Genomic DNA, 68,722 nt, shown 5'->3' on the forward strand with positions numbered 1-68,722 from the left:
TGGTGTCCAAACGGTGACGGTGGCAAGGGCAGGGCTCTGCTCCCACGCCAACCCCAGGTGAGCCACCTCCTTCCTGGTCCTGTTGTTCTCGGCTTGCTGTGTCTGCTGCCAGGCCAGTGGGGAACCCAAGGGTGCTCAGCCCCCCTGCCCAGTGGCTGCAAACTCGGGGCACACGTCCCGCAGTTGTCCCATATTTGTTCCAGCGCCCGCGGGGAGTCGTGCACGTCCTGTTCCTCACCCGTCCCTTCCCATCCGACAGCCACACCGAGATCATGATTCCCCGGGTTTCGGGTGTTGCTCTTTGGTGGGGGAAGAATCCAGCTTCCATGTCCAGAAGGACGTTCTGATTCACACCGACGGGTCCTCACTGCACGGGGGCTTCAGGCTCCTGTGTGGAAATGCAGACGGGCGCTGGCTGAGGGAGGGAGTTTCTACCCTCAGGGGCTGCCTGTCCCCAAGTCAGTCCTGTTTCTCTGAAAGGAAATGAGGGGAAAGGAGAGGCAGGAGGGGTGCTCCTGGGAACCTGGTCTAGGGTTCCCTAGAAAGCCAGCACGGTCCTGATGCACGAGGTCTCTCCTGCAAGGGCATTCTGGAGCAAACAGGAGTCCCCTGCAGCCTGGGTGAGCTCACTGGCCCCCCACAGACCCAGGGACTCACCCAGCGGCTCCTGAAGCAGCTGCCCATCCCCACTGTGCTGAGAGCTCGGGGGCTCGGGGCCGTCCAGCCCTGTGTCCAGGGACACGCAGGGAAGGCGTGGGGAAGAGGGGACTCAGCCTCACTGTGTCTGGTCCGAGAGCCCGCGCTCCCCCGGCCGCAGACGGAGTCTCTGCATCTCCAGGAGGGTGTCCAGCCCGAAGCCCAATGTCAGCACAGAAGCCGCACTGCCCAGCGCATGTCCTCGGGCTCAGGGTCATGAGCTCTCTGCCCACCAGGGAGCTGTGTCCAATGGGTTGGAAGTTTCTGGAAGCTCCAGGGTGTGGAAGAAGCAACCCCCACCTTGAGCTGGGCTGGAGGTGCTGACCCGACTTGTGACTCAGACAGTGCAGGGGGCGGCTGTGGTCGGCAAATGGCCTCTGTGGACCTCAGAGGCTGCAGAGTGGTGACCATAGGCCTCCTGTCCTCCGCCTGGGGGTGTGAGACAGGAGAGAGGCTTCCTGGGTCAGGCCTGGCCTCCCTCCCCCTCAGTGTGGCTTCTCAAGGATTGCGATGGATTTGGGTCTGGAAAGACCAGTGGCCTACAGTTATAAAAAGTCCCAGGGGCTGCCCCAGCATGGCATGTGGGCTGGCTGACCCTCCGGGGTCCCCGGCCTGCAGCTGCTGGGGGCTCCCTCCTGGGCCCTGCGCCCCACCCCAAGCTGTGGTTTCCACAAGCAAACAGTTCTCACCCTGAGAGGGCTGGCCAGGGCTGTGGGGACAGGGACAGGGGCATAGCTGACTTGGTCCCCATCACCCTAAAGGACCAGGGCATGGGCTGCCCAGATTAGAACTCCATCCGAGGGGCTTCTCCACCCAAGGCTCAGGGACGGCCCATGGAAGGGACCCCCCATCACTGGGTGGGAGGGGGGAACAAGGCAGTGCTGAGTGCTCTCTAGTCTGAGGGGCGCAGAGCAGTTCGGGGGAGCCCAGATGGGGTGCGGTGACTTGCTGGAGGCCACACAGTGGGATGGGATAGCGGCAGCAATGCTGGATTTCTCAGAGTTCCTTGTTAGGGGTCCAGACCCTGACTCTTGCTCTGCTGGGTGACCTCTGGCAGGTGGTCCAAACCCTCAGGACTCGGGTCTCACATCCATAAAGTGGGTTTAACAGCCAACAGGCTGACCACCTTGAGTGCGGGGCCGCGGGCCAGTCCTGGGATCCAGCCTCAGGATCTGAGGGTCTGAGCAGCTGAGGGAGAGCCCAGGGGGCGGGGAAAGGGGCACCAGCCGGGGTTAGTGATGGGGCTGCTCCCCTGGGGTCCATGGGAGGCCACGGTTCTCAGAGGTTGTGGGAACCCATCTGGGAAGAAGAGGCCGGCCTGACCGTCCGTAGGTGCCGTGAGTCTGAGGCCGCCGAGCCTGTGGCCAGAGCCGCGTGTTCCTCTCCACCCCTGCCTGTGTGTGAGCGCGGGCCCAGGGCTGGTGGAGCCTCACAGGGAGGGGGGGCTGTGGTGCTGCTCCTGGGGGGGCTTGTCCTGTGTGTGGGGGCAGGGCCGGCCCTCGGCTGCAGACAGAGCCCTGGGGACCTGCAGTAGGGACACGCCCACGTGTGCATTGGGGTGTGGGGGTGCACACTGCCGGGGAGGGCTTTGTTCTCGGGCTCCCAGCTTCTCACTTACACACCTGACACTGAAGTTCCTAGAAAATCAGAAAGGAAATGTGACTTGTGAAATGGTGTAAAGACAGAGGACAGGCCCAAAGCAGGAGAGACCCCGTGACCTTGGCTCTAGGCTGTGACTCAGTGCCTGGACATTGGCTGGCCCTGGTGAGCAGGGGTCCTGGGCTGAGTGGGAGCCCAGGGACACAGGTCAGGGGTCCTAGGGGTGCAGGCTGGGGAAGGGAGACCACCAAGCTGGTTGTGAGCACAGGGACGGGACCTCTCCAGCACCGGGGCCCTGGGTGGGGGGCTGTTCCTCCATTTATTCTGCAGTTATCTCCTGAGGCCCCACTGCGGGTGCTGAGATAACATGAGAGATGGGAATGGCTTACTCTACACTGGACAGTGAGGTCCCTGAACTAACAGCCCCGCCCTTGGGGTGGGGAGGAGCTAAGGGCTCTTCTCAGTGAAGCTTTTCTTCTTTTCTTGCTTCTCAGTTCTGGATGTTTCTTCTATAGACTTGTTGGCCCAGACTGAGCCAGCAGGGAGGCAGCCGGCCATGGGCACCTGCTCAGAAGACCCCCACCTGTGTGGGGCCCCCTGGCCTCTGGGATTCACCAGCCTCCTCCTCAGTGAGTGGCCCGGGCTCCCTGGGAGGGGGGCCGCCGGGTGGGCAGGGAGGCAGGAGCTCCTGGGCTGTCTGAGGGCTTTGCTGAAGAACCAGAGAACTCAGCTCCGTGATGACTGAGCACACGCAGTGCATTTGGTTTAGAGCCCCGGGGTGAATGGAAGGAACACAGGGAGCTCTTGGCTGAGGCCAGGCTGGGAACCCTGAGCCCTGGCTGCCCGGCTGCATGAAGGGAACCCCTCCCAGGGGGGTGAGGCCAGGAGAGCCCGGAGCCTCCTGGGGAGAGGGATGGAGGAGACATAGGAGGGGCTGCGGGGACCCAGCGGTGGGGATGGGCACCCCCGCCTGCCATGCCCAGGGGACCGGGCAGCCTCTGCAGCTGCCGTATGCAGGAGGGCCGACCCAGAGCCCCCGTCTGAGCTGAGGAAGCCGCTCTAGTCTGGCTCCTTGGCAAGATGAGGGCCTGAATCCAGTGACATTCTGTTTGCAACGGAAGGAAAGGAGCCTCCAGAACTCAAGGGTCTGCGTCCACCTGCGTGTGTAAGGGTGAGCCCGGAACAGGAGACTGCTGATGGGGCTCCTGGTGGGGCTGACCTGGGCGGGACAGGAGGGAAGCAGAGGGCCCCAAAGAGGGAACTGAATGACTGTTTTTTTTGTTTTTTAATGAAAGGAATATATTTTTTTTAAGTAATTTTTTTAAAAATTTTATTTTGTTATGTTAGTCACCATACAATACATCATTAGTTTTTGAGGTAGTGATCCACGATCCATTGTTTTCGTATAACACCCAGTGCTCCATGCAGTACGTGCCCTCCTTAATACCCATCACCGGGCTAACCCATCCCCCCACCCCCCTCCCCTCTAGAACCCTGTTTGTTTCTCAGGTCCATAGTCTCTCATGGTTCATCTCTCCCTCCAATTCCCCCCGCCCATTTTTCCCTTCCTGCTCCTAATGTCCTCCATGCTATTCCTTATGTTCCACAAATAAGTGAAACCATATGATAATTGACTTTCTCTGCTTGACTTATTTCACTTAGCATAATCTCCTCCAGTCCCATCCATGTTGATGTAAAAGTTGGGTATTCATCTTTTCTGATGGCTGAGTAATATTCCATTGTATATATGGACCACATTTTCTTTATCCATTCATCCGTTGAAGGGCATCTCAGCTCTTTCCACAGTTTGGCTATGGCGGACATTGCTGCTATGAACATTGGGGTGCATATGGCCCTTCTTTTCACTACATCTGTGTCTTTGGGGTAAATACTCAGTAGTGCAATTGCTGGGTCATAGGGTAGCTCTATTTTTCAATTTTTGAGGAACCTCCACACTGTTTTCCAAAGTGGCTGTACCAACTTGCATTCCCACCAACAGTGTAAGAGGGTTCCCCTTTCTCCACAACCTCTCCAACATTTGTTGTTTCTTTCCCTGTCTATTTTTGCCATTCTAACTGGTGTAAGGTGGTATCTCAGTGTGGTTTTGATTTGGATTTCCCTGATGGCTAATGATGATGAACATTTTTTCATGTGTCGGTTAGCCATTTGTATGTCTCATCTCTTCTGCCCACTTTTTGACTTGATTATTTGTTTTTTGGGTGTTGAGTTTGAGAAGTTCTTTATAGATTTTGGATACCAGCCCTTTATCTGTAGTGTCATTTGCAAATATCTTCTCCCATTCTGTGGGTTGCCTCTTTGTTTTGTTGACTGTTTCCTTTGCTGTGCACAAGCTTTTTATCTTGATGAAGTCCCAAAAGTTCATTTTTGCTTTTGTTTCACTAGCTTTTGGAGATGTATCTTGAAAGAAGTTGCTGTGGCCGATGTCAAAGAGGTTACTGCTTATGTTCTCCTCTAGGATTTTGATGGATTCCTGTCTCACATTGAGGTCTTTCATCCACTTTATCTTTGTGAATGGTGTTAGAGAATGGTCGAGTTTCATTCTTCTGCATGTGGCTGTCCAATTTTCCCAGCACCATTTATTGAAGAGACTGTCTTTTTTCCATTGCATGTTTTTTCCTGCTTTGTCAAAGATTATTTGACCATAGAGTTGAGGGTCCATATCTGGGTTCTCTATTCTGTTCCATTGGTCTGTATGTCTGTTTTTGTGCCAGTACCATGCTGTCTTGGTGATCACAGCTTTGTAATATAGCTTGAAATCGGGCAACGTGATGCCCCCAGCTTTGTTTTTCTTTTTCAACATCTCCTTGGCGATTCGGGGTCTTTTCTGATTCCATACAAATTTTAGGATTGTTTGTTCCAGCACTTTGAAAAATGTCATTGGAATTTTGATCGGGATGGCATTGAAGGTATAGATTGCTCTGGGTAGCATAGACATTTTAACAATGTTTACTCTTCCGATCCATGAGCATGGAATATTTTTCCATCTTTTTGTGTCTTCTTCAATTTCTTTCATGAGTGTTTTGTAGTTCCTAGAGTATAGATCCTTTACCTCTTTGGTTAGGTTTATTCCGAGGTATCTTATGGTTTTTGGTGCTATGGTAAATGGAATCATTTCTTTAATTTCTCTTTCTACAGTTGCGTTGTTAGTGTATAAGAAAGCAACTGATTTCTGTGCATTGATTTTGTGTCCTGCCACATTACTGAATTGCTGGATGAGTTCTAGTAATTTGGGGGTGGAGTCTTTTGGGTTTTCCACATAAAGTATCATGTCGTCTGCGAAAAGAGAGAGTTTGACTTCTTCTTTGCCAATTTGAATACCTTTTATTTCCTTTTGTTGTCTGATTGCTGTTGCTAGGACTTCTAGTACTATGTTGAACAACAGTGGTGAGAGTGGGCACCCTTGACGTGTTCCTGATCTTAAGGGAAAGGCTCTCAGCTTTTCCCCATTGAGGATGATATTCACTGTGGGTTTTTCATAGATGGATTTTATGAGCTTGAGGAATGTTCCCTCTATCCCTATACTCTGGAGAGTTTTAATCAGGAAAGGATGTTGTATTTTGTCAAATGCTTTTTCTGCATCAATTGAGAGGACCATATGGTTCTTCTCCCTCCTCTTATTAATGTGTTCTATCACATTGATTGATTTGCGAATGTTGAACCACCCTTGCATCCCAGGGATAAATCCCACTTGGTCGTGGTGGATGATCCTTTTAATGTATTGTTGGATCCTATTAGCTAGGATTTTGTTGAGGATTTTGGAATCCATATTCATCAGGGATATCGGTCTGAAATTCTCCTTTTTGATGGGGTCTTTGCCTGGTTTGGGGATTAAGGTAATGTTGGCCTCATAGAATGAGTTTGGAAGTTTTCCTTCTGTTTCTATTTTTTGAAACAGCTTCAGTAGAATAGGTATTATTTCTTCTTTGAATGTTTGGTAGAATTCCCCAGGGAATCCATCAGGCCCTGGACTCGTTTTTTGGGAGGTTTTTGATCACTGCTTCAATCTCGTTCCTGGTTATTGGCCTATTCAGGTTGTCAATTTCTCCCTGTTTCAGTCTTGGCAGCTTATAGGTTTCCAGGAAGGCCTCCATTTCATCCAGATTGCTCAATTTATTGGCATATAGTTGTTGATAATAATTGCTAATAATTGTTTCTATTTCCTTGGTGTTAGTCGTGATCTCTCCCCTTTCATTCATAATTTTATTAATTTGGGTCCTTTCTCTTTTCTTTTGGATAAGTCTGGCCAGTGGTTTATCAATCTTATTAATTCTTTCAAAGAACCAACTTCTAGTTTCATTGATCTGATCTACCGTGTTCCTGGTTTCTAATTCATTGATTTCTGCTCTAATTTTAATTATTTCTCTTCTAATGCGTGGCTTAGGCGTCGTTTGTTGCTTGTTCTCTAGTTCTTTAAGGTGTAGAGTTGGTTGGTGAATTCGGGATTTTTCTATTTTTTTGAGTGAGGCTTGGGTGGCTATGTATTTCCCCCTTAGGACCGCCTTTTTGGCTATGTATTTCCCCCTTAGGACCATAGGTTTTGGACCGATGTGTTTTCATTCTCATTGATTTCCATGAATTGTTTAAGTTCTTCTTTGATTTCTTGGTTGACCCAAACATTCTTGAGCAGAGTGGTCTTTAGCTTCCAAGTGTTTGAATTTCTGCCAAATTTTTTCTTGTGATTGAGTTCCAGTTTTAGAGCATTGTGGTCTGAGAATATGCGGGGAATAATCTCAATCTTTTGGTATCAGTTGAGACCTGATCTGTGACCCAGTATATGGTCTATTCTGGAGAAAGTTCCATGTGTGCTTGAGAAGAATGAGTATTCTGTTGTTTTAGGGTGGAATGTTTTGTAAATATCTATGAGGTCCATCTGGTCCAATGTATCATTCAAAGCTCTTGTTTCCTTGTTGATTTTCTGCTTAGATGATCTGTCCATTGCTGAGAGTGGAGTATTGAGGTCTCCTACAATTAACGTATTGTTATCAATATGACTCTTTATTTTGGTTAACGGTTGGCTTATGTAGATGGCTGCTCCCGTGTTGGGGGCATAGATATTTACAATTGTTAGATCTTCTTGTTGGATAGACCCTTTAAGAATGATATAGCGTCCTTCTGCGTCTCTTATTACAAACTTTAGTTTAAAATCTAATTTGTCTGATATAAGAATTGCTACCCCAGCTTTCTTTTGAGGTCTGCTGGCACGGAAGATAGATCTCCATCCCTTCACTTTCAGTCTGGATGTATCTTTAGGTTCAAAATGAGTCTCTTGTAGACAGCATATGGATGGGTCCTGTCTTTTTATCCATTCTGCAACCCTGTGCCGTTTTATGGGAGCGTTTAGGCCATTCACGTTGAGAGTGATTATTGAAAGATATGAATTAATTGTCATCATGTTGCCTGTGAAGACGTTGTTTTTATAGATTGTCCCTGTAAATTTCTGTTGTAGATCACTCTTGGGGTCTTTCTCCTTTTATAGAACCCCCCTTAATATTTCTTGCAGGGCCGGCTTAGTGGTCACATATTCTTTCAGCTTCTGCCGGTCGTGGAAGCTCTGCATCTCTCCATCCATTCTAAATGACAGCCTTGCCGGATAAAGTATTCTTGGCTGCATGTTCTTCTCATTTAGTACCCTGAATATGTCTTGCCAGGCCTTTCTGGCTTGCCAGGTCTCTGTGGATAGGTCTGACGTTATTCTGATGTTCCTCCCTCTGTATGTAAGGAATCTCTTCCCCCTAACTGCCCTTAAGATGGTTTCCTTGGTTCTAAGATTTGCAAGTTTTACTATTACATGCCGGGGTGTTGGCCTGTTTTCCTTGATCTTAGGAGGGGTCCTCTCTGCCTCTAGGACTCGAATGTTTGTTTCATTCCCCAGATTAGGGAAGTTCTCAGCTACGATTTGCTCAAATACCTCTTCTAGTCCTCTCTCTCTCTCCACTCCCTCCGGGATTCCAATTATTCTGACATTGGAATGCCTCATGGTGTCTCTTAATTCTCTGATTCTATTTTCATGGATTCTGAGTTGTTTTTCCCTGGCCTCCTCTTTTCCCTTTTTATCTATTATATTGTCTTCCAGGTCACTTATTCTCTCTTCTGCCTCAGTTACCCTAGCTGTTAGATTATCTAGATTGGATTGGATCTCATTGATAGCATTTTTAAGTTCTGCCAATTCCCCTTTTATTTCTGCCCTTAGAGACTCTATGTTGCCATTCATTGATTTCTCCATTCTAGCCATTGTCTTCACAATTGCTAGCCTGAATTCCATCTCCGACATCTTGGTTATATCTGCATCCATTTGTAAATCTGCAGCATAAGTCATAATCTCTGAGTCTTTTCTGTTTTGGGGGCTCCTCCTCCTAGTCATTCTGTTGATGGGTGGTTGAGGGAATGTATAGAGTCCAAATTATTGACCAGAACCCAAGCAAGATGCACCTGTTTTCTTGGGCCTTAGGGTTGCTGGCCTCTTGTTTTCCCAGCCTGTCTTCTGCGGGAGGGGCCTGCCGCGCTGTTACTCAGGCAACCCTGTTGGGGCGGAGTTGCCCTGCGCCCCTGTGGCGGGGGATGGGCTCAGCGGGAATCAGTCTTTGGGGCTTTTGTTCTCTGGCGCCTTTCCCTGGCGGCTTTCCGCGTCTCTTCCGCGAGTCAGAGCAGAAGAGACCATTTCCAACCCTCTGCCTCAGAGCAGAGAGACCGCAGTCTGTTCTTCAGTGAGCTCTCCAGGCCACACCGTCTCCGTTTCTGTCCGTGCTGCTATAAACTGCAGCGGCCTGGGTTGTGCGCCCCTCCGCAGCGCCCCCAGTCCTGCCTCCAGGTCGGGGCACGTCTCTGCCCTTTGTGCTTCTAAAACCGCCAGCCACTCCCAGTTCGCGCCCGCGCCTCCGCCGCTTGGGGTCTCCACCCCCGGGGGTTGCAGTTCACCGGTGGGACCCCGGCGCACCGGGTTTCCATCTCGGAGGCTGCAGTTCACGTGTGTGCGACCGCCGCTCCAGTTTCTGTCTGGGGGGGGCTGCAGTTCGCGTGCGCCCGACCCCGCCGGTCTGGTTTTCCAGCCCAGGGGCTGCCCTAAAGTCCTTTCCCGACGCTCCCGGTCTGCGAGTCTGTGCCCGTCTGCAGCGCGCGAGGCTGTCACTCACCGGTGGTGTAGGATCCCCACGTCCAGGCTCCCTCCCGCTGCCCTTTATCCTCCGATATCTGCCCGCAGGATCACGGCTCTCCGCTTCGTACCTCACAACCAACCGCCTGCGATATTCTGTTTGTAGTGATCCAGATCTTCTTACATCTCAGGCTGGTTTCGTGGGTGCTCAGAGGGGTCTGGTAGATAGCCAGCTCAATTCTGGGCACCAGTTGAAATAGGGTCCCCTACTCCTCCGCCATCTTTCCCCCTCCCCCTGAATGATTGTTTTAATAAGAGCCCCATTTTCTGTTTCTTACTTCATCCGAGGCCATCTGCTTGTGTGTAACAAGTTAAATAAAAACAAAGGAGAAAACACTAAGATCTCCAGAACTGTGAATTCTGGGGTCAGCTTGAGAATCTTTTATTGTCTGTAATGTTTGGTTTGAGCGCACCAGCCCCCCCGAGCTGCAGGGATTCTAGGGAATTTCTGGAATCACAGGACATTTGTAAACAGAGACATTACTCATTAGAAAATGAGCTGTGCAAGGCATTGAGATTCTTTTTTTAACAAAATTACTTACGGTCAGTAAATGTATGCTTTCTCTTCAATTTGATCTAACTGGAGACATAATGGGAAATTACAGAGTTTCCTCCATAAATGTCTGAGTTGGAAGATTATGTAAGAAAGAAATGAAGGAAGAAAGGATGAGAGAGAGGGAAATGGACAAAATGTTATGCTGATGGTTGAATATTGAATTTATCTTATTTAAATAATCTCTGACTCTCTTGCTCACTGCCGCCCCGCCCCTGACCCTCTGTCCCTCTTTGGGATCAGCACCTTCTGCAGATCTGAGAGCTGTCAGGCCTTCCTCCTGTCCTGAGTGGGCGTCCAGCTTCCTCAAGCTCATGCTCTCGTCCAGCTTCTAGGCATTTCCTCCCCGGCAGCCTGAGGGCTGAGCCTCCTCTCTCCTGAGTTCCCCCCTTTCTAAAGCAGGTGCTGGTTAACCCTCAGCTACCCCACGTCCCTGCCCTGCCAAAGCCCGCCGAGTACTGCAGTCCCCTTTCCCCGGACAATAGCTGGGGGGTGAGACCCAGAACTGCTCAGACCCCAGTGACCAGACAGCAGTGCTGGGAGGGAGGAGCTCTGGGCAAGGGGAGGGGAGGGGAGGGCAGGGGGAGGGGAGGGCTGTAGGGCAGCTCCTTGTAGGGGAGGCACTGGGCTGGGGGAGAGGGAAGCCGGCTCCAGGTCTAGTTCTGCCCTGGGGGCTCCAGGACAAGTTTACCCCCGAGGGAGCCCGTCCTCTGTGAAAGGTCCCCTCAAAGGCCCTCCAGCTATGACATCCTGGGATTCCGGGTCTCCTGTGCGGCACTGAGCTTTGCATATTTCCACAGGAGATGAGCCTTGGGTATGTTGACCTAGGGTGGGAACCAGGTCATACAGGACAGAGTTTTTCTGTCCTTAATTCATAAGGGAGCCACCAGGCTCATTTATAACAGAAATGCTCATTCCAATACGATGTGATATTATTTTCCCTTATCAATTTGGCGAAGGGCAGAAAGTTGGGTCACCTGTGTTGGTGGGAAACCTAAGCATTACTGGGAGGAGAGCAGCGGGGGTTGCTCTCGGGAGGGCGATGAGCAAGGTCTGTCAGAGGCTGAAATGGACCTGCCTTTGGTCCATTAGACCCACCCAGGGGTTATCCCAGTGTCTACACACCGTGTGTGCTGTCTACACCACCATATGTGACGCATATACATGCACATCTGGCATGCATGCACTCACATGTGACTTACATGTCCTGTATGTGATGTCTGTGCCCCCCCAGATGACCTTTATAAGTCCCTGTGTGCACAGAATCCACCCAAAGCTGCTCAGGGCAACAGTGTTTGCAGGGACAAGATGAATATACCTGTCACACGAGGAGGGAACTAGAGCCCCACTTGGGCCGTGAGCAGCTGTTAAATGAGACACTTCCACGAGTGTAGACCCTGCGGACTGTTGGCTGAGGCTGCCCTCCGTCCCTCCCCATGGGGGTCTCCCCATGGGGCCGCCCACTACATGGCGGCGGGCTTCATCAGAGCAAGCAGGAGACGGGGTGACAGCAAGACCCTGTCACACCCTTGTAGGACCTGCTGTCCCTGAGGGCCGTCCATCACATTGGCGGCACTCTACTCCTTAGAGCAAGTCCCTGGGGGCGGCCCCCAGTCCAGGGACAGAGCTGGCACGGCCGGTGGGCAGGAGGGGTCTCTGCAGCTCCGTGAGAAGCTGCCTCCTGCAGAGATGCACTCGGTGTGGACCGAAAATGTGCTCGTGCTTTGGATCCCAGGTCTCCTGACATCCATGCTCTCACCGTTAGGGCTCAGGACAGTGCAGGGGAGCAAGTTCACGTGACCTGTTCAAGGGACGCTCCCCGGGGACCAGGAGGGATTCCAGCCTCGCCTCAGGTTCATGGCACTGTCCTGCCTTCCAAGACTCAAGGGGAGCACATGGGATGGATTTCATGAAGAAGATGGGTTCTAGGGTTTTCTCCTTTATTCCTAGTGAAAACCACTCATGTTTTCTGTGTCCTATGTCCTAGGTGTCTGCAGTGCTGTGACCCAGAGTTCTGGAGCCCATGCTTCTGGAGTTGAGGATTCTGGAATCCCTGTTTCTCTGAAGGGGACTCAAGGAGCTTCTGTGTGGTTTCATGTGATCGGAAGTCCAGAATTACCTCCAGAGGTCTGGCTGGAGAAGATTTCATGGGGCACTGTATCCGGGTCAAACTACATAGTCATGCTGCACGTGTTTCCTGGGAGAGATGTTCCAGAATGGGTCAACTTCCAGGACAAGTTCGAGAAGAGGGTCCATGTGCTCAACATAACGACCCTGAGGATTGACAACCTGACCCTTGAGGACAGTGGGCAGTACCGGGCTCGAGAGTCCTACAGGAGAGGAAGACAGCATGAGCAGGATTTCCACCTGAGGGTCTACGGTACATGGCGGCCCCTCCCCCAGTCCCATAGCTGACCTCCTTCCCTGTCCCTGGGAGTGTCCACACGCCCCGCTTGCAGGATTCCTTCCCGACCCCAGCCTTCAGACACGATCTTCTCCCCTCAAATTAGATGCCGTGTGTCCATCACAAATGCAGGCAGAGCTGAGACTCACACGAGGGATAAGTCACTTCGGTGCTTCAGGAGTGGAACAGGGAATGGGGGGGAAATGGGGATTTTGCCATAACACTCTCTGTGCCCACGGGACTCAGGGTACTCAGTGTGACTATTAGCTGTCCAGGGCTGCCGTAGCCGGTGACTGACCCCATGGCTGACCACACCACCACCTGCGCGTCCTCCTGGGCTGTGGGGCAGGAGTCAGACCCCAGAGCCTCTGCCATGAGGTCCAGGTGTCGGCAGGGCTGTGCTCCTCTCTGGAGGCCCGGGGAGAATCCATTTCTGTTCCTGTCCCCCCTTCTAGTGGCGCTCGCATCCTCTGGCTCGTGGCCCCTTCCTCCCCCTTCACAGCCGGCACTGGTGGGATGAGTCCCTGTGATACTGCGTCCTCCCACCTCCTCTCCTGCCTCCTTCCACTTGAGAGGACCCCGTGATCACATGGGGCCTGTCGGGGGATTCCAGACCAGCTCTAGTATAGGGTCAGCTGGTTCGCAGCCTCAGTTTCCCGTTGCCATGGAACCTAAGACACCTGCAGGTTCTGAGGGTCAGCATGTGGCCATGGTTGGGGGGCGCTGGTCACCTAGCAGGATCTGGAATCCCGCGTGTGGTTCTCCCCGCCCCGTCCCCTCGTCCTTCTCAGCACCAGCCCGAGGCCAGCTCACTCTCAGACTCCACGCGTCCAGCTCTGAACCTCCACAGATGTAGGAGAAGGTCACAGGACAACCCTTCCTCAGACACTCAGTGAGCAGCTCTCTCTCCCTGCCCCCCCTCCGCAAAGGGAGACGTCCTGCTCTCGAGAGAGTTGCCTTTGCAGCCTCAGGTCCGGGAGATTCCCAAGACTGTCAGTCTCTCCCTTTTCTTTGTGTGTGGACCCCAAATTCAGGGCATGTTCTAACCACACTCAGGGAGACCATTCGTAGGGGTCACCACTGTGTCCCCAACCCAGTCTCTCCTGGTGGGAGGCTGGGCTGATCTCTGGGCTCCCAGATCTGTCCAGTACCCTAATGCACCAGGGCCTGTGCAGTCCCGGGCACCATCCGAGTAGGAGAAGCAGGTCCAGGGTCTGGACAAGGACAAATCCTTCTGTCCCACACTTGTACTTCTTGTAGGGGACACATTACTTTCTTAGATTAATGGGTTCCGGGTAGGTGACGCCAGCATTATTTTCTCATGGGAGATTTTTATGACGTGCTTAGTCTAGTGAAATCACATAGAGCTGAACTCAGTGGCTCCCATCCTTATTGTCACGTGCTGTATATTTGGGTGATTTCTGAGTTATCTGTAAACTGCGGTCACCATGCTTAGGGGGAAGAAGCCAGAGCTTCAGGGAGATACCACAGGAGAAAGCATGAGCTGGAATGTTCTCCACTCACGTGATGCTCTGTCCTCTTGTCCCTCCCACCCCAGAGCCCGCGCCCCTTCCCCAGATCGGGGCCATGGTTCTGTCCCTCACACCAGGCTGGTGCAACGTCACAGTGGAGTGTGACACCACGGGAACCAGGGAGGACCTGACTGTGTCCTGGGAGAACGAGGGTCTCCCCAAGGAGCTGGAGCAGAGACCCTCCCCAGGACCAGCCCCCAACCCCTGGACCCTGGCTGTGAACCTGCCCCTGAGCCAGCCCAGCTCCAGCCTCACCTGTGTGGTCAGCAACCAGGTGGACCAGAAAACTGCCACCCGGGACCTGGGGGACGTCTGTGGCCACGGTGAGTGCATCCTGCCAGAGGGGAGGGGCTCTCCGGGAGCTCAGGCAGCCCTGGGTGAGGGTTCTCCGCTTGTGTCCCCCCATGTTTATGTCACCACCTGCCTCCTGGTCCCTCTGTCCAAGACTCTGGCAGGTACATCCACCCTGCTTCTGCCCTTTGGGTTCGCTCCAGTGCTGCTCTCCACCCCTCACCCCTGCTGGTCCAGGCAGCACCCAGCAGGTACCTCTCCCCACCCTCATCCATCATTCCCTGTGTGTCCAGGGTGGTTCTCAGGAGAAGCGAGTTGGGGTGTCACTGGTCTATGCCATCTGAGGGATCTGAGCCAGCGACTCCCTGCAGGATTCAGGGCTCGGGGCTCCTCTGCCCGTTTCTGGTCTGACGGACACACTTCACACCCACCTGCTTGCCTGCATTCCCGGCTGGTCCTGCTGTCCTCAGCTTCCAGCCTCGGCTCAGGCCCCTCCCTCTGCCCTCAGCCCTTCCAAGTCAGGAGTCCTCCACTCCCCCACTTATTCCTGTCCAGGGACCCCTTCCCTGCAGCTGGCTCGAGGGGCCTGTGACCCGAGCAGTCCCACAGGGCCGCATGCTGGGTGCAGTTCCAGCATGAAGAGAGTTTGCACAGGGGTCCTCAGCCTGGATGGCTCAGGGCCCTGTAGGAGCTGCCGCTGTCCTGCCCTCACACCTCGTCTCCTCTAAGGAGCGGTCAGTGACCCCACACTGACAGCTGATGCTCTGGCCCAGGATCAGTCACCTCTGCAGCCTGAACCCCTGGAGGGCAGGGGCCATGTCTGCTTCTACTTTCAATGCCTGTCCCACCCTCGGCCTCGGGCAGTTTGCTCACAGTCACTGTGTCCCTGAATGTATGAATGAATGAATGACCTGGTTCCCCATGTGCCCCCTCACCCCTCCACCCCCTCCTCCAGCTGCTGGGGGACCTGCTGCCTCAGCATCCCTGATCCCAGAGGAAGCTCATGGCTCAGTGACCCACTGGACCCTCTGGAAAGAGGCTCCTGCCTCCCTCTCATCATCCTACCCGGCTCCTCCCTGCCTGGTCCCTCTCCCGCCTGCCCCAGGGGCTGCTGGCTGCTCCCAGGGCTGGAGAGTTGACCCAGACATTCCTGTTCATGGCTCTCCTTCCTGGAATGCCACACCCACCCTGAATATCGGGGAATCTCCTACTCCTCCCTTGAGACAAGGTTTGCCCATCACCTCCTCCAGGAGGCCCTCCCTGAGGACCTGGGTACAAGCTGTAAAGCTCTCGTGCCCTGGCATGGCTCTGGCTGGCTGCCTCTGGCATGTTCTCAGCCCTCCCCCCGCTGAGGAGCTCCTCAAGGGCGGGCACCATGTCCTGTTTCTCTCAGCACCTCGGCCCCAGGCAGGAGCTCGGGAACTGGCTGAGTGAAAGACCTGCCATGCTCTTCCCTCTGCGGCTTCTGACCAGGTCCCTTCAGACGTCTCCATGTGCTCGGCGATGGGCGTCCTCAGTTCTCTGTGTCTTAACCTTCTTCCCTCTGTGACAAAAACAGATCCACCAGGACAGGCTGGTGCTGCCCTCCTGGGAGGCATCCTGGGGGCCATTGTGGTCGTGCTGCTGATCCTCGGAGCTGGACTATATCTTTGGAAGAGACGTGGGAAGAAGAAGAACTTGAAGCCTGGGAGAGGCAGGTTGCACTTTCCCTCCCTCACTGGACCCTGGACACCCTCTCTCCTGCATTTTGCTGCTCAGGCCATGTCCCTGCAGGTGGCTGGCTGTTGTGGCCTTGGCCGTGGGGGTCATGGAGTGGGGGAGGGTCCAGGTGGCCAGACTCAGACTCAAGCTCCATCTGTGTGTGACTCAGGAGCAGGATCGCAGAAGGAGCATGGGGACCCGGATGGTGGCATCCACTATGCAGAGCTGAGCCAGCAGGAGGCTGGACACAACAGGGACAAGGTGAGGCTGGGAGAGGAGGCAGCCTGGGTTCTCCCAAGTCCCTCTGTGCCTGGGTGTGTGCCTGTCAATCCCAATCATCTGCACATTCTGGCCTGGATGCCTCTGTAACCCTTGCCAGACAAGGCAGTATTAACTAAGAAAATTCTCCTGGGGTCCGTGCAGTGCTGGGCGCTGGGGCAGGTCTTGTCAGCAGCACTGGGTCTGTGTGGGTCCCTCTGGGGCGTCTGTGTCCCTCAGGAACCCTCTGTCTGCATTCCAGGGTAGGGGTGCACCACATCTAGAAGAGGAGACCTCTCTCACTACCGTCCACAGTGAGGTCCGCAGGCCAGGCCAGGCCATGAGCATGATTTAACGAGAAGAAGAAGGAGAATCGCACCCTCCAGGGACACCTGTCTTGTGACCCTGATGCCCAAAGCTCTGGTCCTGCCTTTTCCCCCTCTCACTGCTCTGAGCAGGGACTGCGTGGATCCAACTATCAGCTATTTCTCTGCTAAATCGTTCTGCACAAGTTCCCCATGAGACCCAATATCCTGCCTCAACCAATCTTGGACACCAGCCAGCGTCAGTCATGTGCTGAGAGCTGTTCACAGACGACGTGAATCCGTAATCGTCAGCGCTGGCTGAGGGCTGGCCCGGTGACACGCACTCTCTGACCATTCTGCCCGCTCCTAACGCACCGGGTCCTCGTGGACTGTCTGTGAGGTGGGGATCGTTGTGCCCACTTTACAGATCAGTAGAAGGAGCCAGAAAGGCTGACTCTCCAGGCCACACAGCCGGGAGCCCCGGAGTCAGGACTCAGCCCAGGGAACGTGCTCCAGGGCCCGTCTCTCCAGCCCTCGGCTGTCCCGTGTCCTGGCAAACCTCCTTCTGTCCTGTCCTGTTGGTCAATGGCCCAGCCTCCCGTTGCTCAGGAAAAAGCAGAAGTTCTAGTTCCTGACAGTTAGCGTTAACTGACTGCATTGGTAGACACCTGTGTCCCTTTCTCTCCTGTCCCCACGGAGGACGCTGAGCTCCTCGGGGCTCAGTGAGGACTTTTCCCTGCACTTCAAGGCCCTTCTCTGGGGACCTGTCCTCTCCTGCATTCCTGTCTCTAGCTCGTCCCCGTGACCCTGCTGGCTCCTTCACTGCAACCCTCAGCTGGTCTCCGTGCTGCCCCTGCTCCACACCTGAGCCCCCACCTTGACCTCACCTTATGGGGACCCCTAGAGAGCCAGGAGGTGACCCCCACGTGACACCATTGATGCCCCTTTCCTGCGCCAATGCCCTCTGCCCTCGGGTCCCTGACGGCCACTCTCCGGGACCCCCCGGCCCACCTGCCACCCTCCCAGACTCCTCAGCCATCCCTCCAGGGCTGCTCTTCGTTCACAGGGTGGCGCTTCCGAGGGTCTGGGCAGGACCCTTCCCATCTCCTGTGTCCTTCTCTCTCTGGGGCCCCTGCTCCAGGGATTCAGTGACCAGTCACACCGCTGATGCCCGGGCCTGCCTCCCCGCCCCACGCCCTCTGCTCAGCCCAACCCTGCCCTCCAGCCCCATTGGCCACATCCCTGCCCCTGTGCCCTCCTCCACCCTCTCCTCCTGCGGTCACAGACCCCACTTCCCTTTCTGTAATACCGGGACCTGGTGAGAAAGAGCAGGAGCTCCTCTCCCACAGGAAGGAAAGCAGAAGTAATTATTACCCATGTAATCAGACAATAAATGTGCACATGTTGTTTGTGGGAGAGGTGTGAGCAGTTCACCTGAGCCCAAGAAAAATACTATAGGGTCACCTCTTGGTATGGGACACATTTTCTCTCCTTCCATGCTCTACCACCATTTCCCCAGGTGACGAAGAAGCCTGCGGTTTGCCCGAATTAGTAATTCAAGCAAGACAATAGTGGGTCTCAATTGTCCCTTCCTCTCCAGCTCCAGTGGAAACAGGTCGATCCCCTGAGATCAGAGGAAACCAGAGAAGCTTATCGTCCCTAAAACCTCAGCGTCTGCACGGGCACACACACACACACGCACACGCACACACACACACACACACACACACACACACACACACACCAGCCTCCAGCCAGGCAGCTATGTGTGGGTCAGAACTAGGTCTGTCCCGCAAACATGCAGATCACAATATGAAGGAGGACTCTAAGCGTCTGAGAACACTGTCAGCATCTGGACAGCTGGCAGAGCAGGGCCGTGTCTCTGAATCGTGCAGCCCATTTCTGAGCTCAGCTCCTTTCCCTCCAGGGTCCCTACAGCTCACCCTTGCTGGTGGGTGGGGAGCAGGGAAAAACCATTTCCCGGACACCGGGGTGTGGTAACTCCAGCAGGTGGTGGGTGATGTTGTCATTACCACACTGCACACGGTCGGTGACAGATGTTTGACGTGATTCCTATTCTCAGTCTAGACCAGGCAGTGGGGGGTGAGGGCTGGAGGTGAGAACACGAGGCCACGGTAGCCCCCACAGAGCCTCACGGGGCTCCCTGGCTCCCGCGCCCTGTCCCACCCTCTCACCCTTTCTGTGGAGCTGGACTAGATGCCTCTCCAGGTCTGCAGACCACTCAGGAGCCTCAGGGTGCTCCCCACGACCCGGAGCACAAACGTCTAAATCTGTGTTCAAGTCCTAACTGGTGTAATGACGGGGGCCTTCCCTCCCTGTTGGCCTTATATCCTGCAGTCTTGGTGAACTCACCAGTCCTAGGAATTTTGTGTAGATTCCTTGAGAATCAGGGGCAGATCTGAGCACAAGGACGGCATCTCAGGGAGGGAGGGGTCTTTCCACCCCCGTGTGGACGGTCTTGTGGGTTTGGCGTCAGATGGAAGCATCCCGTGTGGGGTCCCGTGGCTCTGAGGGTCACGGGGAGGAGGCCACGGGGCCGGGACGGAGCTGGTGTCCGAAGGGTGGTGGTGGCAAGGGCAGGGCTCTGCTCCCACGCCAACCCCAGGTAGGCCGCCTCCTTCCTGATCCTGTTGTTCTTGGCTTGCTGTGTCCAACGTCGGGCCAGTGGGGAGCCCAAGGGCACTCAGCCCCCCTGCCCAGCAGCTGCAAACTCGGGGCACACGTCCCGCAGTTGTCCCGTATTTGTTCCAGCGCCCGCGGGGAGTCGTGCATGTCCTGTTCCTCACCCGTCCCTTCCCATCCGACAGCCACACCGAGATCATGATTCCCTGGGTTTCAGGTGTTGCTCTTTGCTGGGGGAAGAATCCAGCTTCCATGTCCAGAAGGACATTCTGATTCACACCGACGCGTCCTCACTGCACGGGGGCTTCAGGCTCCTGTGTGGAAATGCAGACGGGCTCTGGCTGAGGGAGGGAGTTTCTACCCTCAGGGGCTCCCTGTCCCCAAGTCAGTCCTGTTTCTCTGAAAGGAAATGAGGGGAAATGAGAGGCAGGAGGGGTTCTCCTGGGAACCTGGTCTAGGGTTCCCTAGAAAGCCAGCACGGTCCTGATGCACGAGGTCTCTCCTGCAAGGGCATTCTGGAGCAAACAGGAGTCCCCTGCAGCCTGGGTGAGCTCACTGGCCCCCCACAGACCCAGGGACTCACCCAGTGGCTCCTGAAGCAGCTGCCCATCCCCACTGTGCTGAGAGCTCGGGGGCTCGGGGCCGTCCAGCCCTGTGTCCAGGGACACGCAGGGAAGGCGTGGGGAAGAGGGGACTCAGCCTCACTGTGTCTGGTCCGAGAGCCCGCGCTCCCCCGGCCGCAGACGGAGTCTCTGCATCTCCAGGAGGGTGTCCAGCCCGAAGCCCAATGTCAGCACAGAAGCCGCACTGCCCAGCGCATGTCCTCGGGCTCAGGGTCATGAGCTCTCTGCCCACCAGGGAGCTGTGTCCAATGGGTTGGAAGTTTCTGGAAGCTCCAGGGTGTGGAAGAAGCAACCCCCACCTTGAGCTGGGCTGGAGGTGCTGACCCGACTTGTGACTCAGACAGTGCAGGGGGCGGCTGTGGTCGGCAAATGGCCTCTGTGGACCTCAGAGGCTGCAGAGTGGTGACCATAGGCCTCCTGTCCTCTGCCTGGGGGTGTGAGACAGGAGAGAGGCTTCCTGGGTCAGGCCTGGCCTCCCTCCCCCTCAGTGTGGCTTCTCAAGGACTGCGATGGATTTGGGTCTGGAAAGACCAGTGGCCTACAGTTATAAAAAGTCCCAGGGGCTGCCCCAGCATGGCATGTGGGCTGGCTGACCCTCCGGGGTCCCCGGCCTGCAGCTGCTGGGGGCTCCCTCCTGGGCCCTGCGCCCCACCCCAAGCTGTGGTTTCCACAAGCAAACAGTTCTCACCCTGAGAGGGCTGGCCAGGGCTGTGGGGACAGGGACAGGGGCATAGCTGACTTGGTCCCCATCACCCTAAAGGACCAGGGCATGGGCTGCCCAGATTAGAACTCCATCCGAGGGGCTTCTCCACCCAAGGCTCAGGGACGGCCCATGGAAGGGACCCCCCATCACTGGGTGGGAGGGGGGAACAAGGCAGTGCTGAGTGCTCTCTAGTCTGAGGGGCGCAGAGCAGTTCGGGGGAGCCCAGATGGGGTGCGGTGACTTGCTGGAGGCCACACAGTGGGATGGGATAGCGGCAGCAATGCTGGATTTCTCAGAGTTCCTTGTTAGGGGTCCAGACCCTGACTCTTGCTCTGCTGAGTGACCTCTGGCAGGTGGTCTAAACCCTCAGGACTCGGGTCTCACATCCATGAAGTGGGTTTAACAGCCAACAGGCTGACCACCTTGAGTGCGGGGCCGCGGGCCAGTCCTGGGATCCAGCCTCAGGATCTGAGGGTCTGAGCAGCTGAGGGGGAGCCCAGGGGGCGGGGAAAGGGGCACCAGCTGGGGTTAGTGATGGGGCTGCTCCCCTGGGGTCCACGGGAGGCCACGGTTCTCAGAGGTTGTGGGAACCCATCTGGGAAGAAGAGGCTGGCCTGACCGTCCGTAGGTGCCGTGAGTCTGAGGCCGCCGAGCTTGTGGCCAGAGCCGCGTGTCCCTCTCCACCCCTGCCTGTGTGTGAGCGCGGGCCCAGGGCTGGCAGAGCCTCACAGGGAAGGGGGGCTGTGGTGCTGCTCCTGGGGGAGGGGGCTTGTCCTGTGTGTGGGGGCAGGGCCGGCCCTCGGCTGCAGACAGAGCCCTGGGGACCTGCAGTAGGGACACGCCCACGTGTGCATTGGGGTGTGGGGGTGCACACTTCCCGGGAGGGCTTTGTTCTCAGGCTCCCAGCTTCTCACTTACACACCTGACACTGAAGTTCCTAGAAAATCAGAAAGGAAATGTGACTTGTGAAATGGTGTAAAGACAGAGGACAGGCCCAAAGCAGGAGAGACCCCGCGACCTTGGCTCTAGGCTGTGACTCAGTGCCTGGCCATCGGCTGGCCCTGGTGAGCAGGGGTCCTGGGCTGAGTGGGAACCCAGAGACACAGGTCAGGGGCCCTAGGGGTGCAGGCTGGGGAAGGGAGACCACCAAGCTGGTTGTGAGCACAGGGACGGGGCCTCTCTAGCACCGGGGCCCTGGGGGGGGGGGCTGTTTCTCCATTTATTCTGCAGTTATCTCCTGAGGCCCCACTGCGGGTGCTGAGATAACATGAGAGATGGAATGGCTTACTCTACACTGGACAGTGAGGTCCCCGAACTAACAGCCCCGCCCTTGGGGTGGGGAGGAGCCTAAGGACTCTTCTCAGTGAAGCTTTTCTTCTTTTCTTGCTTCTCACTTCTGGATGTTCTTCTATAGACTTCTTGGCCCAGGCTGAGCCATCAGAGAGGCAGCCGGCCATGGGCACCTGCTCAGAAGACCCCCACCCGTGTGGGGCCCCCTGGCCTCTGGGATTCACCAGCCTCCTCCTCAGTGAGTGGCCCGGGCTCCCTGGGAGGGGGGCCGCTGGGTGGGCAGGGAGGCAGGAGCTCCTGGGCTGTCTGAGGGCTTTGCTGAAGAACCAGAGAACTCAGCTCCGTGATGACTGAGCACACGCAGTGCATTTGGTTTAGAGCCCCGGGGTGAATGGAAGGAACACAGGGAGCTCTTGGCTGAGGCCAGGCTGGGAACCCTGAGCCCTGGCTGCCCGGCTGCATGAAGGGAACCCCTCCCAGGGGGGTGAGGCCAGGAGAGCCCGGAGCCTCCTGGAGAGAGGGATGGAGGAGACATAGGAGGGGCTGCGGGGACCCAGCGGTGGATGGGCACCCCCGCCTGCCATGCCCAGGGGACCGGGCAGCCTCTGCAGCTGCCGTATGCAGGAGGGCCGACCCAGAGCCCCCGTCTGAGCTGAGGAAGCCGCTCTAGTCTGGCTCCTTGGCAAGATGAGGGCCTGAATCCAGTGACATTCTGTTTGCAACGGAAGGAAAGGAGCCTCCAGAATTCAAGGGTCTGCGCCCACCTGCGTGTGTAAGGGTGAGCCCGGAACAGGAGACTGCTGAGCACGGGCAGAGGACATGAGCCAACAGCTCACAGCGGCCAGAAAAGGAGATCAACAGTCATGGGACATGGTGACCAGGTTCATGTACAGGAGAATTGCTCATTCCGATACGATGTGATATTATTTTCCCTTATCAATGTTGCAAAGGGCAGAAAGTTGGGTCACCGTGTGTTGGTGGGAAACCTGAGCATTACTGGGAGGAGGGCAGTGGGGGTCACTCTCGGGAGGGCGATGAGCAAGGTCTGTCAGAGGCTGAGATGGACCTGCCTTTGGTCCATTAGACCCACCCAGGGGTTATCCCAGTGTCTACACACCGTGTGTGCTGTCTACACAAGAAGCCCTGTCTTGGTGGCAGGCACAGTGGAGCTCAGCAGACGACCATCAGCTCCGCCACATTTTCTCGTCCCTGGCAGTTAGCCAGGCCGGGTGACTAGTGCGGCCAACAAGCCTGAACAGAGATCCTGTTACTTCTGGATGGAGAGAGACCCCCCCCCAGGGGCGATTCCATAGTCTGCGTCCCTGCTGTGGCCCCCTGGGGGCAGCTACGAGGGCAGGGAGACTCCCCCAGTGTGACAGACCCTCCCTCAGTCTGGGGACTCCCCTGTCCTCGGACCCTGAGCTCCTGGAATTGTGTGTGACAGCACCCCAGCCTCGCCGAGCTGAGTGCGGGCCTGCCTAGGAGGGGGACAGGGAGCCACTACCCTCAGGGCCTCAGCGGTCACCCGCTGGGGTAACCAGCCGCCCCCTTGGCGCCTGGACACACACCAGGGGTGGGCTCCCAGCTCGAGCGGGTCAGGACCCAGGGGGGCTCAGCTGGGTCTTCAGGCCCGGGGTCTCTGGGACGGACACTAAGGTGTGGCTGGGGCTGCAGGGAGCTCAAGGGTCACCCGGGAGGTGTGTGTCCAGGCTCCTGCGGGCGCTTGCTGGCGGGGTGCTCTTCCTGTGTCTGCTGGATGGAGGCCTCACCCCTCCCTGGCTGTTGGCCGAGGCTGCCCTCTGTCCCTCCCCATGGGGGTCTCCCCACGGGGCCGCCCACAACACGGCGGCGGGCTTCATCAGAGCAAGCAGGAGATGGGGTGACAGCAAGACCCTGTCACACCCTTGTAGGACCTGCTGTCCCTGAGGGCCGTCCATCACGTTGGCGGCACTCTGCTCCTTAGAGCGAGTCCCTGGGGGCGGCCTCCAGTCCAGGGACAGAGCTTGAACTGCCTGTGGGCAAGAGGGGTCTCTGCAGCCCCGTGAGAAGCTGCCTCCTGCAGAGATGCACTCGGTGTGGACCAAAAATGTGCTCGTGCTTTGGATCCCAGGTCTCCTGACATTCGTGCTCTCACCGTTAGGGCTCAGGACAGTGCAGGGGAGCAAGTTCACGTGACCTGTTCAAGGGACGCTCCCCGGGGACCAGGAGGGATTCCAGCCTCGCCTCAGGTTCATGGCACTGTCCTGCCTTCCAAGACTCAAGGGGAGCACATGGGATGGATTTCATGAAGAAGATGGGTTCTAGGGTTTTCTCCTTTATTCTTGGTGAAAACCACTCACATTTTCTGTGTCCTATGTCCTAGGTGTCTGCAGTGCTGTGACCCAGAGTTCTGGAGCCCTAGGTTCTGGAGGTGAGGATTCTGGAATCCCTGTTTCTCTGAGGGGGACTCAAGGAGCTTCTGTGTGGTTTCATGTGATCGGAAGTCCAGAATTACCTCCAGAGGTCGAGCTGGAGAAGATTTCATGGGGCACTGTATCCGGGTCAAACTACATAGTCATGCTGCACATGTTTCCTGGGAGAGATGTTCCAGAATGGGTCAACTTCCAGGACAAGTTCGAGAAGAGGGTCCATGTGCTCAACATAACGACCCTGAGGATTGACAACCTGACCCTTGAGGACAGTGGGCGGTACCGGGCTCGAGAGTCCTACAGGAGAGGAAGACAGCATGAGCAGGATTTCCACCTGAGGGTCTACGGTACATGGCGGCCCCTCCCCCAGTCCCATAGCTGACCTCCTTCCCTGTCCCTGGGAGTGTCCACACGCCCCACTTGCAGGATTCCTTCCCGACCCCAGCCTTCAGACTCGATCTTCTCCCCTCAAATTGGATGCCGTGTGCCCATCACAAATGCAGGCAGAGCTGAGACTCACACGAGGGATAAGTCACTTTGGTGCTTCAGGAGTGGAACAGGGAATGGGGGGGAAATGGGGATTTTGCCATAACACTCTCTGTGCCCACGGGACTCAGGGTACTCAGTGTGACTATTAGCTGTCCAGGGCTGCCGTAGCCGGTGACTGACCCCATGGCTGTCCACACCACCACCTGCGCGTCCTCCTGGGCTGTGGGGCAGGAGTCAGACCCCAGAGCCTCTGCCATGAGGTCCAGGTGTCGGCAGGGCTGTGCTCCTCTCTGGAGGCCCGGGGAGAATCCATTTCTGTTCCTGTCCCCCCTTCTAGTGGCGCTCGCATCCTCTGGCTCGTGGCCCCTTCCTCCCCCTTCACAGCTGGCACTGGTGGGATGAGTCCCTGTGATACTGCGTCCTCCCACCTCCTCTCCTGCCTCCTTCCACTTGAGAGGACCCCGTGATCACATGGGGCCTGTCGGGGGATTCCAGACCAGCTCTAGTTTAGGGTCAGCTGGTTCAGAGCCTCATTTTCCCTTTGCCATGGAACCTAAGACACCTGCAGGTTCTGAGGTCAGCACGTGGCCATGGTTGGGGGACACTGGTCACCTAGCAGCATCCGGAATCCCGCGTGTGGTTCTCCCCGCCCCATCCCCTTGTCCTTCTCAGCTCCAGCCCGAGGCCAGCTCACTCTCAGACTCCAAGGGTCCAGCTCTGAACCTCCACTGATGTAGGAGAAGGTCACAGGACAACCCTTCCTCAGACACTCAGTGAGCAGCTCTCTCTCCCTGCCCCCCCTCTGCACAGGGAGACGTCCTGCTCCCAAGAGAGTGGCCTTTGCAGCCTCAGGTCCGGGAGATTCCCAAGACTGAAGTCACTCTGTCCCTTGTCTCTCTGGGTGGACCCAAGTTCAGGGCATGATGTGAGCACACTCAAGGAGGCCAGTTCTAGGAACCACCACTGTGTCCCCCACCACGGTCTCTCCTGGTTGGAGTCTGGGGCTGTTTCTGGGCTCCCAGAGCTGTCCAGTGGCCTAATGCACCAGGGACTGTGCAGTCCCGGGCACCATCCGACCAGGAGAAGCAGGGCCAGGGTCTGGACCAGGAAAATCTTTTACAACTTTTTCTTCTTCTAGGTGACACTCCACTGTCTTAGAATTAATGGGTTTTGGTAGGTGGACCTAGCATTTATTTTATCAAGGGAGATTTTTAAGACCTGTTTAGTATAGTGAAATCACATAGAGCTGAACTCAGTGGCTCCCTTCCTTATTGGCACTTGCTATGTTTTTGGGTCAGTGTTGTGTTATCTGTAAAATGCAATCACCATCCTTAGGGGGAGGAAGCCAGAGCTTCAGGGAGATACCACAGGAGAAAGCATGAGCTGGGATGTTCTCCACTCATGTGATGCTCTGTCCTCTTGTCCCTCCCACACCAGAGCCCGTGCCCCTTCCCCAGATCCGGGCCACGGTTCTGTCCCTCACATCAGGCTGGTGCAACATCACTGTAGAGTGTGACACCACGGGAACCAGGGAGTACCTGATCATGTCCTGGGAGAGCGAGGGTCTCCCCAAGGAGCTGGAGCAGAGACCCTCCCCAGGACCAGCCCCCAACCCCTGGACCCTGGCTGTGAACCTGCCCCTGAGCCAGCCCAGCTCCAGCCTCACCTGTGTGGTCAGCAACCAGGTGGACCAGAAAACTGCCACCCGGGACCTGGGGGACATCTGTGGCCACGGTGAGTGCATCCTGCCAGAGGGGAGGGGCTCTCCGGGAGCTCAGGCAGCCCTGGGTGAGGGTTCACGGCCTCTGTCTTCCATGTTTATGTCACCACCTGCTACCTGGTCACAGTCCAGGACTCTGGCAGGTACATCCAACGTGCGCCTGCCTTTCTCAGTGTCCCTCCCCTGTTCCTCCCTGACCCTCACCCCTGCTGGTCCAGGCAGCACTCAGCAGGTACCTCTCCCCACCCTCATCCATCATTCCCTGTGTGTCCAGGGTGGTTCTCAGGAGAAGCGAGTTGGGGTGTCACTGGTCTGTGCCATCTGAGGGGTCTGAGCCAGTGAATCAGGATTCAGGGCTCGGGGCTCCTCTGCCCGTTTCTGGTCCCATGGACACACTTCACACCCACCTGCTTGCCTGCATTCCTGGCTGGGTCCTGCTGTCCTCAGCTTCCAGCCTCGGCTCAGGCCCCTCCCTCTGCCCTCAGCCCTTCCAAGTCAGGAGTCCTCCACTCCCCCACTTATTCCCATCCAGGAACCCGTTCCCTGCAGCTGGCTCGGGGGCCCTGTGACCCGAGCAGTCCCACAGGGCCACGCGCTGGGTGCAGTTCCAGCATGAAGAGAGTTTGCACAGGGCTCCTCAGCCTGGGTGGCTCAGGGCCCTGCAGGAGCTGCCACTGTCCTGCCCTCACACCTCGTCTCCTGTAAGGAGCGGTCAGTGACCCCACACTGACAGCTGATGCTCTGGCCCAGGATCAGTCCCTCTGCAGCCTGAACCCCTGGAGGGCAGGGGCCATGTCTGCTTCTACTTTCAATGCCTGTCCCACCCTCGGCCTCGGGCAGTTTGCTCACAGTCAGTGTGTCCCTGAATGAATGAATGACCTGGTTCCCCGTGTGCCCCCTCACCCCTCCACCCCCTCCTCCAGCTGCTGGGGGACCTGCTGCCTCAGCATCCCTGATCCCAGAGGAAGCTCATGGCTCAGTGACCCACTGGACCCTCTGGAAAGAGGCTCCTGCCTCCCTCTCATCCTCCTACCCGGCTCCTCCCTGCCTGGTCCCTCTCCCACCTGCCCCAGGGGCTGCTGGATGCTCCCAGGGCTGGAGAGTTGACCCAGACATCCTGTTCATGGCTCTCCTTCTAGAATTCTGCACCCACCCTGAATATCGGGCAATCTCCTACTCTTCCCTCGAGACAAGGTTTCCCCATCACCTCCTCCAGGAGGCCCTCCCTGAGGACCCGGGTACAAGCTGTAAAGCTCTCGTGCCCCGTTATGGCTCTGGCTGGCTGCCTCTGGCATGTTCTCAGCCCTCCCCCCGCTGGGAGCTCCTCAAGGGCGGGCACCATGTCCTGTTCCTCTCAGCACCTCGGCCCCAGGCAGGAGCTCAGGAACTGGCTGAGTGAAAGCACCTGCCATGCTCGTCCCTCTGCGGCTTCTGACCAGGTCCCTTCAGACGTCTCCTTGTCCTTGGCAATGGGCATCTTCAATTCTCTGTGTCTTAACCTTCTTCACTCTGTGTAATAGAAACAGATCTACATGGACCATCCCTTTTTGCTCTCCTGCGTGATATCCTGGGTACTATTGTGGTCGTGCTGATGATCCTCAGAGCTGGACTGTACCTTTGGAAGAGATGTGGGAAGAAGAAGAGTTTGGAAACTGTGAAAGGCAGGCTGCGTTTCTCCTTCTTGTGCCCAGATACCTCCCTCCCCTGTTCAACCCTGGACACCCTTTCTCCTGCATTTTGCTGCTCAGGCCATGTCCCTGCAGGTGGCTGCCTGGTGTGGCCTTGGCCGTGGGGGTCATGGAGTGGGGGAGGGTCCAGGTGGCCAGGCTCAGACTCAAGCTCCATCTGTGTGTGACTCAGGAGCAGGATCGCAGAAGGAGCACGGGGACCCGGATGGTGGCATCCACTATGCAGAGCTGAGCCAGCAGGAGGCTGGACACAACAGGGACAAGGTGAGGCTGGGAGAGGAGGTAGCCTGGGTTCTCCCAAGTCCCTCTGTGCCTGGGTGTGTGCCTGTCAATCCCAATCATCTGCACATTCTGGCCTGGATGCCTCTGTAACCCTTTCCAGACAAGGCAGTATTAACTAAGAAAATTCTCCTGGGGTCCGTGCAGTGCTGGGCGCTGGGGCAGGTCTTGTCAGCAGCACTGGGTCTGTGTGGGTCCCTCTGGGGCGTCTGTGTCCCTCAGGAACCCTCTGTCTGCATTCCAGGGTAGGGGTGCACCACATCTAGAAGAGGAGACCTCTCTCACTACCGTCCACAGTGAGGTCCACAGGCCAGGCCAGGCCATGAGCATGATTTAACTGGAGGAAGCAGGAGAATCCCGCCCTCCGGGGACACCTGTCTTGTGAGCCTGATGCCCGAAGCTCTGGTCCTGCCTTTTCCCCCTCTCACTGCTCTGAGCAGGGACTGCGTGGATCCAACTATCAGCTATTTCTATGCTAAATCGTTCTGCACAAGTTCCCCATGAGACCCAATATCCTGCCTCAACCAATCTTGGACACCAGCCAGCGTCAGTCATGTGCTGAGAGCTGTTCACAGACGACGTGAATCCGTAATCGTCAGCGCTGGCTGAGGGCTGGCCCGGTGACACGCACTCTCTGACCATTCTGCCCGCTCCTAACGCACCGGGTCCTCGTGGACTGTCTGTGAGGTGGGGATCGTTGTGCCCACTTTACAGATCAGTAGAAGGAGCCAGAGAGGCTGACTCTCCAGGCCACACAGCCGGGAGCCCCGGAGTCAGGACTCAGCCCAGGGAACGTGCTCCAGGGCCCGTCTCTCCAGCCCTCGGCTGTCCTGTGTCCTGGCAAACCTCCTTCTGTCCTGTCCTGTTGGTCAATGGCCCAGCCTCCCGTTGCTCAGGAAAAAGCAGAAGTTCTAGTTCCTGACAGTTAGCGTTAACTGACTGCATTGGTAGACACCTGTGTCCCTTTCTCTCCTGTCCCCACGGAGGACGCTGAGCTCCTCGGGGCTCAGTGAGGACTTTTCCCTGCACTTCAAGGCCCTTCTCTGGGGACCTGTCCTCTCCTGCATTCCTGTCTCTGGCTCGTCCCCGTGACCCTGCTGCTCCTTCCCTGCAGCCCTCAGCTGGTCTCCGTGCTGCCCCTGCTCCACACCTGAGCCCCCACCTTGACCTCACCTTATGGGGACCCCTAGAGAGCCAGGAGGTGACCCCCACGTGACACCATTGATGCCCCTTTCCTGGGCCAATGCCCTCCTCCCTCGGGTCCCTGACAGCCACTCTCCTGGACCCCCCGGCCCACCTGCCACCCTCCCAGACTCCTCAGCCATCCCTCCAGGGCTGCTCTTCGTTCACAGGGCGCTGCTTCTGAGGGTCTGGGCAAGACCCTTCCCATCTCCCGTGTCCTTCTCTCTCGGGGGCCCCTGCTCTAGGGGTTCTGTGACCAATCACACCGCTGATGCCCGGGCCTGCCTCCCCGCCCCACTGACCACATCCCTGCCCCTGTGCCCTCCTCCACCCTCTCCTCCTGCGGTCACAGACCCCACTTCCCTTTCTGTAATACTGGGACCTGGCGAGAAAGAGCAGGAGCTCCTCTCCCACAGGAAGGAAAGCAGAAGTAATTATTACCCGTGTAATCAGACAATAAATGCGCACATGTTGTTTATGCGAGAGGTGTGAGCAGTTCACCTGAGCCCAAGAAAAATACTATAGAGTCACCTCTTGGTATGGGACACATTTTCTCTCCTTCCATGCTCTACCACCATTCCCCGAGGTGACGAAGAAGCCTGCAGTTTGCCCGAATTAATAATTCAAGCAAGACAATAGTGGGTCTCAATTGTCCCTTCCTCTCCAGCTCCAGTGGAAACAGGTCGATCCCCTGAGATCAGAGGAAACCAGAGAAGCTTATCGTCCCTAAAACCTCAGCGTCTGCACGGGCACACACACACACACGCACACGCGCGCACACACACACACACACACACACACCAGCCTCCAGCCAGGCAGCTATGTGTGGGTCAGAACTAGGTCTGTCCCGCAAACATGCAGATCACAATATGAAGGAGGACTCTAAGCGTCTGAGAACACTGTCAGCATCTGGACAGCTGGCAGAGCAAGGCCGTGTCTCTGAATCGTGCAGCCCATTTCTGAGCTCAGCTCCTTTCCCTCCAGGGTCCCTACAGCTCACCCTTGCTGGTGGGTGGGGAGCAGGGAAAAACCATTTCCCGGACACCGGGATGCGGTAACTCCAGCAGGTGGTGGGTGATGTTGTCATTACCACACTGCACACGGTCGGTGACAGATGTTTGACGTGATTCCTATTCTCAGTCTAGACCAGGCAGTGGGGGGTGAGGGCTGGAGGTGAGAACACGAGGCCACGGTAGCCCCCACAGAGCCTCACGGGGCTCCCTGGCTCCCGCGCCCTGTCCCACCCTCTCACCCTTTCTGTGGAGCTGGACTAGATGCCTCTCCAGGTCTGCAGACCACTCAGGAGCCTCAGGGTGCTCCCCACGACCCGGAGCACAAACGTCTAAATCTGTGTTCAAGTCCTAACTGGTGTAATGACGGGGGCCTTCCCTCCCTGTTGGCCTTATATCCTGCAGTCTTGGTGAACTCACTAGTCCTAGGAATTTTGTGTAGATTCCTTGAGATTTTCTGTGCACACAAACATATAAATGATGTCTATAATAAACACAGATGATTTCTTTCTCCTTTTCAATCTATATATTATTTCCTTTTCTTGTCTTATTACACTGACCAGACTTCCAGGAGAATGTGGAATAGCAGTGCTGAGAACAAACAGCCTTGCCTCCTTCCCAATATTAAGGGAAAAGCTAGTTTTTCACCACTAAGTATGATATTAACTGTAGGGAATTTTTTTAATATGCTTTATTAGATTTATCAGTTTCATTATCTCTGCTCTTGTCTTTCCTATATCCTTTTTCCACTTGCTCTGGGTTTATTTTGCTCTTACTTTTCTAGATTCATGAGGTAAATGCTTAAATTATTAATTTGAGCATTTCTTCTTTTGTAATATCTGCTTCTCATTATATATATTACCATATAAGCCCTGGGTTAGCTTCTTTTCACACATTTTGATATCTTGTGTTATTCATTACCATTCACTTCAAATATTTAAAATTTCCCTCAAGATTTCCTCTTTAACTCATGGGTTATTAAGGAGTAGATGTTTAATTTCTGCATGTTTGCAAATTTTCCTGTTATTTTTCTGTTTATACATTCTACTCCAGGGGCATCTGGGTAGCTCAGTGGGTTCAACATTGGCCTTCGGCTCAGGTCGTGATCCCAGGGTCCTGGGATTGAGCTTTGGGTCAGGCTCCCTGCTCAGCAGTTCTCTGCTTCCCCCTCCCCAATGCTCATGCTCTCTCTCTCTCTAATAAATAAATAAAATATTTTTTAAAATGCTACTCTAATTCTATTACGGTCAGAGAAATACATTATTTTAAATCTTTAGCATTGTCAAGCTCTGTGTTATGACCCAGGACAGGATGTTATCTTGGGGAGGTTCCCATGTGCACTTGAAAGGAATATGTAGTCTGCTGTTGGGGTTGAATGTTCTCTAAATATCAGTGAGGTGGAATGGGCTCATGGTGGTGTTTATTGTCTGTATTCTTGCTGATTTTCCAGCCGCTAGCTCCGCTCTGCTCTCTGACTGGGACACTGGATTCATGTGCTTCTCCTTTCAATCCTGTCAGTTTCTGCTTCATGTGTTCGGTGCTCTGCTGTTAGGTGCACACAAACCTAAGATTCTTCTCATTTCCTGCTGAGTTGACCTTTCGTTATTCTGTACTATTTTTCATCCCTGGAAATTCTCCTTGCTCTGAAGTCTGCTCTCTCTGATGTTAATTGAACCTACGAGCTGTCTTTGGGTTAGTGTTTGTGTGGTGTCATCATTCATTTCATGCATCAATTTGGCTGGGCCGCAATGCCAAGAGTTGTGGTCAAGTATTATTCTGGATGTTTCTAGGAGGAGATTTTGGATGAGATACACTTAAATGGATGAACTTTGAGTAAAGCAGACTGCCCTCCACAATGTGGGTGGGCCCCTTCAATCAGTTGAAGGCTGAGCAGGAGCAACGACTGACCTCCCCTGAGCAAGAAAGAATTTTACAGCAGACGGCCATCGGACTGGAACTATAGCATTGACTCTTCCTTGTGTCTCCTCCTGACGACCCTGGACTTGAAACCCAGCAGCAGATCTTCCCTGCTTCTCAGCCTGGCTCACCCGCCCTGCAGACTCTAGACTCACCAGCCTCTATAATAATGTGAGCCATTCTTTACAGTACATCTCTCTGGATTTATAAGCATCCTATAGTTCTGCTTTCCTGGAGAATCCTGAGTACTATCCACAGCACATCTTTTCCTATCTTTTTCCTGCTAACCCAGCTCTATCAGGCCAGACTGGGAACTGTGGTTCCAGAGTGACCTGGGCCCTTCAGTCCTGTGTCCACTTGCCTATCTGCTCTCCCATCTGAGGCACTCATTGACCTTCCTCTGCCTGTTCCTGTTCCTACCCCATCCGAGCACCCACACTGAACGACCCCACACAAATCCCATCACTCCGCTCTCTACACAGGGCTTTGGTTTTGCCATCAGCTGATTTTCCTGAGATCTTCTCACTCACCCTCTTTTCTTCCTACATATTCTCCCAGTCTCACTGACGGTCCCAGTGAGTGTCATACTTCCCTTGTTGTCACAGGGGTCCACCAGCCTGAGGGAACTCGCAGAGGACCTTCTGTCCCAAGGGGACCTCAGTAGGTGCATGAACATCACACCCAGACCGGGATAAAGAGGGCGGACAAATGTGGGGAAAGAACTGAGCAGTGATGCCTGGACAGGTCTTGTCCTTCCAGCCCCTGCTGAGGTTCTCGGGACAAGAAGGTAACACATGAAATCAGTGCTGCTCATCAGAGCAGATTTTCCTTGTAGAAGTTTTTTAGGAAAATGCTGTTTACAACAGTAAAAGGCCGGCTGGGAAGGAGAGAAAGGCTGACAGACACTGACAGGCATGTGCCCAGTGGCCGTGGTCCAGCTGCAGCATGGCTCTTCATTTGCCACACAGCCAGAGGTAGGGGACACTGGAGGTGCAAGTCCCTGAGAAGGCACTGGACACGTGGTCTCCGAGTGGTCCAGCCCCGACCGTCCACGTTAGAGGGTTGTGGGAAGGGAAACTGAGTGGCTCCATGATGCAGAAGACAAAATCCAGGTGGATGGGACCTGAGATGTCCATAAATCTCTGAGTGGATCTCGTTCCTTCTATTGCGTCCCCATCCAGCTGGAGTGGAGAGGGACCCAGGTGTCTCTGGCCCCTCTAGTCTCTCTGCCATCTCACCGCCATCCAAACTTCCACATTCGGGGGCATTAGTGGGATAGACCCGACCCTGGGTCCTGGTCGACTGTCCTCCAGGGGAGACTCTCCAAGACTGTAGAGTCCCTGCTTTCCTGATTTCTTTGGCAAAAGTGAGCAGATAGAGCTTGTGAGAGGAACGGTCTCTCCTCTTCTTGCTTCCCGTTCTCAGCTGCTCCCTGTGCTGCTCACAAATGCTGTTCGTGCTCACGGGCGTCCTTAGTTTCAGTGTATTTTCTCCCTCACCAGTCTGTAGGCAGCCTGAGGGCAGAAGCTTTACCTTGTTCTCTGCCCCATCACCTGTGACTCGGACAGAGCTGCTTCCTGGTAGCTGTTCAGTAATTGTTGGTGGGAGATGAGAAGCATTTACTCAGAAATCATTTGTCCCTCGTCTGGGCTGCTAGGGGAGCCCACCCAAGCCCCCCTTCAGATCATGTGAAGTAATGTCATTGTCCCTGCAGATGACCTACTCAGAGCTGCCCACGTGGTTCTGCCAAGAGAAGCTCCAGGGTCTCCTGTGTCGGACCCGCTCAGTGTGCATCCAGCCATGGGAACTCAGCTGTGCTGTGATCATAGCTGCTAGGATCATGTCTCACTCCGTCTGCCCTCGTGCTGATCTCCCATCAGGGACTCCATCATGTCAATGTGACCAAGTGAGAAGGAAGTAGCAGGTACACCAGATGTCCCTGCACACACACAGAAGCATCAGAAATGGATTATAAATCCCGTGAAAATCAAGAGTCCCAACATCATAGTATAGTTCCTAGTGGGTCCAATCATTTGGGGGAACGTCATATCCCTTCAAAGTTACTTAAGGTCTTGGTTATCTAAAGTTCCAGGTTTAAATATTTATTCTTCTGTATCATTGTTTGTCATCCACATTTTATATAATCAACATGGTTTATTCTCATCACAGAAAGACTCTTATTTTTTAACTCTGTATGCCTGAAGTTCATCAGGCAGAGTGAGTCCAGTGGGGTGTCGAAGGATTCAATGGAAGGAGGGGCCCTGGGGGGCACATGTTGACCTGGTAACAGTGCCTGGGAGGGAGTAGGGAGGAATAGGTGTGACCAAGGTCTGGGTCCCACAGTTGTGGACTCCCTGTGGGGCAGCCGGTTCCCCTCCCAGACCCTGATGTTCCAGGTTAGCCTCCTCCTGGGTGAGTGGCAGTTCAGTGGGGGGCTCAGGGGTGGGTGTGACTGGGGGGTCAGGGGGGACCAAGAAGCAAGTGTGAGGGAGGCAAGTGAGCAGTGGGGGTTTGCGGGTATCCACATACTGATGTCTCCAGAGTCCTGAAAGATTGAGGGAGAGGAAGGGGGAACTAGGGACTTTCTGGGATGCCCTCAAATTCCCCAGGACAGGAAAATCACCCTCAAACCTCTCTTAGGAAAGGCAGTTCTTTGCCCTGCTCTGGGGGCCGAGGCTGAGATCATCAGTAGCTCAGTCTCACTTTCCAGAGTCCTGCTTTGTCCCCGGAGCTGTGTCTACAATCTCAGACCCTTGGGTGCACCCCCTCCGCACCCCCCAGCCTGCTTGTGTCCCCAGCTCCCAGGCTGAGGAGGGCGTGTGTGAGTGAGGGCCAGGACAGCCTCCCGTGGCCCCCGCAGTAGGGACAGCTGAGCTGTGGCACCGTCGCAGAGGGGGGTGGGGCCGGGGAAGGGGACCTTCCCTTCTTATCTGCCTGTGACCTTTCCGTGTGGTTCCAGCTGTTCCCAGGCTCTGGTGGGGGAAGGGGGTCCCCTGCAGGCGGCCCCATGTGCACCAGGCTCCCACGTGGTGGCCTGGACCCGCCCTTGTCCCCAGAGCTCCTCATGGTGCGGAGAGGGGCTGAACTGTGCCGTCAGACCCACTGGGTGTCTCGTTCTGCTTCTGCCGGAAGCTTTTGGACAAATTGTGCATATGCTGAGACACTGGCTTTACCTTTCTGAGCTCTGTGTCCTTCACCCGTCAAACGGACAGAATAATCCCTCACCCGAGGTGTTATTTGGAGATGAATGAAACAGCACCCTTTCCAGCCAGCCTGCCACGGGGACGCAGGTCACTCCTGCGTGTGGTGTTGCTCATTTCTCACTCGAGGAGAAACCGGCCAGGAGTCCCAGGAAAAGAAGGAAAAGGTGTTGTTCCATTTTGTCCTTGTTCCCTAACTGACAGTTTCCCCGTGATGCACTGGAGCAGGGTTCCCTTTGGGGCCGGAGGGGGTCGTGGCAGCAGAGAGATCACACGCTCTCCTGTGCTCCCACCCCTCTGCCCTCTGCACGGACGTGGACGCTGAGGGCACCTTTGTAAAAGCTCAGGCCCCCTCGCCCATCAGGGAGAGAAGTCGAGCCACCATCGTCGCTACACGAGCAAAGGGCGTGAGCACCGGACGCGCAGAGAAGAGACAGATCAGGCGCACGAGCCCGAGAGATGGTCGTCCTCACAGCTCAGCGCACGAATGCAAACGGACCATTCTGCTCACCCTATTTGCCTGTCAAATGAACCCACTTGTGTCTGTGGTGTTGAGAGTCCTGAGTGCGGTGACGGGGTGGGGACAGGCTTTCTCCTGTCTCCCCGGCAGCTGATTAAGGAGGAAGAGCTCCTGGCGGTCGCTGTGACGTGTCAGAGACCCTGAACCATTTCACACGTTGACACCGTGTCCTTGGTCATTCCCCGTCTCGGGTTGAAGCCAGGGAAGACCCCATCATGCTGAGGAAGATCCTGCACAGACGTTCATTTTGTTCTCCTCACAGGGGTGAGAACATGGAGCCACCGAGAGGGCAGGGCCCCGACAGGCACGGTTCAGCATTCGGGTTGGGACGATGTTCGCGCTGGTGGAGAGGGTGGGCTGGTGATGCAGAGGACAAGGACTTGGTCAGAGGATGGACTGGATGAAGCAGGTGTGGAGCACCTGGTCAGTGACCCAGCTGTCCCAGGGATGGAACAGCCGAGGTCGGGTCCCTCCTCGCCCACCGTGTGCTCTGCAGGGACAGAGAGGTGGGAGGGCCAAGGGGGGCCAGACCCCGCTCAGCACCAGGCCCTGCGACCTGTGTTGGGATCTGGGGTCTCCAGCAGCCCCACTCAGCAGATGTCCGCCCTGGTTGTGTGTGTGAGGAGCCCGAGGCTCAGAGAGCCCAGTGACCAGGCCTGAGCTCAGAACTACTGGGAGCACACAGGGTCTGGCAGCCCCAAGCCCCCGTCCTGCTGGGGACACAGAGAGCCGGGGACCCCGCTGCTGCCCTCACTGTCCTCCCCTGCCCCCCATGCACCGGCCTCGGGTCCCCCAGTTCAGGGGTTGGGGAGCTGCTGCTATTTGAAAGAAATTACTCTTCTCTCTCAACAGTCCCTCCGCTCTACCCTGGCCTCTGGGAACATGATGACATTTGTGTTTCTCAACTGGGAGACAGCTGCCCCCCCCAGGGTCCCCCCCCATCTGAATCTCTTTCCTCTTCTACCCACAAATGCTGGGGTTCCTGATTCGGGTCCCGGAGCCTGTGGGGTGGGTGAGCCGGCAGGGAGTCCAGCTGGGGTTCTTCTTGGAGACGCAGGTGCATCCAGGCTGCTCCTCCGTGTCCCCAGAGCTCTGCCACTGTTGAGCCCGCACAGCGTCTGTCCCTGACCTCAGAGAGCTGTGAGCCTGGCAGTGTGAGGTCCGCCCCGGAAGCCATCTGTGCCCCCAACACACCCGTGTGTGTGTGTGTGTGTGTGTGTGTGCGTGTGTGTGTGTGTGTGTGCGCGTGCGCTCTGGGCTGCCCAGCAACCACAGGGGCCGAAGCATCAGGAATTTCACTACGAAAATGAGTGGATGGTATTCAGCAGCCATCACATTCTGCACAGGAAAACCCAGAAGGAAGTCTTTAGACTCTGTGTATATGGTAAGGTGAACCCCAGTCAGGATCCAACAACCGCTTTATCTCAAGTACATGGCCGAAACAGGTTTTTTAAAAAAATCAAATCTTCGGGACACCTGGGTGGCTCAGTCGTTAAGCATCTGCCTTCGGCTCAGGTCATGATCCCAGGGCCCTGGGATCGAGTCCCGCATCGGGCTCCCTGCTCGGCGGGAAGCCTGCTTCTCCCTCTCCCACTCCCCCTGCTTGTGTTCCCTCTCTCACTGTGTCTCTCTCTGTCAAATAAATAAATAAAATCTTTAAAAAAAAATCAAATCGTCTTTAGGAGTTTTTGCATCTTTTTTGATGCCCTAACCTTAAAAGCAAACTTTTAAAGATGTCCTCTTAGAAAAAGTAGCTAAAATGTCATAAAAAGTATAAAAAGCACATGAAATGGGGGAGGGGCAGGAAGCCATCCAAAGGATAACAAAGAACTATCTTCAATTGCAAATTATTGCAAAACTGATTATTAGAAGTACAGAATTATATCAGAAACGTTTTTAACCAGAAAAAGAAAAAAAAACTAAAATAAAAACTCTCAAGTGACCCAAAAGGTTGGCAAAACAAAACAAGAAACCAGACATCAGAACAGTGAGGAGCAACCCCAGGAGGGAGACCGAGGGTTAGAACTCGACATTGGGTAAAACCCTTTCCACCACTTGCCCTGCACCCGCCAGGGGGACCACGGATGCAGCCCCATCCTAGACCAAGTGGAGGACACAGAAGGACCACAGGCCCGGCCCCTGAAGCTCCTGGGCCAGCGAAGACCCCCAACCCCCAGGAGCAAAGAGCCGGAAAGACAGTGCAGGGGGAGCAGGACAAAGGGAGGAGAGGAGCAGAGCCCGGGGTGTCTGCCTGCCCGAGCTCTCTCCCATTGGTCCCCTGCTCCAGGCACCATGGCGGCCTCCTCCCTGGCTTCCCTGTCCTTGGTCTTCCCCTCCAAATCCCCCTCCACCTTACTGCTCTGTTACTGCTCTGTTGAGCTTTCAGAAATGCAGCATCCTCCTGTCCTTTCCCTGCCTACAGCCAACCTGCTCCCGCCCCTACTCCCCACAGGATCAATGGCACTCAGGAGAGGGAGTCTAACCCGCCCAGGATCTGGTCCCTGGCTGTCTGTCCAGCTGTGTTTCCAACACTGTCCTCCCTGTGCCCTGTTCACCTGTGTTGCCCTTCACCGCACCTGGCTGCCCACTCTTTCCTCCTGCCCAGATGCTGGGGGCTCTCGGGGGGCTACCCATACCTCAGCCCTTGCCTGCATAGTGGGCAAATGTTCCTGTACCCAGTCCTGTCCTGGACCATCTTTCTCTGCCCTGCACTGGAGTTACTGGGTGTGGTCTACTCTTCACCTCACAGCCCCATTCCCGGCCCCACCCTCTGTGGCACCTGCCCGAGGTTGTACCCAGCTCCCGGCAGGCACTCAGCGGGTGTCCTTCAACTGGGTAGGTGTCAGCAATATGTAAAGGAAACCTACAGAAACACCTGAATTTCTCAAAGTTTTGGTTATTCAAGCCTGATTCATATTCCTTCACCTGTTGAAAAGAGCCTATAACAAACATTCACATAAACCAACTGCCGAGCATATGCATACCGAAAAGCAGCTTTCTGAATGCCCGTGTGTGCTTCCTTACACTTTGTAACAGACTTTCCTTTTGATTTTATATTTAAATTAAATTAAAATTTAAATTAAATTCTGCACCCACTACCTGAAGGGCCCGAGTGACGTCTGAGGACACAAGATGGAAAGTCTGTCCTTGGCCACCGGGGCCTGGATTTCCTATGGAGGCCCCAGACTCCCCCCCCAGCTGGTCTGGGACCCACAGTCTGGGAGGAGGGGTGTTGGTCCTGGGGCTGCTGTGCATGTTCATGATGCTCACGTGGTCTGGGACACGGCTCTGCCCACAGTCCTGGCATCCTGGTGGCCGAGCTTTCCTGGCCTTAACCCCGTCAGTGTGGCCTGGCTTTGCCTCCCTCATGTGGGCTGTCCTGGCTTCTCCCCTCTCCCCTCTGGGCTTGTTCTCACTGGATGGCAGACCAGGACCTGGCTGCAGCTCAGTCCTGCTCTCACCCGGGTCTTCAGGCGCCTGTCCTCAGAGACCATCCTCTTAGGGCTTGGCCATGTGAGTCGCCATCCCCACCCCACAGGGACCCTCTGGCCGGAATCAGAGGGCTGGACGGGGCCATGAGGTGCTGGGTTCTCCCTCCTCTGCCCTGTTTGCTCCCCTCCCCCAAGCTGAGCCCCCCCCATCCCTGACCCCCTGGAGGCGTGTGAGGACAGACCGGGACACAACAAGATCCCCGGGCTCACCCCCTCCCCGTCCGTCCTTCCCACCAGGCTGCCACTACTGTAAACTTCCAAGCACGAGGAGCCTGTTTTCTCATCTGAAGTGAACTTCAAGGCCATTCCTGGCCAGCTGCTGACCCCCCTCGGAACTCGCTCCTGCAGACTCCGGAGCAGGACTCCCGCAGCGGGGAGCAGCCTGCCCTGCTTACAGCTGCCTGGGCCTCCGTCAGGAGCAGAGACCCGGCCACAGGGCCTGAGACGCCTGTCTGCCCCACCTGCAGCTCCGTCCCTTCCTGGTGGCCGCGTGCACCCAGCCCCCCGACGGGTCACCCTGCACGCCTCCTCCAAGCCTCCTTCCTGTGTGTTTCCCTGTCGCCCTGAGCTGCTCTGGTTCCCTGTATGAAAGAAAATGCTCCGGAGCCTCTGCATGGAGGATCCTACCCCCTTCCCTGAAAGGATCTGTGCTTCTGCCTCCCGCTGGCCTGTGGGCTCCGCTAGGACGACGACTTAGCTTCCTGTCTCTGCTTCCCCGTGCTGCACACAGTAGGTGCTCCTGACCTGTGTGTGCAGGTGAGCTGAGGTGGGAAGGCTTCTTTGCCCCAAGTCTCTAGCGGCAGTTCGGTCCTCGGCCGCCAGGTGGCGCTGGGGCCTGCGCTCAGGGCCTGGAGGGAGGCTGCTCAGGGAGGCTTGGGGGCACAGATGCTGCCCAGGGGGGCGGGGCCGCGGAGCCTCTCCCTTTGCTCCCACACCCCCTACAGGGGCAGGTCGGGGTGGTCAGCGCCAGAGAGACTGGGATGGGCTGGCAGGTGGACAGGGGCCGGCGGTATAGACCTAAAAGTGCAGCCAGGAGTCAGGGATTAGGAGCCCAACCTGGAAGGTAGAAGCCCAGGTGAGCAATCCGGGGTGAGGTCCTGATGTAGGAGGGGTGCAGACTCCGGGTTAGGGCGGGGGATCTGCAGTTCCACGACTGTACTTGGGTCGGGTCAGCCTTCTTTGGGGCTGAGAGTGGGGTGGGTTACCACTGGGAATGGGGGAACAGTTGAGGATCCTGAGTCTGAGATCCAAGCTCTTGATTCCAGGTGTCTGGAGTGAAAGAGCCTCAGGAGTACAGGGGTCCCCGTCTCACCCCTTTAGGCATGAAGGCAGATTGCCTGGGGGGAGGGGAGATGGGACAGGGGTTCCTGGGGTGGCAGGTCATTTGGGGGACTCACCTGGCCCTGAGAGAATGTTTTGATCCCTGGAAGTGGAGTCTGCCTGGAAGGACGGAGAAAAGTGAGCAGCACACCCTACTCCCCAGTGAGGTGTCTGTCACCCTGTCCCTCCCTACCTCCTCACCTCTCTGTGCTGGCTTTCTTTTCTGGGGAGTGGACGGTCACCCAGTCAGGCAGGTGGAGACACTCTGAGAGGTAAGGTGGGGGTGCTGGGGACCCTGAGGGCACTTCCCCCCTGGTCCCCACCTGGAGCGCTCACAGCTGCGGCTCCTGCCTGACTTCCCCTCCGGGCTGTGTGACCCTGGGCAAGTCACCCAGCCTCTCTGTGCCTCTGATTTCTGCTGAGCCAAGTAAGGATGCTTGCTGATGGGACTGAGCTCATCAAGCTATTCACAGGATTAAATGGAAAAGCACATGAATCAGTGCCTAGCATTATGTACTCAACAAGTAATACCTAATTTCAAAGGTAGTCTCGGGGCACCCGGCTCACTCATTCAGTGGAACATGAGATTCTTGATCTGGGGGTGGTGAGTTCAAACCCTCATTGGGCATAGAGTCTAATTGAAGCAAAAGCAGTCGGAAGTTTGTTAGCTTAAATTTTAAAAGATTAATGACACAGTGGAAATAAATTGTTCTATGTTCTCTCGGGCAGGGAGCTCCTGATGACGAAGCTCATGTTGTACACGTATGATTGAAAATTGGAGCAAATGTTTCCAGAATAAAAGTCTCCCTTCCACCTGTGTTTCCCACAGCCCCTCTGCTCCAGGGGAGTCTGTCCTACTTTCTCACAGTTCACAGTGGCTACTGTGTTTTATTGAAGCTACATTGTATGGATCATGCAGATACATCAGTACTTTATGTACCACTAAGTAACATCAATGCGAACATGTATCCTGATCTCAGCAATGTCCACAGTGAGGAAACCTGAGCCCAAGGGTTCTTGACCAGCTGGAGCCATCAGTCCTCTGCAAGGACAATCACTTTCAATTCTTAAAGATTTCTATGGCATTTACTTCCGTGTTTCTAAAAAATGTTCTTTTTCAGAATAATGTTCTTATATTACTATTCTCAGACCAATTTGAGGCAGCATGTCCTTTCTATCACGAAAGATGAGGATTTTTCTCTCTTCCATGGCTCTCCCTCACCTTCCTCCCTCCAACTAATATGTATACGGCATGTTTATGGTTAAATCAATTGTATTTCTAATCTGTAATTCTATAAATAGCTCAACTATTTTCAGCATGTATTATGAGCTAGTCACCATTCTAAGGTGTGAAGATATAACTACTAATTCATCCAACAGATACTATAGATATCTCAATCTTATAGATGATGAAAACAAAGTGCCTCTGGCTAGGATTTCCGAGATCAAGAAGCCAGTAAGGGGCAGAGCTGGGATTTGAGGCCAGATAGGAGGTCTGCCTCTAGAATCTGAGCTTTAACCACTAGGCGATCCCACCTCCATAGCCTGTTTATGGAGTGCTTACTATTGTGCTCAGTGCTGGGGGTACACAAGTGAACAAAATTAATCCCCAGCCTTCAAGAACTTGTATTTTGGGGGGAACACTGGAAATGAGCAAGTGACCGAGGAGATATGAGGTCAGGGGGGCCAGTGGAAGGAATACAGGAAGCAGAGTCAAGCAGGGGAGCTGGTGTTCCAGAAGGGTCTCTCTGGGGAGGTGGCAGAGGCTGAGTTGGGGTGAGCGGGAGCCGTGGAGGTGCGTGGAAGGACGTCGCAGGCAGAGGTGACATGAACCGAGGCCCCGAGCTGGGAGGTGCCCTCACTGCTGGAGAAGCTGCCACGGGCTTGGGCTGCAGGGGAGTGACGGGAGCAGCCAGGGGAGGGGTGGGGGAGGCAGCCCGAGCCCCCGGGAGCCCCGGGATCTTCCTAGGTGGGATGGGGGGTCAGCAGAGCATGCTGAGTGGCACGGGGGCAGGGCGTGAGGCCGGCGGAGAGGCCCCCGTGGCCGTGTGTGGGGGACACAGCGCAGGGCCGTGCGGCGAGGGGGGAAGCCTGGGAGAGGACCCGGCAGAGGGGCTGCTGGTGGCTTGGCCTCGACTCAGAAGCGAGGGATCTGGAACCAAAGCGCTAGGCTTCCAACGCGGCTCTGCCCCCTCCTGGCTTCACCGCCCTGGACAGTTGAGCGAGAGGAGCTCCAGGTTCTTCACGGGTAGAATGGAGACACGGTGGAGGGGGTGGGACGTGGGGGATTCGGGAAATACTTCGGAGTCAACAGGCCTGCTGATGGGTCAGATGTGGGATACGTGAGGAGGGGAGGTCTGAGGTGGCCCCAGGATCTGGGCCTGGGCACTAAGGAGGGTGGTGGTGTCTGCAAGGGCATTCTGGAGCAAACAGGAGTCCCCTGCAGCCTGGGTGAGCTCACTGGCCCCGCACAGACCCGGGGACTCACCCAGAGACCCCTGGAGCAGCTGCCCATCCCCCCTGTGCTGAGAGCTCGGGGGCTCGGGGCCGTCCAGCCCTGTGTCCAGGGACACGCAGGGAAGGCGTGGGGAGGAGGGGACTCAGCCTCACTGTGTCTGGTCCCAGAGCCCGCGCTCCCCCGGCCGCAGACGGAGTCCCTGCATCTCCAGGAGGGTGTCCAGCCCGAAGCCCAATGTCAGCACAGAAGCCGCACTGCCCAGCGCATGTCCTCGGGCTCAGGGTCATGAGCTCTCTGCCCACCAGGGAGCTGTGTCCAGGCAGGATGGAAGTTTCCGGAAGTGTCCAAGAGTGGGAGAAGCAGCCCCCACCCTGAGCTGGGCTGGAGGGGTGGCCGTGTGTGACGCAGCAAGTGTAGGGCCGGTGGGCGGCTGTGGTCGGCAAAGGGCTGCTGTGGACCTCAGAGGCTGCAGAGAAGCAACCACAGGCCTCCTGTCCTCCGCCTGGGGGTGTGAGACAGGAGAGAGGCTGCCCTGGGTCAGGCCTGGCCTCCCTCCCCCTCAGTGTGGCTTCTCAAGGACTGCCAGGGACTTGGGTCTGGAAAGACCAGTGGCCTAGAGTTGTAAAAAGTCCCAGGGGCTGCCCCAGCATGGCATGTGGGCTGGCTGACTCTCCGGGGTCCCCGGCCTGCAGCTGCTGGGGGCTCCCTCCTGGGCCCCTGCGCCCCACCCCAAGCTGTGGTTTCCACAAGCAAACAGTTCTCACCCTGAGAGGGCTGGCCCAGGGCTCTGGGGACAGGGACAAGGGCATAGCTGACTTGGTCCCCATCACCCTGAAAGGACCAGGGCATGGGCTGCCCAGATTAGAACTCCATCCGAGGGGCTTCTCCACTCAAGGCTCAGGGACGGTCCGTGGAAGGGATCCCCCCATCACTGGGTGGGAGGGGGGAACAAGGCAGTGCTGAGTGCTCTCTGGTCTGAGGGGCGCAGAGCAGTTCGGGGGAGCCCAGACGGGTTGCGGTGACTCGCTGGAGGCCACACAGTGGGATGGGACAGCGGCAGCAATGCTGGATTTCTCAGAGTTCCTTGTTAGGGGTCCAGACCCTGACTCTTGCTCTGCTGGGTAACCTCTGGCAGGTGGTCCAAAGCCTCAGGACTCGGGTCTCACATCCATGAAGTGGGTTTAACAGCCAACAGGCTGACCACCTTGAGTGCGGGGCCGCGGGCCAGTCCTGGGATCCAGCCTCAGGATCTGAGGGTCTGAGCAGCTGAGGGGGAGCCAAGGGGGCGGGGAAAGGGGCACCAGCCAGGGTTAGTGATGGGGCTGCTCCCCTGGGGTCCACGGGAGGCCACGGTTCTCAGAGGTTGTGGGAACCCATCTGGGAAGAAGAGCCGTGAGTCTGAGGCCTGACCGTCGTAGGTGCCGTGAGTCTGAGGCCGCCGAGCCTGTGGCCAGAGCCGCGTGTCCCTCTCCACCCCTGCCTGTGTGTGAACGCGGGCCCAGGGCTGGCGGAGCCTCACAGGGAAGGGAGGCTGTGGTGCTTCTCCTGGGGGAGGGGGCTTGTCCTGTGTGTGGGGGCAGGGCCGGCCCTCGGCTGCAGACAGAGCCCTGGGGACCTGCAGTAGGGACACGCCCACGTGTGCATTGGGGTGTGGGGGTGCACACTGCCCGGGAGCGCTTTGTTCTTGGGCCCCCAGCTTCTCACTTACACACCTGACACTGAAGTTCCTAGAAAATCAGAAAGGAAATGTGACTCGTGAAATGGTGTAAAGACAGAGGACAGGCCCAAAGCAGGAGAGACCCGGCATACTTGGCTCTAGGCTGTGACTCTGTGCGTGGCCATCGGCTGGCCCTGGTGAGCAGGGGTCCTGGGCTGAGTGGGAGCCCATAGACACAGGTGGGGGCCCTAGGGGTGCAGGCTGGGGAGGGGAGACCACCAAGCTGGTTGTGAGCACAGGGACGGGACCTCTCCAGCACTGGGGCCCTGGGTGGGGGGCTGTTCCTCCATTTATTCTGCAGTTATCTCCTGAGGCCCCACTGCAGGTGCTGAGATAACATGAGAGGTGGAATGGCTTACCCTACACTGGACAGTGAGGTTCCCGAACTAACAGTTAGCCCCGCCCTTGGGGTGCGGAAGATCCTAAGGGCTCTTCTCAGTGATGCTTTTCCTCTTTTGTAGACTCTGAGTTGTGGTATTTCCTCTGCAACCTCATAGGTCCAGGCCGAGCCAGCAGGGAGGCAGCCGGCCATGGGCACCTGCTCGGAAGACCCCCACCCGTGTGGGGCCCCCTGGCCTCTGGGATTCACCAGCCTCCTCCTCAGTGAGTGGCCCGGGCTCCCTGGGAGGGGGGCCGCCGGGTGGGCAGGGAAGCAGGAGCTCCTGGGCTGTCTGAGGGCTTTGCTGAAGAACCAGAGAACTCAGCTCTGTGATGACTGAGCACACGCAGTGCATTTGGTTTAGAGCCCCGGGGTGAATGGAAGGAACACAGGGAGCTTTTGGCTGAGGCCAGGCTGGGAACCCTGAGCCCTGGCTGCCTGGCTGCATGAAGGGAACCCCTCCCAGGGGGGTGAGGCCAGGAGAGCCCGGAGCCTCCTGGGGAGAGGGATGGAGGAGACATAGGAGGGGCTGCGGGGACCCAGCGGTGGGGATGGGCACCCCCGCCTGCCATGCCCAGGGGACCGGGCAGCCTCTGCAGCTGCCGTATGCAGGAGGGCCGACCCAGGCCCCCGTCTGAGCTGAGGAAGCCGCTCTAGTCTGGCTCCTTGGCAAGATGAGGGCCTGAATCCAGTGACATTCTGTTTGCAACGGAAGGAAAGGAGCCTCCAGAATTCAAGGGTCTGCGCCCACCTGCGTGTGTAAGGGTGAGCCCGGAACAGGAGACTGCTGATGGGGCTCCTGGTGGGGCTGACCTGGGCGGGACAGGAGGGAAGCAGAGGGGCCCCAAAGAGGGAAATGAATGACTGTTTTAACAAGAGCCCCATTTTCCGGTTCTTACTTCATCTTAGACCAGTTGCTTATGTGTAACAAGTTAAAGAACAAAGAAGAAAATACTGTGATCTCCAGAATCGTGAATTCTGCGGACAGCTTGGAAAGCTTTTATTGTCTGTAGTGTTTGGTTTGAGTGCACCAGCCCTTCCGTGAGCTGCAGGGATTCTAGGAAATTTCTGGAATCACAGGACATTTGTAATCAGGGAGATAAGTCATTAGATAATGAACTTTGCAAGGCCCTTTTAATGAGGTAACTCCTCGTCAGCGACATGTGGGTTTTCTCTTTTCAATTTTATTGAACGAGAGAAATATGAGAAATTACATTGAATTTCCTCCATAAATGTCTGGGTTGTAAGACTGAGAACAATAGAAAAGAAAGAAACGAAGGAAGGAAGGAAGGGAGGGAGGGAGGGAGGGAGGGAGGGAGGGAGGGAAGGGAAGGAAGGATGGAAGGAAGGAAAGAAGGAAGGAAGGAAGGAAAGGAAAGATGGAAGGAAGGAAAGAAGGAAGGAAAGGAAGGAAAGGAAGGATGGAAGGAAGGAAAGAGGGGAGGAAGGAAGGAAGGAAGGAAGGAAGGAAGGAAGGAAGGAGGAAAGGAAAGAAGGAAGGTAAAGAGAAAGAAATGGACAAAATATTATGTTGGTGGTTCAAGGCTGAATTTCATCTTATTTAAATAATCTCTGACTCTCTTGCTCACCGCCGCCCCGCCCCTGACCCTCTGTCCCTCTTTGGGATCAGCACCTTCTGCAGATCTGAGAGCTGTCAGGCCTTCCTCCCGTCCTGAGTGGGCGTCCAGCTTCCTCAAGCTCATGCTCTCGTCCAGCTTCTGGGCAGTTCCTCCCCGGCAGCCTGAGGGCTGAGCCGCCTCTATCCCGGGTTCCCCCCTTTCCAGCAGGTGCTCGTTAACCCTCAGCTACCCCACGTCCCTGCCCTACCAAAGCCCGCCGAGTACTGCAGTCCCCTCTCCCGGGACAATAGCTGGGGGATGAGACCCAGAACTGCTCAGACCCCAATGACCAGACAGCAGTGCTGGGAGGGAGGAGCCCTGGGCAGGGGGAGGGCAGGGGAGGGCAGGGGGAGGGGAGGGCTGTAAGGCAGCTCCTTGCAGGGGAGGCACTGGGCTGGGGGAGAGGGAAGCCGGCTCCAGGTCCGGCTCTGCCCAGTGTGACCCGGGACAAGTTCCCCCCTGAGGGAGCCCGTCCTCTGTGAAAGGTCCCCTTGAAGACCCTCCAGCTGTGACATTCTGGGATTGGGAGTCTCCCCCCAGACGGGACTGGCCTGTCGCTTCTCCGAGACCTCTGCTCTGTGTCTTCCTCCTGTCCTGTCCTCGTCCTGCGTCCTGACAGCGACTGACAGCTGGGAGCCTGCTTGGGGCCCCTTCAGAACCCAGAGCCCAGGCCTTTCTGTGGTCCCGGCCTCAGCCCTCCAAGGAGGGAGGGGATGCTCTCTTCGAGGCCCCCGGCAATCCTCTGGCCTCTGCCGTCTCTGTCTCTGCCCCTGAGCGGGGTCTGCAGAGCACCTGCTGCAGGACCCCAGCTCCCGCCCCGGTGTGTGGACCCCGGTCGGCACGGCCCGCTCAGGACAGCGAGGTGCAGCGGGAGCCGCTGAGAAGCTGGGCATGAACCGTCTGGCAGGAGCCGCGCAGGTGCCGCCCATGGTCACCAGCAATGCCAGCTTCTGTCTCCGTGTCCCCCTGGGGCGGACCCCTCTGACGCACGGGGGGGCACTGAGAGGGGCAGGGTGGGCTCAGAATTCCTGGGGAGCAGCCGGCGGGCAGGTGCCGCCCTGTGGACGGAACCGCTATCCCTCAGGGAGCCCTAGGCACAGCCCCCCTGTTGGAACAAGGCTGCTTCTCTGACTCGGGGTTAGCATCCTGTGTGCACCAGACTCTGCACATTTCCACAGGAGATGAGCCCTGGCCGCCTGGACTGGGGTGGGGACCCGGGTGTGACAGGACACTGTTGTTCTGTGCATGAATTCATGAGGAAGCCCGGTCACAGGAAGAGTCAAAGTCCAGCCCTTTATGGGCCACCAGGAACCCTGATCGATTTACCCAGATGTCCTGTGTGTGCACGGGTTTATCGTGTTTGTGGCCGCACAGAGAGAGCACGCACATCCTTGATGGTGCTGACTTTTGGGAGGAGGTGCCCCTGGAACTTCTACTTGAATCAACCCCAGGATCCATAGGATCACTTTGGATGAGCACAGAATACTTTCCAATCATGAGACGACCCGCTGAGCAGAGGGGACGTGCCCACACCAAGTCCAGGGCACAGTAGACATTGTTCTCAGCCGTGCGTGGGAGAACGCGTAGCTGGTCCTCCCTCCATCTCCACCACTCTGCCCAGCAGCTCGGGGGTCTCGGCTACCTGGTGACGGGGGACAGGACAGGGGCCACAGAAGCCAGCTGCTGTGGACACAGCCAGGAGAGTCCTCTCGGTCAGGAAGGCCCCGGCCGGACTTTGACTCCCCGTGGACACCGATAGGGTCACACCATGGGTGTCTGTGTCCCGGGGGCCCATCCGTGACCCCAGGAGGAGCCCCCGAGAGGGGCAGCTCGGGGAGAGACATGGGCTCCATCCTGGGTCCTGGGAAGGCCGGGCTGATCCCAGGTATGCTTGGTCGAGAATAACCATTGTGGTTGTGAGAGCGGCTTACAGGGATGGGAAGCCTCCCTCTCCTGAAACCCTAGCACTCATTCTGGGAGGGCAGCACGGCTATTATGTCCCTGTCCCAGAGGGAAGGCTGGAGGCAGGGAGGTCACGTGACTGCTCCTGTCCACACGCTCACGGGTCGGAGGACCTGGTCTCACGCCTCCCGGACCCTCCCGTCCAGGCTACCGACCGCCCTGCTGCACCTGACCTCCTGGTCTGACCGCAGCACATTCCCTGTGTGTCAGACTCACACACGAACACTGAAATAAGAAGGCTCTAGAAGGAAACAAGAGAGAATTAGGAGCACACTTTGATGTGGGGGGTGATCTTTTGATGCCAGAGGTAAACCAGTAAGCCTTAAGTGATCCATCTGTTCAACTTCATGAGGACAATAGCAGGGCTAATAGTCCAGAGATAATGGTGAAAGGCAAACCGGAAACTATTTATATTATTTTGTTGGAAAACAGGCTAATCTTACTAATACAAGTCTAGCTCCTACATGCTAATAAGAAAAACAGAATCACGGGCAGAGGACATGAGCCAACAGCTCACAGCGGCCAGAAAAGGAGATCAACAGTCATGGGACATGGTGACCGGGTTCATGTACAGGAGAAATGCTCATTCCAATACGATGTGATATTATTTTCCCTTATCAATGTTGCAAAGGGCAGAAAGTTGGGTCACCGTGTGTTGGTGGGAAACCTGAGCATTATTGGGAGGAGAGCAGTGGGGGTCACTCTCGGGAGGGCGATGAGCAAGGTCTGTCAGAGGCTGAGATGGACCTGCCTTTGGTCCATTAGACCCACCCAGGGGTTATCCCAGTGTCTACACACCGTGTGTGCTGTCTACACAACCATGTGTGACCTGTATACACTAAGTGTGGTGTGGATGAACCAGCGTGTGATGTGGATGCCCGTGTGTGTGACGTATGAACACCCGAGTGTGACGGATATGCCCCCGTGTGTGAGGCAGGATACGCTCCCACGTGCCCTGTGTCCATCCGCACGAGATAGACATGCCCTGTGAGTGACATCCGTGCCCCGCGTTCAACAAGTACGCCCCCATGGGTGAGGCATGTGCACCTGTCGACTTCTGTGCACCGAGTGTGATGGACGTGCCCCCGCGTGTGACGTGCGGACATCCGTGTGTGCAGAGCCCCCAATCCCAGGCTGCTCAGTGGGACCGTGTTTGCAGGGACACGAGCACCCTGACGGCCCGGCACACGTGGAAGGAACTAGAGCCCACGTGGGGCCGTGGGCAGCGGATCACAAGACTCTTGCCCGCGTGCAAATGCAGGTGCAGCCCTGCCCGAGCCGTGCAGAGAAGAGGGGGGAGCAGAGCAGCGGGCGGCGTGGGGTCGGGCACGTGGAGACACACGTAGGCGCCAGTCAGTGCAGAGACCCCCTCCGGAGGGACACACTCGAACCTGGAAGAGCACCAGCTGTGGGAAGGGCAACTGGGCAGCGGGGCTCAGAGGTCGGAGAGAGGATGCATTTCCATCTCCAGCGCCCCTCCTTTACTGGAATGCAGAATCTGCTTAACATTTAACACAATTTAAAAGCTGCTGAGTGTGGCTGAAATACAACCTTCCCATCCTTGGAACGGGGACAACACTCTGCAACCCGCCACCTTCAGTGGGTTGTCCTGGGATCCTGAGACGCTCAGCATCTGACGGAGCAGCTGAAATGTAGGGACTGGGAATCACGTTCATGGGGAACCGTGGTCTCAGGTGAGCAAGCGGCAGGTGGATCCCGCTACCTGTCAGTTCCCCCCCCCCCCCAGGCCCTAATACAGTGAGGACGGCGACAAGGAAACACTTACTGTGGGTGATTTTCCTGTGTCGTCACATTTAATCCTTGCAGGAGCCCCGTGGACACGCTCAGCTCTCGTCCCCGTGCTTCCCATGCGGGACCTCAAGGCTTAGACAGTTTAGGAAATCGCCCAAGGCCTCTCAGCTAGTAAAGGGCAGATCTGGAATCTGAACACAGGTCTGTCTCACCCCAGAGCTCATGCCTCGGGGACCTGCTGGCCAAGAGCCCAGGCCTGGATCCCCGGGAGCCCTCACCCGGTCCACGTGGCGTGGGGGCCATGCTAGCTGGGCTCCTGCCTCAGTTACCTGGGGCTGTCAAAAGAAGACAGCATAGACCCGGCAGCTTAAACAACAGAATCTTTTATTCACACAGTTCTGGAGGATGAGAGTACAAAATCAAGGTTTTGGCCAATATGGTTTCTGATGAGAGGGATTGAACGCTGTGCTGTGGGACTCATGACATTAGTGTCCCGATGTGCTAGGAGGGATGGGGTAGCCGTGTCAGTGACCCAACTCAGTGGACCTTGTGGGGGCCAGATTGGGGCCTCACCTCTCCCTGGCTGTCACCTGCTGGGGTAACCAGCCGCCCCCTCAGCGCCTGGACACACACCAGGTGTGGGCTCCCAGCTCTAGCGGGTCAGGACCCAGGGGGGCTTGGTTGGGTCTCAGGCCCGGGGTCTCTGGGACGGACACTAAGGTCTGGCTGGGGCTGCAGGGAGTTCAAGGGTCACCTGGGAGGTGTGTGTCCAGGCTCCCGCGGGCGCTTGCTGGCGGGGTGCTCTTCCTGTGTCTGCTGGATGGAGGCCTCACCCCTCCCTGGCTGTTGGCCGAGTTTGCCCTCCGTCCCTCCCCATGGGGATCTCTCCACGGGGCCGCCCACAACACGCGGCGGGCTTCGTCAGAGCGAACAGGAGGCAGAGTGAGCACAAGACCCTGTCACACCCTTGTAGGACCTGCTGTCCCTGAGGGCCGTCCATCACGTTGGCGGCACTCTGCTCCTTAGAGCGAGTCCCTGGGGGCGGCCCCCAGTCCAGGGACAGAGCTTGCACGGCCTGTGGGCAGGAGGGGTCTCTGCAGCCCCGTGAGAAGCTGCCTCCTGCAGAGATGCACTCGGTGTGGACCGAAAATGTGCTCGTGCTTCGGATCCCAGGTCTCCTGACATTCATGCTCTCACCGTTAGGGCTCAGGACAGTGCAGGGGAGCAAGTTCACGTGACCTGTTCAAGGGACGCTCCCCGGGGGCCAGGAGGGATTCCAGCCTCGCCTCAGGTTCATGGCACTGTCCTGCCTTCTAAGACTCAAGGGGAGCACATGGGATGGATTTCATGAAGAAGATGGGTTCTAGGGTTTTCTCCTTTATTCTTGGTGAAAACCACTCACATTTTCTGTGTCCTATGTCCTAGGTGTCTGTAGCGCTGTGACCCAGAGTTCTGGAGCCCATGCTTCTGGAGTTGAGGCTTCTGGAATCCCTGTTTCTCTGAAGGGGACTCAAGGAGCTTCTGTGTGGTTTCATGTGATCGGAAGTCCAGAATTACCTCCAGAGGTGGGGCTGGAGAAGATTTCATGGGGCATTGTATCCGGGTCACACTACATAGTCATGCTGCACGTGTTTCCTGGGAGAGATGTTCCAGAATGGGTCAACTTCCAGGACAAGTTCGAGAAGAGGGTCCATGTGCTCAACATAACGACCCTGAGGATTGACAACCTGACCCTTGAGGACAGTGGGCGGTACCGGGCTCAAGAGTCCTACAGGAGAGGAAGACAGCATGACCAGGATTTCCACCTGAGGGTCTACGGTACGTTTCCACTTTCAAGGACCCTGTGATCACATGCAGACTGTCTGGGGATTCCAGACCAGCTCTAGTTTAGGGTCAGCTGGTTCACAGCCTCAGTTTCCCTTTGCCATGGAACCTAAGACACCTGCAGGTTCTGAGGGTCAGCATGTGGCCATGGTTGGAGGACAGTCGTCACCTAGAAGGATTCGAAATCCCACCTGTGGTTCTCCCCGCCCCGTTCCCCCTTCCTTCTCAGCACCAGCCCGAGGCCAGCTCACTCTCAGACTCCAAGGGTCCAGCTCTGAACCTCCACTGATGTAGGAGAAGGTCACAGGACAACCCTTCCTCAGACACTCAGTGAGCAGCTCTCTCTCCCTGCCCCCCCTCCACACAGGGAGACGTCCTGCTCTCGAGAGAGTTGCCTTTGCAGCCTCAGGTCCAGGAGATTCCCAAGACTGACTGTCAGTCTGTCCCTTGTCTTCCTGGGTGGACCCAAGTTCAGGGCATGATGTGACCACACTCAGGGAGGCCATTCCTCGCAGCCACCACTGTGTCCCCCACCACGGTCTCTCCTGGTTGGAGTCTGGGGCTGTTTCTGGGCTCCCAGAGCTGTCCAGTGGCCTAATGCACCAGGGACTGTGCAGTCCACCATCCAAGCAGGAGAAGCAGGGCCAGGCCCTGGACCAGGACAAACTTGTCGCAGACTTCTTCTCTAGGGGACACCCCACACTCTTAGAATTAGTTGGTTATGGGTAGGTGACTCCAGCAGTAACTTCTCAAGGGAGATTTTTAAGACGTGCTTAGTGTAGTGAAATCACATAGAGCTGAACTCAGTGGCTCCCTTCCTTATTGTCACGTGCTGTATATTTGGGTGATTTCTGAGTTATCTGTAAACTGCAGTCACCATCCTTAGGGGGAAGAAGCCAGAGCTTCAGGGAGATACCACAGGAGAAAGCATGAGCTGGAATGTTCTCCACTCACATGATGCTCTGTCCTCTTGTCCCTCCCGCCCCAGAACCCGCGCCCCTTCCCCAGATCCGGGCCACGGTTCTGTCCCTCACACCAGGCTGGTGCAACGTCACTGTGGAGTGTGACACCACGGGAACCAGGGAGGACCTGAACGTGTCCTGGGAGAGCGAGGGTCTCCCCAAGGAGCTGGAGCAGAGACCCTCCCCAGGACCAGCCCCCAACCCCTGGACCCTGGCTGTGAACCTGCCCCTGGGCCAGCCCAGCCCCAGCCTCACCTGTGTGGTCAGCAACCAGGTGGACCAGAAAACTGCCACCCTGGACCTTGGGGACGTCTGTGGCCATGGTGAGTGCATCCTGCCAGAGGGGAGGGGCTCTCCGGGAGCTCAGGCAGCCCTGGGTGAGGGTTCTCCGCTTGTGTCCCCCCATGTTTATGTCACCACCTGCCTCCTGGTCCCTCTGTCCAAGACTCTGGCAGGTACATCCACCCTGCTTCTGCCCTTTGGGTTCGCTCCGGTGCTGCTCTCCACCCCTCACCCCTGCTGGTCCAGGCAGCACCCAGCAGGTACCTCTCCCCACCCTCATCCATCATTCCCTGTGTGTCCAGGGTGGTTTTCAGGAGAAGCAAGTTGGCGGTGTCAGTGGTCTGTGCCATCTGAGGGGTCTGAGCCAGTGAATCAGGATTCAGGGCTCGGGGCTCCTCTGCCCGTTTCTGGTCTGACGGACACACTTCACACCCACCTGCTTGCCTGCATTCCCGGCTGGGTCCTGCTGTCCTCAGCTTCCAGCCTCGACTCAGGCCCCTCCCTCTGCCCTCAGCCCTTCCAAGTCAGGAGTCCTCCACTCCCCCACTTATTCCCGTCCAGGGACCCCTTCCCTGCAGCTGGCTCGGGGGGCCTGTGACCCGAGCAGTCCCACAGGGCCGCGCGCTGGGTGCAGTTCCAGCATGAAGAGAGTTTGCACAGGAGTCCTCAGCCTGGATGGCTCAGGGCCCTGGAGGAGCTGCCACTGTCCTGCCCTCACACCTTGTCTCCTCTAAGGAGCGGTCAGTGACCCCACACTGACAGCTGATGCTCTGGCCCAGGATCAGTCTCCTCTGCAGCCTGAACCCCTGGAGGGCAGGGGCCATGTCTGCTTCTACTTTCAATGCCTGTCCCACCCTCGGCCTCGGGCAGTTTGCTCAGTCAGTGTGTTCCTGAATGAATGAATGACCTGGTTCCCTGTGTGCCCCCTCACCCCTCCACCCCCTCCTCCAGCTGCTGGGGGACAAGGTGAGGCTGGGAGAGGAGGCAGCTGGACCTGCTGCCTCAGCATCCCTGATCCCAGAGGAAGCTCATGGCTCAGGGACCCACTGGACCCTCTGGAAAGAGGCTCCTGCCTCCCTCTCATCCTCCTACCTGGCTCCTCCTTGCCTGGTCTCTCTCCCACCTGCCCCAGGGGCTGCTGGCTGCTCCCAGGGCTGGAGAGTTGACCCAGACATCCTGTTCATGGCTCTCCTTCCTGGAATGCCACACCCACCCTGAATATTGGGGAATCTCCTACTCCTCCCTCGAGACAAGGTTTCCCCATCACCTCCTCCAGGAGGTCCTCCCTGAGGACCTGGGTACAAGCTGTAAAGCTCTCGTGCCCTGGCATGGCTCTGGCTGGCTGCCTCTGGCATGTTCTCAGCCCTCCCCCCGCTGAGGAGCTCCTCAAGGGCGGGCACCATGTCCTGTTCCTCTCAGCACCTCGGCCCCAGGCAGGAGCTCGGGAACTGGCTGAGTGAAAGCACCTGCCATGCTCCTCCCTCTGTGGCTTCTGACCAGGTCCCTTCAGACGTCTCCATGTGCTCGGCAATGGGCGTCCTCAGTTCTCTGTGTCTTAACCTTCTTCCCTCTGTGACAAAAACAGATCCACCAGGACAGGCTGGTGCTGCCCTCCTGGGAGGCATCCTGGGGGCCATTGTGGTCGTGCTGCTGATCCTCGGAGCTGGACTATATCTTTGGAAGAGACGTGGGAAGAAGAAGAACTTGAAGCCTGGGAGAGGCAGGTTGCACTTTCCCTCCCTCACTGGACCCTGGACACCCTCTCTCCTGCATTTTGCTGCTCAGGGCATGTCCCTGCAGGTGGCTGCCTGGTGTGGCCTTGGCCATGGGGGTCATGGAGTGGGGGAGGGTCCAGGTGGCCAGGCTCAGACTCAAGCTCCATCTGTGTGTGACTCAGGAGCAGGATCGGAGAAGGAGCACGGGGACCCGGATGATGGCATCCACTATGCAGAGCTGAGCCAGCAGGAGGCTGGAGACAACAGGGACAAGGTGAGGCTGGGAGAGGAGGCAGCCTGGGTTCTCCCAAGTCCCTCTGTGCCTGGGTGTGTGCCTGTCAATCCCAGTCATCTGCAGGTTCTGCCCTCCATGCCTCTGTAACCCTTTCCAGACAAGGCAGTATTAACTAAGAAAATTCTCCTGGGGTCCATGCAGTGCTGGGCGCTGGGGCAGGTCTTGTCAGTAGCACTGGGTCTGTGTGGGTCCCTCTGGGGTGTCTGTGTGCCTCAGTTGATCCAGGAACCCTCTGTCTGCATTCCAGGGTAGGGGTGTACCACATCTAGAAGAGGAGACCTCTCTCACTACTGTGTACAGTGAGGTCCACAGGCCAGGCCAGGCCATGAGCATGATTTAACCGGAAGAAGCAGGAGAATCCCACCCTCCGGGGACACCTGTCTTGTGAGCCTGATGCCCGAAGCTCTGGTCCTGCCTTTTCCCCCTCTCACTGCTCTGAGCAGGGACTGCGTGGATCCAACTATCAGTTATTTCTGTGCTAAATCGTTCTGCACAAGTTCCCCATGAGACCCAATATCCTGCCTCAACCAATCTTGGACACCAGCCAGCGTCAGTCATGTGCTGAGAGCTGTTCACAGACGACGTGAATCCGTAATCGTCAGCGCTGGCTGAGGGCTGGCCCGGTGACACGCACTCTCTGACCATTCTGCCCGCTCCTAATGCACCGGGTCCTCGTGGACTGTCTGTGAGGTGGGGATCGTTGTGCCCACTTTACAGATCAGTAGAGGGAGCCAGAAAGGCTGACTCTCCAGGCCGCACAGCCGGGAGCCCCGGAGTCAGGACTCAGCCCAGGGAACGTGCTCCAGGGCCCGTCTCTCCAGCCCTCGGCTGTCCCGTGTCCTGGCAAACCTCCTTCTGTCCTGTCCTGTTGGTCAATGGCCCAGCCTCCCGTTGCTCAGGAAAAAGCAGAAGTTCTAGTTCCTGACAGTTAGCGTTAACTGACTGCATTGGTAGACACCTGTGTCCCTCTCTCTCCTGTCCCCACGGAGGACGCTGAGCTCCTCGGGGCTCAGTGAGGACTTTTCCCTGCACTTCAAGGCCCTTCTCTGGGGACCTGTCCTCTCCTGCATTCCTGTCTCTGGCTCGTCCCCGTGACCCTGCTGCTCCTTCCCTGCAGCCCTCAGCTGGTCTCCGTGCTGCCCCTGCTCCACACCTGAGCCCCCACCTTGACCTCACCTTATGGGGACCCCTAGAGAGCCAGGAGGTGACCCCCACGTGACACCATTGATGCCCCTTTCCTGCGCCAATGCCCTCTGCCCTCGGGTCCCTGACGGCCACTCTCCTGGACCCCCCGGCCCACCTGCCACCCTCCCAGACTCCTCAGCCATCCCTCCAGGGCTGCTCTTCGTTCACAGGGTGGCGCTTCCGAGGGTCTGGGCAGGACCCTTCCCATCTCCTGTGTCCTTTTCTCTCTGGGGCCCCCGCTCCAGGGATTCAGTGACCAGTCACACCGCTGATGCCCAGGCCTGCCTCCCCGCCCCACGCCCTCTGCTCAGCCCCAACCCTGCCCTCCAGCCCCATCGGCCACATCCCTCTCCCTGTGCCCTCCTCCACCTTCTCCTCCTGCGGTCACAGACCCCACTTCGCTTTCTGTAATACCGGGACCTGGTGAGAAAGAGCAGGAGCTCCTCTCCCACAGGAAGGAAAACAGAAGCAATAAATATGCACATGTTGTTTGTGGGAGAGGTGGGAGCAGTTCACTTGAGCCCAAGAAAAATACTATAGGGTCACCTCTTGGTATGGAACACATTTTCTCTCCTTCCATGCTCTACCACCATTTCCCCAGGTGACGAAGAAGCCTGCGGTTTGCCCGAATTAGTAATTCAAGCAAGACAAAAGTAGGTCTCAATTGTCCCTTCCTCTCCAGCTCCAGTGGAAACAGGTCGATCCCCTGAGATCAGAGGAAAGCAGAGAAGCTTATCGTCCCTAAAACCTCAGCGTCTGCACGGGCACACACACACACACACACGCACACGCACACGCACACACACACACCAGCCTCCAGCCAGGCAGCTATGTGTGGGTCAGAACTAGGTCTGTCCCGCAAACATGCAGATCACAATATGAAGGAGGACTCTAAGCGTCTGAGAACACTGTCAGCATCTGGACAGCTGGCAGAGCAAGGCCGTGTCTCTGAATCGTGCAGCCCATTTCTGAGCTCAGCTCCTTTCCCTCCAGGGTCCCTACAGCTCACCCTTGCTGGTGGGTGGGGAGCAGGGAAAAACCATTTCCCGGACACCGGGATGCGGTAACTCCAGCAGGTGGTGGGTGATGTTGTCATTACCACACTGCACACGGTCGGTGACAGATGTTTGACGTGATTCCTATTCTCAGTCTAGACCAGGCAGTGGGGGGTGAGGGCTGGAGGTGAGAACACGAGGCCACGGTAGCCCCCACAGAGCCTCACGGGGCTCCCTGGCTCCCGCGCCCTGTCCCACCCTCTCACCCTTTCTGTGGAGCTGGACTAGATGCCTCTCCAGGTCTGCAGACCACTCAGGAGCCTCAGGGTGCTCCCCACGACCCGGAGCACAAACGTCTAAATCTGTGTTCAAGTCCTAACTGGTGTAATGACGGGGGCCTTCCCTCCCTGTTGGCCTTATATCCTGCAGTCTTGGTGAACTCACTAGTCCTAGGAATTTTGTGTAGATTCCTTGAGATTTTCTGTGCACACAAACATATAAATGATGTCTATAATAAACACAGATGATTTCTTTCTCCTTTTCAATCTATATATTATTTCCTTTTCTTGTCTTATTACACTGACCAGACTTCCAGGAGAATGTGGAATAGCAGTGCTGAGAACAAACAGCCTTGCCTCCTTCCCAATATTAAGGGAAAAGCTAGTTTTTCACCACTAAGTATGATATTAACTGTAGGGAATTTTTTTAATATGCTTTATTAGATTTATCAGTTTCATTATCTCTGCTCTTGTCTTTCCTATATCCTTTTTCCACATGCTCTGGGTTTATTTTGCTCTTAATTTTCTAGATTCATGAGGTAAATGCTTAAATTATTAATTTGAGCAATTCTTCTTTTGTAATATCTGCTTCTCATTATATATATATTACCATATAAGCCCTGGGTTAGCTTCTTTTCACACATTTTGATATCTTGTGTTTTTCATTACCATTCACTTCAAATATTTAAAATTTCCCTCAAGATTTCCTCTTTAACTCATGGGTTATTAAGGAGTAGATGTTTAATTTCTGCATGTTTGCAAATTTTCCTGTTATTTTTCTGTTTATAAATTCTACTCCAGGGGCATCTGGGTGGCTCAGTGGGTTCAACATTGGCCTTCGGCTCAGGTCGTGATCCCAGGGTCCTGGGATCGAGCTTTGGGTCAGGCTCCCTGCTCAGCAGTTCTCTGCTTCCCCCTCCCCAATGCTCATGCTCTCTCTCTCTCTAATAAATAAATAAAATATTTTTTAAAATGCTACTCTAATTCTATTACGGTCAGAGAAATACATTTTTTTTTTAATTTTTTTATTGTTATGTTAATCCCCATACATTACATCATTAGTTTTAGATATAGTGTTCCATGATTCATTGTTTGTGCATAACACCCAGTGCTCCATGCAGAATGTGCCCTCCTCAATACCCATCACCAGGCTAACCCATCCTCCCACCCCCCTCCCCTCTAGAACCCTCAGTTTGTTTTTCAGACTCCATTGTCTCTCATGGTTCCTCTCCCCCTCCGAAGAAATACATTATTTTAAATCTTAGCATTGTCAAGCTTTGTGTTATGACCCAGGACAGGATGTTATCTTGGGGAGGTTCCCATGTGCACTTGAAAGGAATGTGTAGTCTGCTGTTGGGGTTGAATGTTCTCTAAATATCAGTGAGGTGGAATGGGCTCATGGTGGTGTTTATTGTCTGTATTCTTGCTGATTTTCCAGCCGCTAGCTCCGCTCTGCTTTCTGACTGGGACACTGGATTCATGTGCTTCTCCTTTCAATCCTGTCAGTTTCTGCTTCATGTGTTCGGTGCTCTGCTGTTAGGTGCACACAAACCTAAGATTCTTCTCATTTCCTGCTGAGTTGACCTTTCGTTATTCTGTACTATTTTTCATCCCTGGAAATTCTCCTTGCTCTGAAGTCTGCTCTCTCTGATGTTAATTGAACCTACGAGCTGTCTTTGGATTAGTGTTTGTGTGGTGTCATCATTCATTTCATGCATCAATTTGGCTGGGCCGCAATGCCAAGAGTTGTGGTCAAGTATTATTCTGGATGTTTCTAGGAGGAGATTTTGGATGAGATACACTTAAATGGATGAACTTTGAGTAAAGCAGACTGCCCTCCCCTGAGCAAGAAAGAATTCTACAGCAGACGGCCATCGGACTGGAACTATAGCATTGACTCTTCCTTGTGTCTCCTCCTGACGACCCTGGACTTGAAACCCAGCAGCAGATCTTCCCTGCTTCTCAGCCTGGCTCACCCGCCCTGCAGACTCTAGACTCACCAGCCTCTATAATAATGTGAGCCATTCTTTACAGTACATCTCTCTGGATTTATAAGCATCCTATAGTTCTGCTTTCCTGGAGAATCCTGAGTACTATCCACAGCACATCTTTTCCTATCTTTTTCCTGCTAACCCAGCTCTATCAGGCCAGACTGGGAACTGTGGTTCCAGAGTGACCTGGGCCCTTCAGTCCTGTGTCCACTTGCCTATCTGCTCTCCCATCTGAGGCACTCATTGACCTTCCTCTGCCTGTTCCTGTTCCTACCCCATCCGAGCACCCACACTGAACGACCCCACACAAATCCCATCACTCTGCTCTCTACACAGGGCTTTGGTTTTGCCATCAGCTGATTTTCCTGAGATCTTCTCACTCACCCTCTTTTCTTCCTACATATTCTCCCAGTCTCACTGACGGTCCCAGTGAGTGTCATACTTCCCTTGTTGTCACAGGGGTCCACCAGCCTGAGGGGACTCGCAGGGGACCTTCTGTCCCAAGGAGACCTCAGCAGGTGCATGAACATCACACCCAGACCGGGATAAAGAGGGCGGACAAATGTGGGGAAGGAACTGAGCAGTGATGCCTGGACAGGTCTTGTCCTTCCAGCCCCTGCTGAGGTTCTCGGGACAAGAAGGTAACACATGAAACCAGTGCTGCTCATCAGACCAGATTTTCCTTGTAGAAGATTTTTAGGAAAATGCTGTTTACAACAGTAAAAGGCCGGCTGGAAAGGAGAGAAAGGCTGACAGACACTGACAGGCATGTGCCCAGTGGCCGTGGTCCAGCTGCAGCATGGCTCTTCATTTGCCACACAGCCAGAGGTAGGGGACACTGGAGGTGCCAAGTCCCTGAGAAGGCACTGGACACGTGGTCTCCGAGTGGTCCAGCCCCGACCGTCCACGTTAGAGGGTTGTGGGAAGGGAAACTGAGTGGCTCCATGATGCAGAAGACAAAATCCAGGTGGATGGGACCTGAGATGTCCATAAATCTCTGAGTGGATCTCGTTCCTTCTACTGCGTCCCCATCCAGCTGGAGTGGAGAGGGACCCAGGTGTCTCTGGCCCCTCTAGTCTCTCTGCCATCTCACTGCCGTCCAAACTTCCACATTCGGGGGCATTAGTGGGATAGACCAGACCCTGGGTCCTGGTCTACTGTCCTCCAGGGGAGACTCTCCAAGACTGTAGAGTTCCTGCTTTCCTGATTTCTTTGGCAAAAGTAAGCAGATAGAGCTTGTGAAAGGAACGGTCTCTCCTCTTCTTGCTTCCCTTTCTCAGCTGCTCCCTATGCTGCTCACAAATGCTGTTTGTGCTCACGGGCGTCCTTAGTTTCAGTGTATTTTCTCCCTCACCAGTCTGCACGCAGCCTGAGGGCAGAAGCTTCACCTTGTTCTCTGCCCCATCACCTGTGACTCGGACAGAGCTGCTTCCTGGTAGCTGTTCAGTAATTGTTGGTGGGAGATGAGAAGCATTTGCTCAGAAATTATCTGTCCCACATCTAGGCTGCTAGCCGAACCCACCCAAGCCCCCACATCAGACCATGTGAAGTAATGTCATTGTCCCTGCAGACGACCTACTCAGAGCTGCCCACGTGGTTCTGCCAAGAGAAGCTCCAGGGTCTCCTGTGTCGGACCCGCTCAGTGTGCATCCAGCCATGGGAACTCAGCTGTGCTGTGATCATAGCTGCTAGGATCATGTCTCACTCCGTCTGCCCTCATGCTGATCTCCCATCAGGGACTCCATCATGTCAATGTGACCAAGTGAGAAGGAAGTAGCAGGTACACCAGATGTCCCCGCACACAGAGAAGCACCAGAAATGGATTATAAATCCCAAGAAAATCACGGGTCCTGACATCATAGTCTAGTTCATAGGGAGTCCAATCATTTGGGGAAACAACAACATATTCCTTCAAATTTAAAAACAAATTTGTCTCTCCTGTATGCTCTGTCATGAGGAAAGAGACACCATGCTTCCTAAGCATGTTTGTGTATCTGGAGCCAGATTTATGACAACTGGGTGTGCTATATCACTATATTTACCAGTAATCCACTCAACAACCAGCTTGGAAGAGCCAAAGAAGACTCCTAGCTGGTGCAGGTTACAATGTAAGTAGCTCTGCTCTTCATTCTTATGGTCCTGGAGCCCCATAGGTGTTGAAGTGGTATTTAATTGCTCATAGGGGTCTGATAGAGCCTCTGATACTAAGCACATCTTCTTTGGAAAGTAACTCTTATCCCATATAGATGTAGACTTGACGTTGGACTCTAGTAGACACTTAGTAGCAGAGCATGGGACACACCAAATGACCATGTTCCCCTGCCAACTGACTTCAGCCATGCATTTTCTGGTCCCTGAAATCATACCATCAGTCATGTCTAGTTACCTTCCATTATCAGGTGGAAGTTATATACAAACATAGGCTCCAGCAGGACCTGGGGACACAACTAAGTTGCATGAGCAGGCACCTTACCATCCCGATGCACCTGCTTCTGCTACCAAGACCACCTCTAACACTGATGGAGACAGGCAGAGAGGACAAATGGAGATCCACACAGCATATGTCTACATGTGGTTAAATGCTAAATAAAACAGGTTCAACTCTCCTACCTGGAAATCTTGTCCTGTGAGCATACTTGAACGAGTACATTCCAAAAAGTCACTCATGAAGCTGTGAGCTGGACATTGGTGTTAATCCGATGGAGTCGCAGGTCCTTAAGAAATCAGAAACTTTCCTGGGAGGGAATGCAGGCCTGTGGCCAACCCAGGCTGAGGGTGGCCTCCTCCCTGCTCCACTCGATGCACAGAGTCTCCTGAAGCCTGCCTGCTGCTGCCGGGGGACCCGCCACCAGGCCGGCTCTGGCCCCCCTTCCTGCTGGAGGACACAGGCTCCCGGGAACAGCTGACTTCGCAGAAGCGCAGGACCGACACCCAAAAGCAGGCCACAGTGTGGTTTGGAGGCAGACAAGGGACAGGTAGAGAAGGTCTGCAAAGCCCGCTGTTAGAGACCAGGTCTGGGTTTAAAGCTGCCGATGCCTCTTTCTCTGTGAAGTCAATGCCTGGTGGGATTCCCACGCTGTTTGGTGCGCTGAGACCTGCACGTGAGGCTTCTGAGCACACATCAGCCCCAGGGAGGGAGAGGCCTCTGCAGACGTGTTGGGATTAGAGAGATGTACTTACTAGAGAGTGACAAAAAGTTGCATAGCATTGTGGGAGAATCTTCGAGGAAGTTTTACAGGGGAGGCCTCGACTTCCCCAGATGGGCCTCCAAATTACTGTTCTGGATGCAGCACGTTTGAGGAGGAAGCAGGGATGGTGGCAATTCACCAGCGACTGTGTTGGGTGCGGGACATCAGTCAGGATCAAGGATTGGGAGCCAAAGCAGGGATGTTGAGCCCCTAAAGCTAGATTTGTGCAAAGCAGCCCTCCGGGTTGGGGGGGCAAAGAGCGTCCACCTCCACCATGGAAGGGACCTCAGCCTAGATGTGTAGGGAGCACTGTCACATGCAATGGCCACTAACTAATCCTCATGCCTGTGGGATGGGACAAGGAGCTGTCACAGTTATGAGCACCTGCGCCTAGTACCTAGCAGTCCTGGTATATGTGGTGTAGATTCAGGCAAACCAAAGTACTGCCTGGATCCTGGAAAGCAGAAAGTCCTAGTGGCTTGTTTCAAGTTAAGGCAAGAAAGGGTATTATTAGAATTGGCTCCATAAGCAAACCCCACTCTGGGAATCCAGGAATTAAAGCCAGGACATGAGGGATGTCCGAGTGATGGGTCGTTTTAGACGGAGAGGTAAAAGACCTTAGTAGATAAACTTTTCTGCTCCCCTTGAAAGAGGAAGGACACCTAGAAAAGGATGCTCTCTTCCAGTGGGCAGGGAGGGATACCAGGTGGGCTCTGAGCTGCGTCAGGCAGGCCGTGTGAGCAGACCAGCTCTAAAGCCCGAAGGCGGCCGGATTTGATCCAACGAGAGCGGCACACGTCCCCGCTCGAACCCCAGCACCTCCGGCCGCACATTCTGGCCTCGATGCCTCTGTAACCCGTTCCAGGCAATGCAATATTTACTAAGAATATTCTTAGTATTGGCATACTAGTGGGGAAACCTTGTCTCGAGGGAGGAGTAGGAGATTCCCCGATATTTGGGGTGGGTGCGACATTCCAGGAAGGAGAGCCATGAACAGGATGTCTGGGTCAACTCTCCAGCCCTGGGAGCAGCCAGCAGCCCCTGGGGCAGGCGGGAGAGGGACCAGGCAGGGAGGAGCCAGGTCGGAGGATGAGAGGGAGGCAGGAGCCTCTTTCCAGAGGGTCCAGTGGGTCACTGCACGTGCCTGCTGGGCGGGACAGGTAAACCCGTGTTTGGTGAACTGGTGCCCCTGAGGAGAGGGCCAGAGCCTTAAGGGACCACAAAGCTCCAGGGACGGAACAGTTGCAAGTGCCCCAGAGAAGAGTTCTACCCCCACCATTAGACAAAGGACAGAGTGTGAGATCCCACGGGACAGGGCGGCCTGTATCGCAGCTGACTGTTGTGGTTTGTCTTCTCCTTTCCCACCTCGGGGGACAGATTGTGCAGGGAGCTACAAGGACTCCTCCAAGAAGATGTGATGAGACACAGAAAATGTTACTCACCAAGATTCCAGAGGTTGAGGAGGCGGACCGGCCAGAGGAGGACACGGGACAAGCATTCGGAGTGGAGAGCCTGGACTCCCCTTTGAGGGAGGTCACTCGTTGGGAGAGAACGTCTTGGTTAGGAGGTGCACAGCGAGGGGTGCTGAACAGGTGGTCAGGCTGCGCGGGCAGCCCCTTAGGGAAGCCTCCAGATGCCGGATGGAGTCACCGGCTGGCCAGGCGATTCACTCAAGTGGAGCATTCTGGAGGGATGCCAAGGGGCCAGATCTGAAACCCTGTCGGGGTTCCTAATGGAGAAGGCAAGGAGGGAACTAGGAGGACGCAGACCTCAAGTGTTACTGAAGCCTGAGGTTGGCGTGTTCATCATGGGCTGTGAAAGTGAGATTCAGGCCGAGTTTAATGACGTTCCCATCTGGTTACATACGGATTGCATTCCAAGAGCTGCTGGAGTGGATGAACTCCCGGTCGTTGGGTTTTCAGTGACAAGTGTGTCATCCATCGGTGGTGCATGGGGTTTTATGTCGGGTGGGTGCCCAGAAGGCGTCTCCCCGTTCAGGCTGGGTGAGTCAGCCGCAGCAGGAATCAGCCTGGCCTTCAGCAGGGACTGCGCTGATGGTCCTCCTCCTCTGAGCCATGACCACCCCTCCCCCTACGGACACGACCCCAGAAGGAGCCCCTCACTGTGAACGCTGTATGGAAATTGAAGCGGCAACTTCCCAGAACATTCTGAACAACCGCTTCTCTGTCTCTCTCCTCCTGCAGCCCTCGCGACTAGCAAGCAACCCCCTTGGACTTTTCTTCTTGGTTTGAATTGTACTGTGTCCGCAAGAAAACTCGATTTCTCCCTCAGACTCCATGTCACAGGAGCTGTCTGCTTCGGCTCACTCAGCGTTTCACTCATCTCCGGTTCTGAATACTCTCCGCAAGCCAAGTCCAGTGTGGACCGTTCGGATGGGGGTGAGGGACGGTAGGGATCGGAGAGAGTGGAAGAGTCTTTTCCCTGGACAAATTCCTTTTCCTCAAAGCCAACAAGCTGACTTGTAAGAAGATGCTCGAGTTCACTAGTGATGTTATGGAACCTGGACTGGATCGCCCGACGGAAGAACGAAGCGGCACCCAGAGATCTTGGAGGACGGGAGGTGTATTTAACGCTGGCGGGCTCAGAGGAGAGTGGTCTCCAAAGGTCTGAGCCCTGAGCACAAAGGGGGCAATTTATACACTTGTACTTCTGCCTACTTGGCACTTTTGGCACGTGCGCGAAGCGGGGCAGGGAGAAGAACCCGGAAGAGCCCCGGGGCAGGGGCTGGGACTCTCTCGCTGGCTCGGCCGGCCATCTCAGGACACAGATTTTCCTTATCAGTGATCAGGGAGATAAGAAGTGAAACAGATGCCATCTTCATCTCTCAACCTGACAATCAGGAGAATGATGTCCAGCACTGGCGAGGCTGTGGAAAATGGGGACTCGCCTACACCGTTGGTGGGTGTGACAGTGTTGGAACGAGGGACAGTGTATGATGTCGTAAACGTACCGTGCACTTTGAGCTTGAAATTCTACCTGCAGGAATATATTGCAGCAGGAGCAAAGCCTCGTCGATGCTCCAAGAGACATGTTTGCGGATGCTATGGCTGGAGCTGCTAATGGCCTTTCTGCTCTCTAGTCTTTCCATTTCTAACTATATATTTGGTGGTAATTATGTCAGTTATGAAAGTGACATTTCCCAGCCCTTTGTAGGACAAGGAGGGCTACTGAAATACAAGCAAGAATTCATCGGATGGAACTTGAGGAAAGCCCTCTCACCCTTCCCCTCTTTCCTCCTTTGTGGCATCTGGACCTGATGGCTAGAGTCACAGCAGCCACTTTGTGACCTTGAGGATGGACGCCACACACTAAGGAACAGAAAAATACAAGAAGCCCGGGGCCTCAATGCCTCATAGAGTTATCATTCCTACCCTGAACGGTTTGCCTGCAGATTTGTCCTGAACACAAGAGAAAAACAAGCCCATGGTCTGTCTAGGTCACCATGACTGGGTCTGTCACCGGCAGCCTGTATACAGGAGCCCCTGTTGTTCGTGGTTTCATGTTCCGTGGTCAACCGCAGTCACGAAGTAGATGATCCTCCTCCTGACGCATGCTCAGAGGGTCAGGAGTAGCCTAACGCTACGTCACAGCGCCGACAGCCCTGCCCTCGCATCCCTCACCACACGGACATTTATCACCTCACATCCTCATGCGAAGGAGGAGGGTGGGTGCAGAACAGGAAGATATTTTGAGAGAGAGACCACATCCACATAGCTTTCATACCGCACATTGCTATGACTGTTCTATTTTTATTAGTACTATTGTTAATCTTGGACTGTGCCCAAGCTGTAAATTAATCGTTATCACAGGTATGTGTGTACAGGAAAACACATAGTGTCTATAGGGTTCGGTACTCTCTGTGCTTTCAGGCGTCACTGGGGGTCTAGGAGCGTGTCTCCCGGGGAGAAAGGGGGACTTCTGTATTCCTCACAGACACAGATATTGGTGGTAACATTGTCTTAAAATAGAGGAATAATGTAGGCGGTCTAAACGTCCCTAGCTTCCCCTTTCCTGAGGTTTTCCGGATCTGAGCCCCATCTCCGTAGGCAAGACCCTGACCCTCAACCTCTTTCTCATAGCAGAACTTCAGCTGGGCTCTGCTTGTTCACATTCCTCCCACGCTGCCAGAGGAGCAGCGTGTAATTCAAATATTTCTAAATTCCTGGAAAAGAAGACATGGAGTCACTGAGAGTCAAGACTTTTAAGTTGTGTTTAAAACCCCAAATTATATCAACAAAAATTGAGCAGTAGGAGAGAGAGCAAATGTGCTCCATTCTCACTGAACTAGGAATGGAAATAGCTGTCTGCTCCTGGCTTGACTAGAGACAAAGTAGGTTTAAACTCTTCTTTATTATTTACAGGAAAGTGCTAGTAAAATTGAAAATAGGATGTTTACCTTCAGAATCATTGGGAGGTAGAGAGGCAAAGAAAGTCTATGTTAGTGGTCCATCGGTTGTATGGCCGGATACAAAAATTAGTTAAAAGATCTTAAGCAGGCAATCTCACAACAGAATATTTATTAATTTGTGACTCATACATTTTAAAGCAGATGCCAAACATTAAAACCTATGAAATTACGAGCTATCCATGTCCATGAAAGAAACCCTATTGTAACACCTTGCAGTTGGTGACGACTTCATACATTAGCTCATCCCTCAAGGCTCCAAAGGCATTTAGAGTGAGAGCCCTATCCCAGCAGTATGGCCAAGCCAGAGTGCATACGGTCTTCTTGACTACTTTGCAAGTTTGACTTAAAAAATTCAGGGCGGGGACATCTAGAAGCTAGGGAAATTAAGACGGTTTACATTATTCCTCTACTTTAAAGCCATGTTACAACAAACATCCGTGCCTGTTAGAAACACAGTTGGGGGCTAGTCAGAGAGATCTCACCCGGTGACCTAAACACGCGGGAATCTGGGGTCAGCTTCTTGTCTGATTTAATCGGGTCACCTGTGCGGCCTCACACTGCGCAGATGCGGAAGTCTGCCGGGCGCGGGACCGGGGCCAGCTCGGTCGTTTTCTTGTCCTTTGTCTCGTGTGCGCTGTCTGCGGTCTGTGAACGCTGGGAGGAGATCTTTTCCACACCTCGGCCCACTCAGCGCAGTG

At 55.5% G+C, this 68,722-nt stretch overlaps 3 protein-coding genes across 4 annotated transcripts; all 3 read left to right on the plus strand.

Annotated features, from left to right (window-relative positions):
* The first annotated feature begins 2,839 nt into the window (after positions 1-2,839).
* LOC144382664 (SLAM family member 5-like) lies at positions 2,840-14,590 on the plus strand. The gene is made up of 4 exons (XM_078078679.1): positions 2,840-2,924; positions 12,007-12,399; positions 13,982-14,278; positions 14,484-14,590. Exons 1-4 carry the CDS (start codon positions 2,852-2,854, stop codon positions 14,588-14,590), a joined length of 870 nt encoding a protein of 289 aa, XP_077934805.1. The 5' UTR covers positions 2,840-2,851.
* A 7,293-nt stretch (positions 14,591-21,883) lies between these two features.
* On the plus strand, positions 21,884-31,066 carry LOC144378823 (SLAM family member 9-like). Its single transcript, XM_078078503.1, has 6 exons — positions 21,884-22,007; positions 24,132-24,524; positions 26,104-26,400; positions 27,907-28,047; positions 28,247-28,338; positions 28,598-31,066. Exons 1-6 carry the CDS (start codon positions 21,935-21,937, stop codon positions 28,688-28,690), a joined length of 1,089 nt encoding a protein of 362 aa, XP_077934629.1. The 5' UTR covers positions 21,884-21,934; the 3' UTR covers positions 28,691-31,066.
* A 14,594-nt stretch (positions 31,067-45,660) lies between these two features.
* Positions 45,661-58,683, plus strand: LOC118521353 (SLAM family member 9-like). Of its 2 annotated transcripts, none has more exons than XM_078078504.1 (5): positions 45,661-45,771; positions 52,306-52,698; positions 53,693-53,989; positions 55,534-55,937; positions 56,206-58,683. In XM_078078504.1, the coding sequence occupies exons 1-5, from the start codon at positions 45,699-45,701 to the stop codon at positions 56,296-56,298; spliced, it is 1,260 nt and encodes a 419-aa protein (XP_077934630.1). In that variant the 5' UTR covers positions 45,661-45,698; the 3' UTR covers positions 56,299-58,683. The 2 variants fall into 2 exon arrangements, with proteins under 2 accessions (XP_077934630.1, XP_077934631.1); XM_078078505.1 differs by having other exon boundaries at positions 53,744-53,989.
* Positions 58,684-68,722: the final 10,039 nt, after the last annotated feature.

Source organism: Halichoerus grypus, chromosome 7, assembly GCF_964656455.1.
Source record: "Halichoerus grypus chromosome 7, mHalGry1.hap1.1, whole genome shotgun sequence".
In the NCBI taxonomy this organism is placed as follows: Eukaryota; Metazoa; Chordata; class Mammalia; order Carnivora; family Phocidae; genus Halichoerus; species Halichoerus grypus.

Coding starts and splice junctions, on each gene's coding strand:
- LOC118521353 (XM_078078504.1), top strand. CDS start 45,699: ATGGGCACCTGCTCGGAAGACCCCCACCCGTGTGGGGCCCCCTGGCCT. Junction 52,699..53,692: donor TTTCCACCTGAGGGTCTACG/GTACGTTTCCAC, acceptor CTCCCGCCCCAG/AACCCGCGCCCCTTCCCCAG. Junction 55,938..56,205: donor CTGGAGACAACAGGGACAAG/GTGAGGCTGGGA, acceptor TCTGCATTCCAG/GGTAGGGGTGTACCACATCT.
- LOC144382664 (XM_078078679.1), top strand. CDS start 2,852: ATGGGCACCTGCTCAGAAGACCCCCACCTGTGTGGGGCCCCCTGGCCT. Junction 12,400..13,981: donor TTTCCACCTGAGGGTCTACG/GTACATGGCGGC, acceptor CTCCCACCCCAG/AGCCCGCGCCCCTTCCCCAG. Junction 14,279..14,483: donor GGGGGACGTCTGTGGCCACG/GTGAGTGCATCC, acceptor CTGCTGGTCCAG/GCAGCACCCAGCAGGTACCT.
- LOC144378823 (XM_078078503.1), top strand. CDS start 21,935: ATGGGCACCTGCTCAGAAGACCCCCACCCGTGTGGGGCCCCCTGGCCT. Junction 24,525..26,103: donor TTTCCACCTGAGGGTCTACG/GTACATGGCGGC, acceptor CTCCCACACCAG/AGCCCGTGCCCCTTCCCCAG. Junction 28,339..28,597: donor CTGGACACAACAGGGACAAG/GTGAGGCTGGGA, acceptor TCTGCATTCCAG/GGTAGGGGTGCACCACATCT.